The following is a 72,089-nucleotide window of genomic DNA, read 5'->3' on the forward strand; positions in this document are numbered from 1 at the left end:
AAGTTAATTAATTTATTGATTTATTTATAGGTAGATTAACCACATTTGTTTTAAAGTTTTAGAACAATGGCTTAACTTTGACTGAATAGTGATGTTTGATAACTCATTTTTTTGTTTGTTTGTTTTTCTGATTTGTTATTGGGGAGAATCTTCATTATGTGTAGAGCTGTAAAATAGGGCGCCGTGATTTTCTTACAGTTTCTAATACTGTTGACTCTCTACAAGCTCCCTAATAAAAGTCAATAGTATTATCTAATCAATAGTAATATAACTTTTACTTCTGCGCCCCACGTTTTTCATCGCTTATAGTAGAGTGATCGCTTGCATTATTGTGATGTATAGCATTTATTTTCTACTTTTTAGTTCAATCAGAAAACGTGGAATCGATTGGTAAATGTTTCAAGTCGCTAAGTGGTCTGGTTGCCGAGATATGGGCCAAAAACTGCATTTTTTCGAGAATTTTTGGCTTTTCCGGGAAATCCAGGAAGGAATTCCGGGAATTTTTTTGGCCCACAATCATCCTCGAAACTTGCTTAACATATTTGCTTTTGGAACTAGTCCTCGATATTGCTTTGTTGAGGAGGAGAAACGACTTAAAGCTGCGGATATCCATCCATCCATCCATCCATCCATCCATCCATCCATCCATCCATCCATCCATCCATCCATCCATCCATCCATCCATCCATCCATCCATCCATCCATCCATCCATCCAATCAGTATACCGTTCTCATTGGACTGTCCTTCGGTCAGTATACCGATCTCATTGGACTGTCCTTCGGTCAGTCGTACGGGGGTCGGCGTGGTGGCACTAGTTAAAAGCTCGTGTTGCTTAACCGAAAAAAATAATTTTCGAGTTAGAATGTGGCACGATAGCTGGGGATAGCAACCCAACTTGGAGAGAAACTTCCAAATCAAACAGCTTCTGTATTTTGTTCTTGAATGGGCTAACGCTATGGAAGTAAACCCAGGAAGAAAAGCAATCTGAAATTGGAGTCTGCGGTCTATATGGTGCTATAAAACATACCTTGACTAATGCGAGACTAGCACTATAAAACAGACATTGACTAATGCGAGACTAGCACTATAAAATATACCTTGACTAATGCGAGACTAGCACTATGAAACAGACATTGACTAATGCGAGACAAGCACTATAAAATATACCTTGACTAATGCGATACTAGCACTATAAAACAGACATTGACTAATGCGAGACTAGCACTATAAAACAGACATTGACTAATGCGAGACTAGCACTATAAAACAGACATTGACTAATGCCATACTAGCAGTATAAAACAGACCTTGACTAATGCGATACTAGCACTATAAAACAGACATTGACTAATGCGATACTAGCACTATAAAACAGACATTGACTAATGCGAGACTAGCACTATAAAACAGACCTTGACTAATGCGAGACTAGCACTAAAAAACAGACCTTGACTAATGCGAGACTAGCACTATAAAGCAGACATTGACTAATGCCATACTAGCAGTATAAAACAGACCTTGAATAATGCGAGACTAGCACTACAAAACAGACCTTGAATAATGCGAGACTAGCACTATAAAACAGACATTGACTAATGCGAGACTAGCACTATAAAACAGACCTTGAATAATGCGAGACTAGCACTACAAAACAGACCTTGACTAATGCGAGACTAGTACTATAAAACATACCTTGACTAATGCGATACTAGCACTACAAAACAGACCTTGACTAATGCGAGACTAGCACTATAAAACGGACCTTGACTAATGCGAGACTAGCACTATAAAACAGACATTGACTAATGCCATACTAGCAGTATAAAACAGACCTTGACTAATGCGATACTAGCACTATAAAACAGACATTGACTAATGCGAGACTAGCACTATAAAACAAACATAGACTAATGCGAGACTAGCACTACAAAACAGACCTTGACTAATGCGAGACTAGCACTATAAAACAGACATTGACTAATGCGAGATAAGCAGTATAAAACAGACCTTGACTAATGCGAGACTAGCACAGTACTAGCACTATAAAACAGACATTGACTAATGCCATACTAGCACTATAAAACAGACCTTTACTAATGCGAGACTAGCACTATAAAACAGACGTCGACTAATGCGAGACTAGCACTATAAAACATACCTTGACTAATGCGAGACTAGCACTATAAAACAGACCTTGACTAATGCGAGACTAGCACTATAAAACAGACCTTGACTAATGCGAGACTAGCACTATAAAATATAGCTTGACTAATGTGAGACTAGCACTATAAAACAGACCTTGACTAATGCGAGACTAGCACTATAAAATATAGCTTGACTAATGCGAGACTAGCACTATAAAATATAGCTTGACTAATGCGAGACTAGCACTATAAAACAGACATTGACTAATGCGAGACTAGCAGTATAAAACAGACCTTGACATCGCCTAAGGCCTGGGATACGAAGTTGACCGCTGGCTCTAGGGGGTGTAGGGTCCCGTCCTCTTGCTCTGATATGTGTAGGACGACGGAGTAGCCCTGCCCGTATTTGTTCTTCAGATGCTGCGGGCTGCCCAGACACAGCATCCGGCCTTTCTTGAAGATGGCGATCTTCGTGCATAGCGCTTCACATTCCTCCATGCTGGAAGTAACAGGGGGGGGGGGGCGTTGTGTACACACTTTAATATTGTCAAATGGGGCCCCGTTGTTTACACACTTTAACATTGTCAACTGGTGAGGTGTTTGCCTACCTGAACAAGATGACGTTTATGGAGGTGTCAGCCAAAGAAGACACCAACATACAGGCTCTCTTAAGTACATTCATCTAGCCCGGGGGTGGGCAGTTGTTTTTTTTTGGGGGGGGGGGCGATGCTTTGTCCACAAAGCTCGAATAGTTTCCTTAACCACCATTACATAGCCAGCTGAAAGTGTTACGCATGAACGATCTAACCATGACACATGCGACGGTGTAGTTATGTAACTTCTTATTGATTATGCAACAGTGTAACCATGTATGATGTAACCACTTGATTGTGTGAACCATGTAACCACTTGATTATGTGAAACATGTAACCACTTGATTATGTGACATTGTAACCATGTAGCCACTTAATTATGTGTGAACCATGTAACCATCTATCATTACTTGCCATATCATATGATATCTATACATACAATAAACAGCTAACGCTGATAAGATTTTGTGGGGTTTTTTCTCTAGTGTATAAAAGTAAGCTGACCAACTTTCAGTGTTTGTTAGCTGACCTACATAGAGCGTCCAAATGCTAGTTGACCTACATAAAGTTTCACTGACCTACATAGAATGTTTAAATGTTAGCTGACCTACATAGATCTATCTACTAAAGTACTACAATAACATAACTGAGTTGATAAAACCTCTAATTTATATTGCCTGTACGTTACCTGCATAACAGCCAAGTTACCTGTATACGCATATTGTGCTATGTGCATCAAAACATATTGAGTAGCAAAGAAAATCTCCACAAGATTCTGAAATCTGGCCACCACGGGTCAATACCCAGTCACGTGGCCGAACTGTGAACTCTTTGAGTCACGTGACACTAATTGAAATCCATAGAGTGCCACCCACCTGCTCATATAGAACATTAAGGTCTTTAACCTGTATAACATGTCTACACACAGAGTCGAGATAACATGAAACTGTTGCCGTCAGTACACTTGAGTCAGTTTTTAGGCAAAGTTTAAACTGTTGCCGTCTGTACACTTGTGTCAGTTTTTAGGCAAAGTTTTAACTGTTGCCGTCAGTACACTTGAGTCAGTTTTTAGGCAAAGTTTAAACTGTTGCCGTCTGTACACTTGTGTCAGTTTTTAGGCAAAGTTTAAACTGTTGCCGTCAGTACACTTGTGTAGTTTTTAGGCAAAGTTTAAACTGCTGGCAATGTCTGTCGGTACAACTTCCCCACACAAATTTTAGCCCAAGTGAAAACTGTGAGAGCTGGCACAGGTGACCCCCCCCCCTTCCCCCCCCCCCCACACACACAGTATACTCAGACAGTTCCTGCCCGCCCCCCCCCCCCACACAGTGTACTCAGACAGTTCCTGCCCGCCCCCCCCCCTACAGTATACTCAGACAGTTCCTGCCCGCCCCCCCCCCCCCCACACAGTGTACTCAGACAGTTCCTGCCCGCCCCCCCACACAGCGTTCTCAGACAGTTCCTGAACTTAGAGTTAAGCATCCAGTACACGGCTAGGTTCATGGAACAGTTGAGGGTGCCGAAAAAGTCGGACACGTCCCAGATGAAACCGTTGAGGTGCCGGTAGTCGCCGCCGTTAAGGCCGGGGATGAGGTGGTGGGCCGCTAGTCCGATAAACCTGGGCACATTGCAGGCCGTCATGACCAAGGCTAAAAATAGCACGACCTTGACCAGGCGCTTCTCGCGGTCAGAAAGTTTTGAGAGTTTGTGAGACGCCGGGAGGTTGGAGTCATTGCCGAGCTGACGCACGGAGTCAGTATTGATCTGCCGCACAGTTGTGGATGATTTTAAGGAGTAAATCATCCAGAAAGTGCAGACAAGGAGGATAACTTGTGAGAGGATGGACAGACTTACGGCCCCTAGCGTGTCGATGATCACTTCCGCTTGTGCGGACTGGTCGTTGTAGTCCACGGCGAGAACACGTTTATAAATAGACGAGCTTTGGTTGGTCAGAATCTCAGAGCTGTTCATCCAATCCAATCGCTGGATAATGTACACCGGAAGAACGAGTCCGATATGCGCAATGTAGATCACCATGACAACGAACACGCAGCGCGCGCGCGTGAACATGGCCTTGACCTTGAAAGGGGAGACGACGCAGAAGCACCTCTCGACGGCGACCATGGTGGTGACCCAGCAGGAAATGTAGTAGCAGGCGTACCGGAGCCAGCCAATGGTGAACGTGCCCAGGTTCCACAGATCCAGGGGGCTGACTGGGCACAGGTAGTGGGCCAGGAAACACGCGGACACGCCCAGCTGGAGGCACGTGATCAGGAGGTCGGTCAAGGACAAGCTGAACACGCCCACGGCCATGCTGTTGTTGAGGCCGAGCCTGAGGAAGACCCGGATGTTGATGACGTTGCTGACCAGCCCGAGGCCGGCAACGACCAGGTGGACGGGGATGGTCAGCGCGAGCTCCCAGCGCTTCAGCTGGTCAAGGTCAAGCAGTTCGGCTTCGCTCGCCATCTTGGACGTTAATCTGCTGCAGTTGTGCGGAGGGGGAGGGCGGATTATCCTCGGGTTAGGATTAAGGCTAAGTCATTTGCAGGACAACTCTGTCAGAGTCTAGCAGGCTTCTTGCGAAATTAAAAACAGGGTTTTAGTGCATAGGCGAGAACTGGGCGATGGTCTACTGGGCGATGGTCTATTGGACGATGGTCTATTGGACGATGGTCTACTGGGCGATGGTCTACTGGACGATGGTCTACTGGACGATGGTCTACTGGGCGATGGTCTACTGGGCGATGGTGTACTGGTCGATGGTCTACTGGGCGATGGTCTACTGGTCGATGGTCTATTGGACGATGGTCTATTGGACGATGGTCTATTGGACGATGGTCTACTGGGCGATGGTCTACTGGGCGAACTTAATACGTTTGATAGACCAAGGTGTATTAGATGAGATGATATTACCTTTTTAAAAGTTGATCGACTTGAAAGATGCCGTCATAATTCTAATCTAAAAAAAAACACTCTTGTCTTTTTTACCATGGAATAGATTTATTTAAATTGTTTTTAACGTTTTTACTTTTTATGAGTAAAAATGTGGCTATTTCAAGCCACACCTTGTAGCCAAATATAAATAGATCATTAGATGTTTCATGACTGCTGAGTAGTCATGAAGTCCTATGTGAGAATATTGTGTTTTGGTAATTTAGCCTAGCCTACTTCATTAAAATGTTGGTTAAAAATTTGTTTAAGGATATCGTTTGTTATTATAAAACCTGAGCTCAGTCATATACACACGCATCTACTAGAATGTGGTTTTAGCCCCACACACACGCATCTACTAGAATGTGGTTTTAGCCCCACACACACGCATCTACTAGAATGTGGTTTTAGCTTCACACATAACTATGTACTAAAATGTGGTTTTAAAGCCACACACACACATCTACTAAAATGTGGTTTCAACTCCACACAATTATGTACTAAAATGTAGTTTTAACGTCACACACACGCATGTACTAAGTCTCAAAGTCTCTATTCGTATATTATATTCTACATTTTATTTTAAATAACGTGGTCGATGAAAAAGATAAATATTAACAAAGCAAAGTTGCTCATATAAATGTGTATAGCTAAATCACCAACGCTAATTACAGTTTTAATTAGTTTTAATGAGAGTCTTAATTTACCCAGCCCACGTATTTAGTGCTGACCTTGAAATGTTAAACACACCCCACCCCCTCCCCCCCCCCCACACCCACCCCCACCCCCCATGTCATCAGATCTAATGGTACTAGTCGATCAATACTAATTAGTGATAATTATAATATATTGACAAACGCCGCAATGAGTGATAATTATACGAACTAATTACCTAAAATCATGACCATAATTATGTTTATGTAAACTGTAATAGCTTGACTTGTGCCAGCTGTAATGATGGCGTCTACAGGTAAAGCAAATATCTTACACGAAGCTAACTGCTTATACAACATACATGTCAATAGGCTGAATGTAATTAACTGAACAACTATAATTGGAAGTGAGTCATTACTCGATGAACGTCAATGTGTACTCGATGCTGAGTGGATGATCATCTATGTTTCCTACATTCCGATTGGCTGTTGATCTGTATGTACTGAGTTCTGATTGGCTAATGAAAAGAAGGGTTCTCACAACTTAGAAAAGTCTCAACAAGTGAGCAAGATATGCCTAATACACTCCTAATTCATGTGTTATGGAATAACTTTGATTATTTATTAATCAATAACCTTTTTTTTTCAATTATATTTTTCCTAAATGTATTCCAAAAGTTACATGTAATTAGTGAGAAATGTTAACGAGTCTATCAAAGACAGACGACCAGTGCTCATTTTCGGGCAGAACCAGGTAAAGCAGACGATCAGACTCTGCGTTTTTGATGTTGTTTTGGTTTGTTTTTGTAACAATGTAAATTATGCATCAAGTCTAACATGTAAAGTATCGACACAATTTTATTTTAACACATATGTATATCCAGCTTGACCGTTAGATAAAAACCACAACCCGACATACATTGTTGACGCTTTATATCAAATCACGCAACTTGTGATGTCAATAAAACATGTGTTGAACCCAAATAGAAAATACTCAGTTATATCCTTACATTTGATTTTGTTTTTCTAATAGAGTTGCCTAGACTTACTGCTTCATATTAACATAGATAAGTTTTAGCTATATATATATATATATATATATATATATATATATATATATATATATATATATATATATATATATATATAATTGTGGAGAGGTGCCGTCGTCCCAACGCTACCTCGCTAGAATTATTTTTAATAAAAATACAACTAAAACAAATCAGAGTTAGAGTTTTGTAAAAAAAAAAAAAAATATTTTGAACACAACAGAAGACACACGATGTTTATCTGACAACCAACAAATGACAGGTAGATAACACGTACGTCAGTCGGTCTTGTTCTGTGGGATTTAACTGTGACAGGCCTCACATTTCAGCTTCCTACGGATGAACTGGCCCTAATCACTGGCTACACATTCGATAACAGACTCACTGGACCTACGACTAACTGGACCTACGACAGACTAACTGGACCTACAGACTAACTGGACCTACGACAGACTAACTGGACCTACAACAGACTAACTGGACCTACAGACTAACTGGACCTACAACAGACTAACTGGACCTACGACTAACTGGACCTACGACAGACTAACTGGACCTACAGACTAACTGGACCTACGACAGACTAACTGGACCTACAACAGACTAACTGGACCTACAGACTAACTGGACCTACAACAGACTAACTGGACCTACAGACTAACTGGACCTACAGACTAACTGGACCTACAACAGACTAACTGGACCTACAACTAACTGGACCTACGACTAACTGGACCTACGACTAACTGGACCTACAACAGACTAACTGGACCTACAGACTAACTGGACCTACAGACTAACTCGACCTACAGACTAACTGGACCTACAGACTAACTGGACCTACAACAGACTAACTGGACCTACAACAGACTAACTGGACCTACGACTAACTGGACCTACAGACTAACTGGACCTACAACAGACTAACTGGACCTACAACAGACTAACTGGACCTACAGACTAACTGGACCTACAGACTAACTGGACCTACAGACTAACTGGACCTACAACAGACTAACTGGACCTACAACAGACTAACTGGACCTACAACAGACTAACTGGACCTACAGACTAACTGGACCTACAGACTAACTGGACCTACAGACTAACTGGACCTACAGACTAACTGGACCTACAACAGACTAACTGGACCTACAGACTAACTGGACCTACAGACTAACTGGACCTACAGACTAACTGGACCTACGACAGACTAACTGGACCTACAACAGACTAACTGGACCTACAACAGACTAACTGGACCTACGACAGACTAACTGGACCTACAGACTAACTGGACCTACAACAGACTAACTGGACCTACAACAGACTAACTGGACCTACGACAGACTAACTGGACCTACAACAGACTAACTGGACCTACAACAGACTAACTGGACCTACAACAGACTAACTGGACCTACAGACTAACTGGACCTACAGACTAACTGGACCTACAACAGACTAACTGGACCTACAACAGACTAACTGGACCTACAACAGACTAACTGGACCTACAGACTAACTGGACCTACGACTACAGACAAAGTAGACCTACGACTACAGACTTACTGGACCTGCGGCCTACGACTATACAAAATCTACACCAAACAAAGATTGCGCTACAGCTAGACGCTGATTGTACCTACCACTCGACTGGACTACACCTCGACTGGACTACACCTCGACTGGACTACACCTCGACTGGACTACACCTCGACTGGACTACACCTCGACTCGACTACACCTCGACTGGACTACACCTCGACTGGACTACACCTCGACTGGACTACACCTCGACTCGACTACACCTCGACTGGACTACACCTCGACTGGCCTTTGACTACAACCGTAGACTAACTTCCCCTACAACATCAACTCGACATGCATCAGCTGCTGATCCTGTTTGTTCAGCTTTCATGTATTTATTCATTTATTTGTGCAAGACACACAGAAGATCAAATAGACAAAAGCACATTTTAATGTGAAAAATTATCTAGTCCCTCACCGAACAAAACACTAAGGTCATTGGATGGCATTAGCATGTCATATGCCATTGAATGGCATTAGTATGTTATATGCCATTGAATGGCATTAGTATGTTATATGCCATTGAATGGCATTAGTATGTTATATGACAATGAACAAATCGGGAGTTTCTAAATTTCTACATTTCTAAATCTGGAGCATCAAGTATGGGCATTTTAGAAAAAAAAAATTCAGAAAAAGTGAAAAAAAAAACACTTAAATAGTAAAGTATACACCAAATTCACAGAAAGAAAAAAAAATAATGATATTTGTTGTGTAAAGAAAACGGTAAACAAAGAAAATTATATGGGGTAGTGTATATGTGAACATCAAATGTGACACCTAGGATGCATATCATACGCCATATAACGTTATATAACATGTTCATAGATTCATAGAACACCATCATACATACTTGTGTAACATATGTTGGAACCATCTCTCTTCAACGCACACACATACAATCACACATACACATACATAAACTCTTGACACCATTTTCAACCAAATGAATAGCTATGCTAAAATACTGAACACACCATTAGGAACGATAGACTGGGGTTTTAAAAAATATAAGACACTGGCTTCACTACATATATCACACCCTTTTATACATAACATAATATAATAAAATGATAAGCCACAAATCCTGAGCCACTTTCATGATATCTAACATAAGCACTAACCTTAAATTGCGTACAAATCAAACAAAATGTTTACTTTCTACTGCCCCTATATTGGGACATGAAGATGCCCAAGAAACACGTCTTGAAACTGGAGTTGAGCACCATGTAGACCCAGAAGTTACCACAACAACTCAGGGTGTGGAAAATGTCGGCCAACTCCCAGCAAAAACTGACCAGGTTCCTATTGCTACCAGCATCCACCTCAAGAACCAAATTAAGAACCGCCATAATTATAAACCTGGGTAAATTGCACGCGGTCATTAAAATGGCCAGCATTAAAACAGCTTTAACTAATTTCTTTTCCCGATCCGATAAATTAGATTTTTTCGTTATTTCCATGGCAAGGAAATTCGTATTTTTAAAAGGCTCGTTTATTTTTCGAACTCCCGATGATAATTTCAGTGAGTAAATCATCCAGACAGTGCAGACAAGAAGGGTAACTTGGGATATCACCGGCAGAGTGACCGCCCCTAGCGTGTCAACTATGACCTCAATTTGAGCAGACTCCTGAGTAAAATCGGCCGTCAAAACACGCCTGAAGCTAACCAAGCTGCCATTGGTGACGACTAGCGATGTATTCCTCCACCCCATTGGCTGTGAGATATAAATAGGCAGGACGAATGCAATATGAATGACGTAAGTGATCAAAACAACGACGAGACATTTTCTCCGTGTGAAAATCTGTTTCACCTTAAAAGGGGCGACAACGCATACACATCTTTCTACAGATATTAGCGTAGTAACCCAACATGACACAAAATGCATTATGTATCTTATCCAACCAAAGGTAAAAGCCCCAAAAGCCCACAAATCCACTGGGCTTTCGGGGCAGACGTAGCTGATGACGTAGAAGAGGGAGATGTTGAACTGTAAACACGTGATCACAAAGTCGGTCAGCGATAGGCTGAAAACCCCCACACTCATGCTAGTCTTGAGGCCGAGCTTGAGAAAGACGAACATGTTGAAGAAGTTGGTGAGTAGTCCAAACGTCGAGATGAGCAGGTGGAGGGGGAGGGTGAGGTGGAGCTCTAGTAGTTCGATGAGGTCATCAGACAAGTCCTGGGTCCTGTTGCCCATCTCATTCAGGTCCTAGAGAGTGGGCGGTGAGGTCCTGGTAATTACATTTATAGGAAAATTAAGAAAAAATTTCAATGTACAAAAAAAATAAAAAATAAATAAACATTTTGAACATCAGTTGAGAGAAAAATAAAGAGATAGGTAATCTAGGCATGAATCAAATGATAGACTATTTTCTACACATAAACACAAACACACTCTCGTAAACACGTTTTGACTTGGTGATAGTGTGTTGGGCTGATGGTGTTCTGTTTAATAAATTCTGTAAAATATTCCTTCCATCTCTCGACTTTTTCTTTGTTTCCTATTTTTACATCTTAAATTACTATAAAGAAAAGCGTGGGTCACTTTAGTATCTATTGGATACCTTTACTAATGTTAATAAGACACCCACGCTTTTCTTTATAGTTATTTAAATAGTAGTCTATAATTTATTTTCTACTTTTTAGTGCATTATTAAATAAAAGCTTGTTATTAAAACGTTTTTTATGAATTTTTAAAAAAGTAATTAAAAATCCTGTCTATATTCCAAGTTATATAAGAATATTCGAGAAAGTTTAGGGGAGATCACTCCCGGTTTATTTCCATTGTTGTAGTTGTTTGCTAGTTTTTATTGTAAAGGGTCTTTGTGTCAGTTGTGAGGGTTGCAATTTCTTCTTTCTGTGGTAGTGTAAAGGTAGTTAAGTTTGTCTTGTCTGTATGGGTTTTTTTATTTCTTTCAAATCTTTTTTTTTTTGCTCTGTATTCCTTTTCTGTTTCTTTCTTTAATCTTTGTGATCTAGAGTTTTATATTCGTTCTTTCTATTTGTTCCTTTCACTTAATTTATCCAATGTGTTTTTGCTGATCCACCCTTCTTCCCTTTCTTTTTGAATCCTAAGACTGTTTTGGCGGACTCTATCATAGCTTTGTTCACATTTTGCATGGCTGGATCCTTGTCCGCTATGACAATGCTGTATTATTTTTTTAGATTGAGTTTGAATACTCTTTTGATGTGGGTGTCCTCTAGTTTTTGTGTGTCAAAGAATCTGTTCCTTTTTTCGCAATTCTAATCCTTTCTAGTTTGAGTTTCAACATTGCTACCTCTAAATAGTATTCACTGCCAGTATCAGCTCCCCTCTTCACAATCATGTCTTGAAGACATCTCTTCCATTACTCGTTGATTGATACGTGGCCTAAAAGTTTGACTGCTTTCTGTTTTGGTTTTTGAAGCGGGTATTTGTTGTTGTTTTTTAATATGGTTGCTGGCCTTATGTCCGACCCCCAACCTGGAGGACCAGGGTCCTAGCTTTCCTCTGACCCCTACCCACGCAGATCTTCACTGCTTGGTTGAACCTGCCAGGAGTTTACACTCCCGCTGGTATAGCTCTGGGTGGGGGGAGGGGGGGGGGTTGTCAAGGTAAACAAGCGGCCAAGCCTGGCTCTAGCGCCGGATGGCAGACCTACCTGATAACTTTACCTACCTCACAACTCACAAATGCTGATTTTTTTATTTTTTTTTAACCTAACCGTTCATATGAAAACCTGAACAAAAACTACCACAAAAGTCGTAAGGCGGGGCTTAAGTATAAGCGTAACTTCAAATTGATCGCTCAACGTGAATCATCAAAGTTGAAAGTTGGAAACAGGACCGACATCAAAGGGAAGCTACTCTAAATAATATTCTGCCAAAGTTTTTTACTACCTTAATTTAACATGGTAAGAACATGTAGCGGCGAATAACTGGTTTTTAATTAAAGGGCAGCAACATATATTTAATTAGATGGCGAAGAAGTTTAAAGTGGGGAATGGTTGAGTCTAGAAAAATGTTACTATTATTGTTGAAAAGGTTAAAAAAAATTAACCTTTGAAATTTCAATGCAGGAAGAAAATGGTGGTTATGTCTACGTCATCACTACATCTATATTAAGTGGTTTATGGTAGAATTAAAAATAATTGGCTTTTTTTTGTAATAGATGGTTGCCCTAGTATGTTCAGTTAATAATTAATTGTCTAATATATAGTTTCATATACCTCCATAATGAACTAGTAATTTAAAGATAATTAGGAAATGTATTAATTAACTAAATAGGCCATCTTGACTTGCCTGCTATTGAGATTATTGCGTAATTTATAAATGACAATTACGAAAATACTTGGTGGTTAAATTTTGATGACTTAATAATTCATAGTTAGCTCAATAATTGCTAGGTAATGTAAGATATTACAATTAGTAGCAGTAGCACAATTTTTTTTCCTGGGTAGTTGTCTCGTCTTAAGTTTGGGTTAAAATTATTACATCTGGTTGTAGTGTAGGATGGCTGTATGGTAGCTGTAGAAAGTTGTAAGATATTTGTAACAATGTGCAGGATAGGTGTGTGGGGTGGTAGAGTAGGTGGCATAATAAAGGTATCATACATATTTTTGTCTAGGTTATTCATTATTTTTTTGTTGTTAAATTTGAACTTTAAAAAATATTTTTCTGAAAAACTGTATAAGCGGCGTGCAAGAGGATTTTCTCCATATCTACCTAAACCAAATAGTAATATGTGACTCTCTGTACATCTTTCTGTAAGCTGTGAGTGACTCTGTACATCTTTCTGTAAGCTGTGAGTAACTACTTTCTGTAAGCTGTGAGTAATTACATCTTTCTGTAAGCTGTGAGTAACTACTTTCTGTAAGCTGTGAGTAATTACATCTTTCTGTAAGCTGTGAGTAATTACATCTTTCTGTAAGCTGTGAGTAATTACATCTTTCTGTAAGCTGTGACTCTCTGTACATCTTTCTGTAAGCTGTGACTCTCTGTACATCTTTCTGTAAGCTGTGACTCTCTGTACATCTTTCTGTAAGCTGTGACTCTCTGTACATCTTTCTGTAAGCTTTGACTCTTCACATCTTTCTGTAAGCTGTGACTCTCTGTACATCTTTCTGTAAGCTGTGACTCTCTGTACATCTTTCTGTAAGCTGTGACTCTCTGTACATCTTTATGTAAGCTGTGACTCTCTGTACATCTTTCTGTAAGCTGTGACTCTCTGTACATCTTTCTGTAAGCTCTGAGTGACTCTCTGTACATCTTTCTGTAAGCTTTGACTCTTCACATCTTTCTGTAAGCTGTGACTCTCTATACATCTTTCTGTAAGCTGTGACTCTCTGTACATCTTTCTGTAAGCTGTGACTCTCTGTACATCTTTCTGTAAGCTGTGACTCTCTGTACATCTTTCTGTAAGCTGTGACTCTCTGTACATCTTTTTGTAAGCTGTGACTCTGTACATCTTTATGTAAGCTGTGACTCTGTACATCTTTCCTTAAGCTGTGACTCTCTGTACATCTTTCTGTAAGCTGTGACTCTCTGTACATCTTTCTGTAAGCTGTGACTCTCTGTACATCTTTCTGTAAGCTGTGACTCTCTGTACATCTTTCTGTAAGCTGTGACTCTCTGTATATCTTTCTGTAAGCTTTGACTCTTCACATCTTTCTGTAAGCTGTGACTCTCTGTACATCTTTCTGTAAGCTGTGACTCTCTGTACATCTTTCTGTAAGCTGTGACTCTCTGTACATCTTTATGTAAGCTGTGACTCTCTGTACATCTTTCTGTAAGCTGTGACTCTCTGTACATCTTTATGTAAGCTCTGAGTGACTCTCTGTACATCTTTCTGTAAGCTTTGACTCTTCACATCTTTCTGTAAGCTGTGACTCTCTGTACATCTTTCTGTAAGCTGTGACTCTCTGTACATCTTTCTGTAAGCTGTGACTCTCTGTACATCTTTCTGTAAGCTCTGAGTGACTCTCTGTACATCTTTCTGTAAGCTTTGACTCTTCACATCTTTCTGTAAGCTGTGACTCTCTGTACATCTTTCTGTAAGCTGTGACTCTCTGTACATCTTTCTGTAAGCTGTGACTCTCTGTACATCTTTCTGTAAGCTGTGACTCTCTGTACATCTTTCTGTAAGCTGTGACTCTCTGTACATCTTTCTGTAAGCTCTGAGTGACTCTCTGTACATCTTTCTGTAAGCTGTGACTCTGTACATCTTTCTGTAAGCTCTGAGTGACTCTCTGTACATCTTTCTGTAAGCTGTGAGTAATTACATCTTTCTGTAAGCTGTGACTCTCTGTACATCTTTCTGTAAGCTGTGACTCTCTGTACATCTTTCTGTAAGCTGTGACTCTGTACATCTTTATGTAAGCTGTGACTCTGTACATCTTTCCTTAAGCTGTGACTCTCTGTACATCTTTCTGTAAGCTGTGACTCTCTGTACATCTTTCTGTAAGCTGTGACTCTCTGTACATCTTTCTGTAAGCTGTGACTCTCTGTACATCTTTCTGTAAGCTGTGACTCTCTGTACATCTTTCTGTAAGCTTTGACTCTTCACATCTTTCTGTAAGCTGTGACTCTCTGTACATCTTTCTGTAAGCTGTGACTCTCTGTACATCTTTCTGTAAGCTGTGACTCTCTGTACATCTTTATGTAAGCTCTGAGTGACTCTCTGTACATCTTTCTGTAAGCTTTGACTCTTCACATCTTTCTGTAAGCTGTGACTCTCTGTACATCTTTCTGTAAGCTGTGACTCTCTGTACATCTTTCTGTAAGCTGTGACTCTCTGTACATCTTTCTGTAAGCTCTGAGTGACTCTCTGTACATCTTTCTGTAAGCTTTGACTCTTCACATCTTTCTGTAAGCTGTGACTCTCTGTACATCTTTCTGTAAGCTGTGACTCTCTGTACATCTTTCTGTAAGCTGTGACTCTCTGTACATCTTTATGTAAGCTGTGACTCTCTGTACATCTTTCTGTAAGCTGTGACTCTCTGTACATCTTTCTGTAAGCTCTGAGTGACTCTCTGTACATCTTTCTGTAAGCTGTGACTCTGTACATCTTTCTGTAAGCTCTGAGTGACTCTCTGTACATCTTTCTGTAAGCTGTGAGTAATTACATCTTTCTGTAAGCTGTGACTCTCTGTACATCTTTCTGTAAGCTGTGACTCTCTGTACATCTTTCTGTAAGCTGTGACTTCTGAGGAGTTGTCTTTTCTAAACACACACATATATGTTTGTATTGTAGGTCCATACAAGTGATTTTTATTTGTGTTTTGGCTTTTTAAATGTAATTAACTAACTTTACTATTTGTCATTGTATATTGCATGTAAAGTGACCAGTGTTATGTCTGAGAAGATTCAATTCTTAATGAAAGTTTATGTCTGGAGGGTCTCCAATTTCACTGACCACCTCATGTTGGGTACCCATCAGATTTGAGTGGGCTCAATGCTTTCATCTCAGTCTAATAGAACCAAACATCAATAATGGCCAGATCTCAGTCTAATAGAACCAAACATCAATAATGGCCAGATCTCAGTCTAATAGAACCAAACATCAATAATGGCCAGATCTCAGTCTAATAGAACCAAACATCAATATTGGCCAGATCTCAGTCTAATAGAACCAAGCATCAATAATGGCCATACAAAAAAAAATTGCTGTCACTTAAAAGTTGCCAGTGGCACCAACATTTACCAGGTGTGAGGTACACACAACTGTCCATGTACTGCTGCATAAAATCACAAATCATTTTGTAACAAAATCATCATGGAATATTTTATTCAGTAACATGACAACTATATACATACATCAATAGTCCCTTTTTACAAATCACCAAAGTCATCTCACCACATAACCAGTCAGCCAAAGTCATTTCACCACATGCCCAGTCAAATAAAGTCATTAACTTTATTATTAGTCATATCACCAGTCAGCTTAAGTCCTTCCTCATTCAACATTACACACATCAACCAGCTCTAGTCATAAAACCATACAAGCATTCAGTCAAGTTGAGGCCACAACAGTTCAGGCTACAGATCTACAAGAGATTTGCAGCTCACACCTCAGTAGGACAGAGAATAACATTTAAAACAACAGAGGGACTAAAAGCATTTTCAACTATTTCAGAAAAAACACACCATAGAACAATGAAGAAAAAAAAAAGTCAACCATACCAAAAACCATACCAGATTAGAAAAATCATAGTTATACATCAACATTTTCTTTGATCTATCTGTATGCGCAGCATACTCATGCAGTATCTTATTGCAGCATACTGCGCGAAGCGTACCAACTTGTTCAGTATGATCAAGTTTACATGTGTCCCAAATATAAGTTCACACCTTAGTGAACTTTTAGCATAAAAATCTTCATGAAATGTAGGTACCCATACATTAATTGGATATGGAGATATTGAGAAGCTGTTATGGTTAATCAACATGTTCAAATGTTCCCACTATGATACCATGGGTGTGTACATGAATGGAACCAGTGAGTTCAGATTCCATCAAGTACAGACAATACAGGCCAGTGATAGCACAGCAAGGAACTGTAGCCCTGGTAGACTTTTATTGTTAATATCAGTTTAAGTTCCCACGTCCTGTACACAACAAACAGAAGAGTGCCATGGAGGGAGCAGCACAACCAACAGTTTGTTTACACAGTGTGTCACTGACAGATGAGCCACAGACAGGAAGGCTCAGAAGATTCTCTCAAAATGCTGGTCTGGGTTGTGTCCTGCTGGCCTGGCAGCCCCCTGCTGGGGTGGGGCCTGGTGGATGGGGGCCCGCCTGCGAGGGGGAGCCAGGTACTCAAACATGGACTTGTTGTGGCGAGACAGCATGTGGTTCAGGTCCTGGGGCAGGGGGTCCACCCAGAAGAAGTCGTGGTTGAGGGCGTCGTCAGAGTTGACTCGCTTGGTGGGGTCAAGGGTCAGCAGTTTGTCCAACAGGTCCAGGGCATACTGATCCTTGACGTATCCATGGAGACGCTCCTTGACCTTGCGTTTCTGACCTTTGGGCAGTTCTATTTTGGAGAAGAGGTCAAGTTTGTCGACACCAGGCCAGGTCTCTGGGGTGATGGAGCCACACAACTGGCTGATCAGTGTAAGCTAGGGAGAGAAATTGGTTCAAGTGTTACAGATCATGGAAATATAGCTTAGACTGTTGGTTTAGGCTCGTTCAACAATTTAATTAAGACCTACAGTATAACAACTCATTTAAGTGGATTCCTTGTGTTTAATGCTGTTGTCTTTGTCATGTGTCAGAACATACTTTAAAATGAAAATTCAACTACTTCTACCAAAGCAATTAGTTTTAAACACAAAGGTCAAGACCAATGTATGTGACATCAAACATGACAAAAAGTTACTTTTAAAATGAATCAGAGATTACTATACAAGGGACTAATTTGATTGTGCTATTCACACAATGCTGTGCGTTCATTAGGTGTGCTATTCCTTTACCTATGCCATTTGTTTGTATTGAATTAATGCAATATATGCACTAAAAAGAAAATTTTCTATAACTATATTAAATACACTACTATTTCATCATCACCATCACTCGTTTGTGCCCAAATGGGGTAGTTGAAGTAGAGTACATTTGTTTCAATGACCTCTGGTTACAAGATGTGTGTTACTATATTATATATTGAATATCCTTTCTAAAACTTTTAAAGAGAACCATGCTTTTTTTTAGCTATTTAAATCCATCTAATGAAATGCTGCATTGCATTGCACTATCTTGCATTATAAAGGGGAGAATTGCCACATAGAAAGATAGTGTCATATTGGGAGGGCAGCAAAGACAACAGATTCTTGTACCTGGTGCTGCTCTGTGTTGCCCTGCATGATGGGGCTGCGTGTCCACATCTCAGCCATAATGCAGCCAGCCCCCCACAGGTCTATGGCTGGTCCGTAGTTCCTCTCACCCAGCAGAAGCTCAGGTGGTCTGTACCACAGCGTGACCACTCTGTTGGTGTACCTGTTCAGCTTGTCACTGAAGGAAGGAAGAAAATCTTAGTCCATTGTTCACATCGCATAGTAGAGAAATGTTTTCCATCAATACATTTTTTTTTTAGAAATTTGTTTCAGGAAGAGAGGAACAAACAAAATAAATAAAATGTGACATGCTATGAATACCAGCATTAACAGCTGGACTAACCAAAGGTTAAATCACATAGAGTGACCTTACCTGAAAGCTCTGGCCAAACCAAAATCTGCCAGCTTTAATTTACCAGCTTTAGTGATCAGAATATTTGCAGCTTTCATGTCACGGTGAAGGATTTTATTGCTGAAAAAAATGTGCCGGTCTTAAATAATCATAAGGGGAAAAATTTAATTATAAAATTTCAAGTCTAAAACCATGGATAGTATATATTTTTATGTCACTAACAAGTGAATCTAATCCAAAATCTTCTTGCTCAGTTCAATCTTAAGCTTGTAATTCTACTTAACTGTGGTCAAACATTGCTTTAACTAATCTGAATGTTTTTGTTACAGGATGACCATGACATAGCCCAGAGATAGACAAGCCCCTAGCTGATAGCCCACCAACCTGTGGATGTAGTAGAGGCCATTGAGCAGCTGCTGCATGACTTTCTTGATCTCAGCCAGGCTAAACTTCACCTGAGGGTTGCTCAGTAAACCTGCCAGGTCATGCTCACAGAACTCAAACACCAGGTACACTGTGGTCTTGTAGCGGTTGTACGGGGTTGCTGCAGAGGAAAACATGCTTGTAGAGGTTTGGAGTCAAACATGGTTGTCGGGGGTTGCTACATAGATGGCTTTCAAGGCGGGTGCAGAGTAAAACAAAGGTGCAAAGGGTTCATAGATAAAGGGTTGCTAGATTGATGGTTGCCAGGGCTGCTTGAGAATAAAACATGGGCTGTGGGGTGGGTGGGTGGTGGTTACAGTTTCTTTGGTGTTATGCCTATTGACTGTCAACCTTAAGTGAATAAAATTGTGCTGCAATCTAAACACAACTAAATTATGTTTAAACACAAGCCAAGAAACCAACCTTTAGCTCTGCAGATCTCCAAGAGGTTCACAATATTATCATTTTTTAATACTTGCAAAATTTTGATTTCTCTCAGGGCAGTGATAGGAAACTGAAAGCAACAATATAGTTTATGCTTAATTTAAGCAGTCTCATTTAGGCTTTAACCCAAATATATATGGTAACTTTATATGTCTGTAACTGTTTGAATCAACTCAATAAAATAAGAATTGATTTGCAAAGGATCATTCTCTAAACTATGAAATTATAAAATTAAAATGAATTATTAAGTAAAATGATTTTTTTGCTTACTCCTTCCTTCTCATTCTCCATCAAAACTTTCTTCATGGCCACCACAGTCTTGCTCTTCTTATCCCTAGCCTTGAACACCTCACTGTGTAGACAGAAATACAATAGTAAATATGAAGGGTGAGCAGTGTGATTAACTTACAAGTTCAGTTTATTCCCAAATGGACAAACTGTCAAAGGTAGTGACCACTGTATTGTACAGTCACAAACTAGTGCCTCAGGATTCATTATTCCCTGACTCCTTTTCTAGTCAGTATCAAACTAAACATTCTCAAAACTTTTTGAATAACATTTTACTTAACTAAAAATGTCTCACCCATAAAATTATACTAAGTGATCTACTACTACCTGGTTGACTTTGCCATAATCTTAAGAACCTTAAAGCATCAGCCCTAGGTTAAAATAATGTTTGTTTAAAACTGTATCGTCTGAGAAAATGAAGTAACTAGATCACAAAACTGTATACTAATTGTGTATTACGCTTTTGCATTTTTTTAAAATGGAGTATTATATAAGGAAACAAAAATATACCAACTATTTATCATTTCTGTCAATATACTACAATATCCCCATTGTATCTGCAAACATAATGAAAACCTACAGGTTCCTCAAAAGGGAACGAAAGTTTAAAAAACATTTAAATATAGATTCTAATTCGTTATAGTAAAATTCTCTTTCTTAATAATTGCATAGCAACAAAATAGAATAGGGAATTCAATTAGATTTGTAAAAAACTTTAAGAGGATTTCATCAATTAGTGAAAGTAGCTTTCTGTATTTCTGTCTTTTAAATCAAATAACCCCTAAATGCTGATGAGATTTTGTGTGCAGTGCCAAAATCCACTAATTAAAGACTAGATTTATCACCGCATTTTATATCACACCTAAAAATATAAACCATTAGGCCTAAACTTTCCTCGATTGTTTTTATTTATTTTTTAATCCTCTTAAGAGGAAGGTTTATTAGAGAGCCAGTGCTAAGTAGATGGAGCCTACTTTTAAGTTTTGCGCTTATACGCATCACAAAACAAATTTGAAAAAATATATAACTATTTTACATGCATGAAAATATATATTATATTTTAGGAAATTAAATGAGCTAATATTTTTATAAATCTCAACATAAATATATGTGAGCTTCCTGATTAGCATAATTTATGCCCGTAAAAAATTGGAACCAAATTGCAGAGGTTTCTGAAGCAGATTAACTCATCTACCCCATGTGTCTTGGGCACATACAGGAAGTTATGGTGATTGTCATAAAACACACAAAAATAAAGTAAAAGGTTCAAATGGCAATTTGTCAACGCCCCCACCTCAAGATAGTATGTGCATACTAAGCTGTTTATCATTCTTAACAGTAGTTTAAATTAATTTACAAATTTTTTTAGGCCTACATATTTGGGTAAGATTTAGCACATTTTTACTTAAAACTAAAAGCAAACCAAGTTTTTTTATGGGGGTCACATGCCCAGTACTTGCCAAATGAAGAAGTTTCTTTTACAAATTGAACCATAACGGATATGGCTTGTAATGGTGTGAAAGAAAAATTTTAATTTAAAAAATTTAGGGAGAAAATCGACTAGAATCTAGAGTAATTTACATCAAAGGGAACACATATTATAACGACACTTTGTAGGTTTTCGGCTCATAGAAACTTTAATTAGCATGTCTCATGTGAAACCACGGTGCCTGCAAACTTCATTTATGAACACTCTCTTGTCAAGTACGTCAGTTTTCTCTCAAGAATTATTTTTAGAATTTTTTCAACGTTGCATGGTACGCACATTTCTATTTTTATTAAAGTGTTATTAAATAGGAATTTAGTTTAAACCTAAATTATCTCTAGAATCTATCTAGTGATCTAATTCTATAAAGTAAAAACAGAAGATGAATATGTAAAGTAAATCATTAGCCCACTATTGGAGCCTGATAAGGAGGCTGAGTGGTCAATGGTTTAGTTGGTAATAGAACAACTGAGCATTTAGACAAAGGACTGCATTGTAAAAGAGGCTGGTTGTTGAAATAAGGTCAAGAAGGCAGTGGTCGGTGAAAATGAAAAAGGGGGGGGGGGGATGATGTGACTTGGCTGGCTTAGCAGCGAACTGAGCAAACCACAACATAGATTCTTTACGTAAGACAGTGGCTGAATGGGGCGTGCTTTGGGAGTGTGGGAAAAACAGTTTAACTATTAAAATTAGGCCTACTGCACAAACAATCAGTAACAATATAAATGCATATAATATAGGCCTATATTTTATTCATTCAATTGAATTTAAATTATTCTAAATTAATATAAATGAACAAAATGTGGGGGGGGGGGGGGGGGGGGAAATTTTTATGCAGGTGTCCAATAATGGAATCATCTTTAAAAAAGGGGTGTTAGGTTACTGGTAGTTAACTAAATACAAACATGGCTGGCTAATGTCAATGCCAACCCTGTCCCTAACCTTAACCCCAACCCTGGTCCTACCATACTTCTAACCCTAATTTCTAACCATAAAATTAGTCGAGATTACAATACTCCAAACAACCCAACACACCTATTGTATGGAAGAGTCAATTTTATCGGTGGTATCTAAAATCATCCAAAATGTGCTTTGTTCCATGACTCGTAGAGGTAATCGAAGACTTGTAAAATTTTGAAAAATAAAAAGCACACAAAAATGTTTGATAGCATTCAAGTTACTAAAACAAGAAATTGAAGAATGTCTCAAATTCTATGTGTAGGAATACAAAATGAAACATTACAGTAGAATGGTTACGGAGTACTGTGGTACTTTTTTTCTATGACAAATAGTTATGGAATGAGACCCAAGTCAGGAGGCGTCTGGACTTATGACTTTTTTTGCTATGTCATGTGTGTCCGCAGATCATAATTATTAATTTATAATTTTCTCTAGATTCTAGAGTAGACTAAGCACTGCTTAAAGCACAGTCTTAAATTCTGTAAATTATGATTAAGAAATGTGTGAAGCATTCTAAGGTAAATGTAATGTTTAAATTAAGAAATATTAGATCTAAATTAAAATATCTCACCCGAATGTTCCTTGGCCAATTTTGGCCAACTTCTCGTATTTTGTTTCATCAGGACAGAAAGGGTAAGTCGGTTCTTCTGACTTAGGCATCATTGGACAAAAAAAATTCACAATTTGTGAAATGACTATGAAGATTGCCAAATATTAATCCGAGTTGACTGTCTATTCTTTCGAATATTTATATTTATAAGTCAAATTAGCTAGATATAGAGCTAGGTCTAGCTAGATCCAGTTTTCAAGTTGCTACCACCAGATCTACAGAGATTGTGACAAGATCTAGAACTAAACATGGGCACTCTCCTCAATAAAAGATGCGCTAAAAGTTGAATCAAAAAGTTAAAGCAAAAGTTTAAAGCTACGGAACAAAACAAAAAACTACTCATTTTTAGTAAAATAATATTTTGCATATATTTTTAAGCAATTGGGCCTAGATATGCCATTTTAAACATTATTACTGGAAAAAAATATTTTGTTTTCCTATAATGTTCACAAAAGCCAGTAAAATATTTTACACTATCCCTCTGGGGGAAATATTTACATACTAGATAAATGGCCCGCTGAGGGAGAAATACGACGGGTGCTAGGTTGATAGTGTTGTATAAATTACATTTTATGTACAGTTTTTTTTTAATGTAAGTATTTTGTTGTTAAATTCAACATGTAGACCTCATAAATGAATGACCCCTAAAAGAAAAAAAGAACATTTTAATTAAGATTTGCAAGAGTAATAGCTGCATTAAATGGATCTACTATAATGTGGAATAAGTGCCCCAAGCATGCTAATACAAGAAGGACAATCTATAATGATCAATTTTCACACTTTAAAAAAAAAATGTCTTTTAAAATAATAATATGATTTTCTGTATCTACCATTACTTTTTTTAAATGCGCTTGGGTGGGGGGTCACACCAGTGGCGTAGCAAGGTCGGGTGTTACCCGGTGCGGCACTTAATGGTGTCACCCCCCCCCCCCCCCAGAGGCATAAAGACCCTTCTCAGGAACAAACTTTCAAGTTTTCGATTTGCACCCCCCCTTCAAACTTTCGACTTGCACCCCCCCCCCCTCAAGTTTTCGATTTGCACCCCCCCCCCCCCTCAATCTTTCGATTTGCACCCCCCCCCTCGAGTTTTTCTCTACATATTTTGCTATTTTTTGCCTTGGTGTCACCCCCCTAAATGGTGTCACCCGGTGCGGTCCGCACCCCCCGCCCCCCCCCCCCCCTCGCTACGCCCCTGGGTCACACATAAATGACGTCACGCTGTTTTGACGACTTTTACCTCTCCCCTCCGTCACGCATCGTCACAAAAAGCCAGACCCCCCCCCCCTAAAATGATGACACACCTCGGCCTGCAACTCCCCCCCCCCCTCAAAATTGCAGTTTCTTAAAGCATCGATATTTTTCAAAAAACATTGTCTGTACTCTGTCGACATAGTGTATTTTAATCACTTCCTATTACAATTTTTTTTTAAATTCTCAATCGCGAAATAACGGCTAAAATTCGCTTTCTAAAATTGCTTTTTACTTTCTCGTATACGAATTACAGAGGAAGTAATCGTGCAAAAAATCGTTTTACACCACCCTGAGTGGAAAAAAACATTGTATTGCAATTTTGTCCGTATGTCTGTGTGTATGTACGTGTCTGTGAGCACGTAAACTTGAGTATCGTTACGCTTTTTTTTTGACAATTTTTACCTCCCCCCCCCCTTCCCTCCGTCACACGTCGTCTCAAAAAGCCAGACCCCCCCCCCCTAAAATGACGTCACACCTCAACCTACAACCCTCTTCAAAATTGCAGTTGAATTTTTTTTAAACATCGATATTTTTCTAAAATCTTGTCTAAACTTTTACAATTTATTAAAACAGTTATCTAAAACGCGAAATAACGTCTAAAATTCGTTTTCGAACATTGCTTTTTTATAATGCAAAAGTGTGACGTCGCAACATCTGAATCCCTCCTCCCCCTCATCACACATCGTCACAAAATTACGGACCCCCCTCCCCCCTACGAGTGTGACGTCATTTATGGATGACCCAAGTATTATATTAAAATCGTAGTTCTGTATCAACTTTTCAGCAATTTTCGGTAACCGGAAGTGGAACTTATTCTACTTTTAATTTTTCAAAAGCCTATAACTTAAGTACTTTATAAAGGAAATTTCACTAGTCAGTAAAAGATCTAATTCTCTGCCTTCTGTCAAATTTTGAGTAATTTTTGTTGACCAGAAGTAGTAATTTACGCTATTTCCGAAAAGTACTAATAATATTCCGCACTATTATACGATTGTAGGGGGAAAAAAGTCACAGGAAAAATAAACACAGGAAAAAAAACACAGAAAAAAAGTCACAGGCAAAAAAGTCACAGGAAAAAAAGTCACAAATATATATTTACATATTTGTTAATACTTTTATGTATTAAATATTTAGAGAGTGCAAATTAACTTAGGATTTATTAAATGTAATGTAATGTGTGTAGGCTGCAGTAGCGTACGCAGGGGGGGGGGGAGCAGGGGGAGCGGCCGCTACCCCTCTGGCCATTTTTAGCAAAGTGGCGCCTTTTTGGAAACTTTTTAAACTCAAAGTTTTAAACATTGATATTTGTTAAAAAAATATCTTTGGTCGGCACATTTGAAACGTAAATCTCTGTGAATATTGTTTTTTTCAATTACCAGTAAAAGGTGTGTGAGCAATACAGTGATCTAACCCATACCTTCTCATTATGTTAAAAAATTATCTTTAAAAAACACAGAAAGTCAGTAGCTATTTACTATTTAAAAAGTGCAGGATTGAAATGTTAGACCAACATTTTAGTTATATGTAGGATATTATTCGGAACGTTTTACTTTTATAGGAAAAGCTGGCTTTTATACCAACTCTATTTTAAAAAACGTTCGTTATGCTGTAATTCTTTAGCATTTATAATGACAATATATTTAAATCTGATTTTAGACAAATAATTTTTGTAAAAACGAATAGTGTAAAGCTACTTTATTAGATTCTAAAGTAATAATTGATTTGTTTTGATATTTTTAATAAAATGTGTAGACATATACATGTTTATATTAAGATATTGATTATTTCACCTTTTCGCTAGTCTTAATAGATGTCCCAGGAATTATTATGTAATTTTTTTTTACAAGAATTACGAAACTACGAAACAGATTGTGCCGCGTTCATTGTTTTTTGGTTGTAGTATATATATATATATATATATATATATATATATATATATATATATATATATATATATATATATATATATATACTTATATAGAAAATATTACAAATTCGGCGCCTTTTTTTGCTATTACCGCTCCCCCTACAACAAAAACCTGGATACGCCTCTGGTAGGCTGTATACGCATAGGAATTTTTATAATTCATCTAAAAATATTTATTATGAAGTATGTAGATTGTAATTATTTTAAACTTAAGATTAGAATGCTCCAAAGTCCACGTTTTTCATCGTGTTTTTTTAAATACCAATATTAAATTACCGTGAAATGGTAAGTTCATCTGACTTGCTGCCCTCAACTCATGGCAACAATAGTTATGTTTAGTTCAACCACCTTTACTGCCCACATTTATCACGCTCATTACATAACGAAACTTAGGATCAAAACAGAAAACCGACAAGGTTCAAAGGCTGTCAATGACGCATAACGTCAACAACACGAAATATGTTCGGACAAAGCCTACTGGGGAGAGGCTGACCAGAGAATAGCCTACGGCAAAATGTGCCTAAATTTCTTTTATAATTAACTTTTCTACCGCGTATTTAACTAAATACGTAACAAAAGTTGAGATTGTTGTGTTAATTATCTTAGAGTATTTTTACTTACAATTGTTATAAACCATAATGCTTTTAACGTCTATAAATAATTTATGCTATCAAAAAATACAACCCACAACAATAAACATACAAAATTTTACAATTCTTAACAAATTAATAAAAATATTTCTAAAAAGATTTTTGTGACTTTTTTTCTGTGACTTTATTTCTGTGACTTTTGTCCGATAAAATTTTTCCACTGTGACTTTTTTTCTGTGACTTGTTTCCTAGCAAAAACTGTGACTTTTTTCTGTTTTTTTTTTTCTGTGACTTTTTTTCCGTTCACCTATTATACACATATTGTTTGGCGTTCACTTGGTACGCAGTTCTTTTTTCTACGAGATTCTATTCTATTTTTAAAAGTTTAAGTAATTAAAAATTGATTAAAAATGCTGTCTATATCCCGAGTTGCCATCCCCCATAGTTTTCTATAAGAATGTTTGAGAAAGTTTAGGGGAGATCGTTCCCGGTTTATTTATAATGCTAAAGTGTGACACACACCATCTGAACCCCTCCTGACCCTCATCACACACCGTCACCACCCCACCCCCCTCCCCCATACGAGTGTGAAGTCATTTATGGACGACTCATTGTGAGACGTATATTTGAGACCCGCCCCCCCCCCCCCCCGCCTTTTTTTCTTGACATTACCTAAACTTCGTCACAAAAGTCCGAACCTTCCCCCCCACCCTCTCCCCCTCCCATCCAAGGTGTGCGACGGTCTCTTATGGATGCCCCTTACGTCTGAATTGAGTCTTTCAAAGGCTATTATTGGGGATGGGACTAAAGCCCCGGGCGTTTGTTCTTTGGGTTGGGGGGGGGGGCGGGGAGAGATCGGTAGAATGACCTATACATTGTATATAATATGTATTTGCTGACCACTCCCTCGCTCTATCTGATTCTCTTATCAACAGTTTACCAAACTTCAAGATAGCGCCCATAAATCCTACAGCTGGTCACTTGACTCATTGTAGCAATACATGTCCTTGAACTCCTTTCGTGTGCCATATTTGCTCAGGCCGGCTTATTCATCCTACGGACAGGCAATGGCAAAGCCCTATCTAAAAGTGAACCAGACGATCAAACTACGTCATCTTAATGTAATCCTAAGCGGTAGGGGTCTAGAGTCTATTATACGTCATATATTCGAGTGCGATATCTTTTGTTTGTGGTGGGAAGTGTTTAGCTATCTAGTATCTACTATGGGCGTGATAAGGTGTACGGAAGTAGATATCAGTAGAAATCTTGATGATGCGTTGCCGCATTGGGTCTCAATCTAACACGACTATTTACTAAAGGCACTTTTTAAAACTAGACCTATTATTCTATACAGTGTGAGATTAAGGTTGATGGATAGGATGATTTTTTTTGTAATATTCTCTAATATTTTTTATTTCGATTCCTTAAAACTTATTTAATTTTGCTTCGCATCTTGCTGAATTGACCCGTTTGGAGTCACTTATATAGTGTTATATAATCTATGTTTCCAAAATAATCAGCAAAACACTGTTTTAGAACAGAGATGATGTATTGTAATTGACTTAAATGATAATTTGCTAGATTCTAGTTCTAGGTTTATTTAGAGTTTAATGTTTTATAATTAAACAATCATAAAAGGGGTCGTCAATAAATGACGTCACACTCGTAGAGGGGGGGGGGGTCCGTAATTTTGTGACGGCGTGTGATGAGGGGAGGGGGGGGGGGGTTCAGATGGTATGACGTCACACTTTTGCATTAACAAAAAGTAATGTTGGAAAACGAATTTTAGTCGTTATTTCGCGTTTTAGAAAACTGTTTTAATAAATTGTAATAGGAGTTGATTAAAATACTATATGTTGAGAGAGTTCAGATAAGTTTTTGGAAAAATATCGATGTTTTAAGAAAAATGCAACTGCAATTTTGAGGGGGGGGGGGGGGGGTTATAGGCTGAGGTATGACGTCATTTTAGGGGGGGGTTCTGACTTTTTGTGACGATGTGTGACGGAGGGCAGGGGGGAGGTAAAAATCGTCCAAAAAAGCGTGACGTCATTTATGGATGACCCGAAACGCGTAAGATTGAAATTCTTTCGTATGACTCTTTGGCTGATATTAGATCTAATAGTCATTTACCATTTCTCTTAGCATTACACCCCGTTAACTGCTAGAACTGTATAATGGTACCAAAATATACATGCAAACCCAGAAACAAGTAAAATTGAGAATATGGAAACATTTTCCACTCGGAGAATGTGTAGAATCTACTTGTTGCGGTTTCTTTCCCTAGACATGTAGGCCTATAGCATATAATATAATCTACGAGAAAAATGGCCCGTTGAGGAAGGGTACAACGGGCGCTAGGCTGATAGTGCTGTCTCTTTTCTCTTAACTAAAACCAACCCACCCCCACACACACCACCCCCACCCCCCACCCCCACACACCACCCCCACCCCCACACACCACCCCCAACCCCCAACCCCCACACACACCACCCCCCACCCCCAGCGCCCCCCACCCCCACCCCACCCCCCCACCCCCCCCCCCCCCTCCCAAAAAAAACATGTCTACCGTCCCATTCAACGAAATATAATTATATACTTTTTCCAGTGTCCGCCCCCTCCCAGAAAATTCTACCCCCGCCCCCGAAAATTTCAAGTACCCCACCCCTCTCCGGGGAGGAAAAAGTCTAAATTAAAACCACCCCACCCCCCCCCCCCCCCACCCACACACCCCCCCCCCCACCCCCCTAAAAAAACATGTCTACCGTCCCATTCAACGAAATATAATTATATACTTTTTCCAGTGTCCGCCCCCTCCCCGGGGGGGGGGGGGCTCAGACGTTCTTACGCGGGGGGTGGGGCTTCGCCCCTACCCGAAGAATTGTATGCAAGAAACTCTTCACGCAAACCACTTAGATTAGACAACATTTCCCATTTATTCAATGTTCCATTTATTCAATGTTTACGCCAGAATCAATGACGTCATTATATTACTGTGTGCACTTTCCGCCTTGAGATTATTTTCAACTCTGTGCTAAATGTGTCGACGTCATACTTCGTTTTTCGAATTACTATGCATGTTTTTATTTTCCTTGTGTTTTCTCTAGAGCGTTCTTGACAGATAGATAGATAGATAGATAGATAGATAGATAGATAGATAGATAGATAGATAGATAGATAGATAGATAGATAGATAGATAGATAGATAGATAGATAGATAGATAGATAGATAGATAGATAGATAGATAGATAGATAGATAGATAGATAGATAGATAGATAGATAGATAGATAGATAGATAGATAGATAGATAGATAGATAGATAGATAGATAGATAGATAGATAGATAGATAGATAGATAGATAGATAGATAGATAGATAGATAGATAGATAGATAGATAGATAGATAGATAGATAGATAGATAGATAGATAGATAGATAGATAGATAGATAGATAGATAGATAGATAGATAGATAGATAGATAGATAGATAGATAGATAGATAGATAGATAGATAGATAGATAGATAGATAGATAGATAGATAGATAGATAGATAGATAGATAGATAGATAGATAGATAGATAGATAGATAGATAGATAGATAGATAGATAGATAGATAGATAGATAGATAGATAGATAGATAGATAGATAGATAGATAGATAGATAGATAGATAGATAGATAGATAGATAGATAGATAGATAGATAGATAGATAGATAGATAGATAGATAGATAGATAGATAGATAGATAGATAGATAGATAGATAGATAGATAGATAGATAGATAGATAGATAGATAGATAGATAGATAGATAGATAGATAGATAGATAGATAGATAGATAGATAGATAGATAGATAGATAGATAGATAGATAGATAGATAGATAGATAGATAGATAGATAGATAGATAGATAGATAGATAGATAGATAGATAGATAGATAGATAGATAGATAGATAGATAGATAGATAGATAGATAGATAGATAGATAGATAGATAGATAGATAGATAGATAGATAGATAGATAGATAGATAGATAGATAGATAGATAGATAGATAGATAGATAGATAGATAGATAGACAGCGAAACTATTATTATAGATGACGTAAGTGTGTAAACGCGTTATTAGATTGTGTTCGGGAATCAAATTGTAATAAATTAAATGGGAAAATAATTTCTGACTTCAGTTTATGTAGTTTAGCAAAGTTTCAACATATTGATCTGGCAATAGTAGATCTGGTAACTAATGAAATTAAATTAAATCAATTTCATTTTAATCATTAATGATAGGCCTAACTATTAAACTAAACTTTATTTAGCTGCTTAATCAATGATGAGATAGAAGGCCTACTCAGTGTGTGTGTGTGTGTATTGTGTAGTATCCATTCTTGTCTCCCAGTTTCACCATTAAAATAATAAAATTAGCCTATTGGGTATCATTTTATTTTTAACAGGAGAACTAAACAAACTCGTGTAAGAGTTCCAAATAAATTATAAGTATTTAACTATTTATAAGTTAAGTTTAGTAGTTACTAGTTTAGTTAGTAAAGTTTATATTTATAGGTACTCCTTTATTTAAAATTTATTTAATAAATTTTGTGTACATAACCAGTGAGAAAAATGTAGCCAAATGTACACAACAGGGGGGGGGGGGATATTTTGTATTCCACCAATGATGTGTAATCTAATGTGTAACGTTAGTAAAGGAAAATATTCTTCGTGTCATGTTTTTGACATAAAAAAATCTTTGAAACAATAATAATATATAGGTCTATCTAGGTCATTTGCCTAGTCATTAGTATTAATTATTAATTTGCCTTAGCAATTTTAAGTTTTAGGCTGTAACACTTTCATTTAAATTATTTATCTAGATTTCTAATAACTTATTTATTTGCTTTTTCCTCAGCTACTGTCGACAGCATGTGAATGGCTGACAAACAAGACAGGTCATCTGGTGAAATGGATAGGTTGCTGATACACAAACCTGAGATTGATTTGCTGCAAAAGTCATTCTCCACCACACAGACAAAAATAGAAAAATCGCTGTTGACTGTGTTTGTTCAGCCCTTGCCAGAGAGTTACATCATTCTCAGGTATCAGCTGACAGAAAACTATCCCAGAATTTCTCCACAAGTTCACATAATTTCTGACTGTCTGTCAAAAATGCAGACAAGCAGTTTTCAGAATTTTCTTGAAACAAAGGCTAATGAATTGACGGGCCGCCCCATGCTAATAACACTAGTTAAAGAGGCCAAAAATTATTTGATAACTTCTGGGTTTGCTGCTGTTGATGAACTAGAATTCACAGATCTATCAAGAAGAAAGAAAAAAGATGTCTGTAACAAAAAACTTGCCAAAGCAAGAAATAAAAACCATAAGAAAGGAGCTTCATCTCCAACTGATGACATAACAAATGGTGAATCTTCTTGTCAGGGTCCCATTTTTTCTCCGCTAGACACTGCTGTTGCTGGGAATTATGAAAAATCAATTCAGAAAAGACCAAGTCATTTCATTGCTGTCAGAATAACAAACCAAGACATTATCCAAAGACTTTCACACGCTCAAAAACTTCTGGTAAAGAGAGAACCACTTCTAGAGAAAGGTGTTTTCTCAAAGGAAACAATTCACTTGACTCTCTGTAAAGTTGGACTTGATACACCAGATGCTGTCACTCACTGCATTGACTCTCTTAATCAAATGAAATCAAGCCTCAATTCAATACTTCCAATTAGCCCTTTGGTTATTAATAGCATGTCTCAGTTTTATAACAGAGCAATATTTGCCAAAGTTACAGTCAGAGAAGACTTTCTTCTATTTCATAAGACTTTAGTCAAAAGATTAGCAGATAGCGCTATAGATATTAGGGACGAATATGAAACTTTCACACCCCATGTAACAATAATAAAAGTAAAGAGACCTGAGAGAAAAAAGTTTGGGAGTAGAAACATTGAGCCGTCTATTTATTCACAATTTTTGGACACTGTGTTTGGTGAGCAAGTTCTCAGTGACTTGTATCTCTGCTCAATGGATGGTCAGAGAAGAGAGGATGGCTTTTATAGGACGCTTCATGAACTACATTTTACTTAGATAACAAGTAAGATGGTGGTTTATTTATTTTGGTGGTTTAACTTGATGCATGACAACAAAAACAACACTGACATTTTATACTGTGATATTGTTCAGTGGATGGTGAAAGAAGCAAACAAGGACTTTTGAGACAATGTGATGAACATTTAAAGATGTTACCTAGCATGAACTTTGTATCATTAAACAATGAATAATGATTTAAAAATTTGGTACTTTTTAGGGGGTACAGGTTCAACTTTGTGACTAGCCTACTTTAACTTAGGGAGTCTGGCTTTTTGTGAACAAGGGGGGAAGCATACATTGTGGATAGCTCTTGCTAAATATAAGAAAGTCAAGTGCCCATTCTTTGGGGCAAGTGAACTAGAATTCACCTGTTTCTGTGATCTTGGCACACGAGGGGAAAGTGTGGTCAGAACTATGCCCAGCTAAAGTGAGTCAAGTTTCCATCAGAGGCGTTGCTAAATGTACAGGTCAATATTCGGTATATTGTACATTTACATCAAGATTTATCCATTTGGCACATTTTTTTGCATGGCTTCTAAAAAGTGTATACTATTAGTAAAGTCATAACTTTTTAAACCATTTTCAGAAACAAAACTGAAGCAACAAGCAAACACAAAATTTGTTGTACACTCAGCACTTTATTAAAGCAAAATTTTTTTTAATAGAAATTTTGAGATAAAAATATTTCTGTACACAGGAAGAAAGAAGATCCATCTCTTAAGTTACATCAAGTGGTTCTAGCACAAAACGTTACTAGACCAACTACAGTACAACATCCAAGTTTAAACCAAGCTTCGGTTAATTTGTTAAAATATTTTTTTTTTGCTCGGACGTTACATTTTGAACATGCTGATTGTTTTAGTCTTTGTATGGCAGTATTTTAAAGCTAAAGTAACAGTAGATTGGTGAGCTTTACAATTCATGAAACATGTCTGAAATAATTAAGGAATAATAACAATTTATAAAGTATGCATATACTGATGAAGAATATCACTTCATTTATTTTTAAAATTTTAAATTAAAATAAACAGTACATGAACATGTGTACAGATGGCACAAATTTGATAAGTGTTATATTAGTCATTATGACAAAAAAATACTTAAAAGTAAATTTTTTTAAATACTAAAGAAGAAAAAATGTCGGAACAACCTGCCCAAAAAAATATCAAAACATTTTATAAATGTCAGAAAAAAGAATTTGGGGATAAAGAATAGGGATAAATTTGCTGAACAAGCAAGAGTAAGCTAAGAGGTTGGGTGTGAAGATATAAAAATGATTTAGGTCCTAGGTTAGCAATAAAAGGTACAAATGTTGAATGATTAACCAAATCTTCACAAATATGTCAAGGCAAAGCAAGTGGCATAGGAAAGATTGAATAGATGAACACACAAAATGCATACACTGTTTTTGTGGCAGTTTATCAAACCCCCATTATCATTGCTTGAATAAAAAATGACAAAATTTAAAAAATGAAATATCAAGTATACATTTATTGTGCGTTTACAAGTAAACCATGAGTTTAAAGACAGTTAACATGGTGGGGTGTGGTAAACAAGTGGCAGGTGTGACGGACAAAGTGAAACAACCTTCAGTACAACAGTCACCATAGTGAGGTGGGGGACCAGACGGATGAGAAATAGTTGTGAGAAGACACCATGATTTAGGGTGAGTTAACAGTTATTCACTTGTACTATGATGAAAAGGGTGAGTTAACAACAGTTATTCACTTGTACAATGATTTAGGGTGAGTTAACATACAAAATTATTCACGTGTATGAGGATTTAGGGTGAGTTAACATACCGTTATTCACTTGTACAATGATGAAGGTTGAGTTAACATACAAAGTTATTATTCTACAAACTGACAACCAACCATTGATCTACAGTTGATTAAAATGAAATTATTTTTATGTTTTCAGTTTTAATTAAGTTCAATAACTAATGGATCCATTTAGACTACTTTATCAAAACATTTTTTCCCAATAACCTCTAACAACTTACAATATTCACAAAAAAGTTGTTACATTTTTTAAAAAGCATTACCAAGAGTTAACTTGGTAAAAGTGAAAACTTAAATCAAAGGACAAATAGTGTCTCATTTAAACAGGACAATAACGTAACAAACAACAATTATAATACAGACAATTATACAGCATACCATGATAAAACATGATTTTTTAAAAATAGTTATTTGTGAACTGGGCAATAATAGGATAGAACACAAACAAGTTACCATGAGCTTTGATAAGAAACAATGTGATTTGCTAAATAATTTTGTTTTGGACTTAAAATTATCAAATCATTATTATGCTAAATAGTGATGAAAGTTACATAATTTAGTAATTTTAGGGTGAAAGACCTTAAAGACGGAGAATTGTCATGAGCTTTTAAACAGCTATGTGACTGGCCACACATAGAGAAGTATATGGCCAACATAGATTTGACTGGCCACCAAACTGAGGTGTGACTTGCCACCTAATAGAGAAGTAACTGGCCAACATAGATTTGACTGGCCATCCAAGAGAGAATGTAACTGGCCAACATAGTTTTGACTGGCCACCTAATAGAGAAGTAACTAGCCAACATAGATTTGACTGGCCACCCAAGAGAGAATGTAACTGGCCAACATAGATTTGACTGGCCATCCAAGAGAGAATGTAACTGGCCAACATAATTTTGACTGGCCACCTATTAAGTTTTTTTTTTAGTAGTCTGCAGCTCATGTCTCAACTTAACTCAGACTATTACAAATAGAAATTTCAATGAAATACTTAAATAAATGAAAACAGAAACCCCAATGTTTATAATTCTACAATTATTAATTATTTTTTTTCCAGTAGAAAATGATCTACTAAAGGACAAGTATTATAGTAGTATTTTCCAGCTATGGTTAACAATGAGCATGGTGGTACAGATTAAACAATCAAATCTATTCACAGTTTATCTTTTTAATGATTTAGCACAACACAAAAATATGACACTGGTAATCTAGTTATGAGATTCTTAAACATGGTTATGTATTCATTTAGCATTACTTGAATTATTCAAGTGAAGTCATGCTTTAAGGAGAGACCATCTGGAGTATGGTAATGCCATACTGAAAAATATATTCAAATGTCAAACCGTCATTTGGATTATATCGGTCTAACTGCATATTGTTTCACTCCAACCTAAATCTAAACTATATTATTATGCCTGTTTATAATATGCATAGTTTTGGTTCTAAAACAGGCTTCATTTTTTGGCATTTTCAACACTGCAATAAAATAAATAGGTAGAGTGGAAACAACAATTAGAATAAAGGGAGAAAATTGAGATCATTATGGCTGCAATCAGAACTTTCTCACACGACAATCACAAATAGGATAGGGCTGAACACTTTCTGGTGGAGGCTACTCAAATCATACAACATTGGCACACATTTTTTATATTCTATAAACCAGGGTCTAGCTAGTACTTGCTTGAACAATAAGTGGACAGTAGGTGATGTTATGTTTACAAAAACTTTAAAGACACAATAAATTAATTAGCTCTGATGAAGACCTGGTGTTGAAACATTGCATTAATTTATTTAAGATTTACTGTTGATTATAATGTTCTGAATAAATCATAATACACTGGAAAATTAAGCTCAATGCTTCATTATTTACACTGACAACTCTGAACTGGGCTTTAATGAAGAGTGCATTCACATTATGACTAAACAGACTCGCAAGTTCCATTACCCCAACAGACAGTTACGCAAGGTGGAACACTCTACAGCTATACTAAACAGTTACATTATTTCACACAGGTATGTACCACAGTTACACTACCAAAGCAAAAACTTAGCATAGAAAGACTTTAAATTGTAAATAAATTTCTATTAAAATGGATAAGTGATAAATACTCTATTTTATTGCTACCACGGTCTTAAATGCCATCAGAGTTAGAACCCTATGAAATCAGGTATTAATATAATAAAATTTGTGGAAAGTTCTGATCTGCATTTTATACCAAGATAAAATAATTCATAAAATGGAAATGTAAACATTAAAAGTTATTCCCACATAGGAGAGTACCTGAAGATGTAAACATTTTACAACCAGCGTAAAAAAAAGGAAAAGCTATGTGATTAAATTAAGATGCTGAATACAAGTCTGCTTTTACATGTGTGTAGCTTACGACAACTGCTTGGAAACTACAACAACTGAAAACGTAAAGTTATCACAATAACAACAAATTTGAAAACAAAATTGCAAAAGAAAAATTGACTGGAATATTCTTTTAATTCTGTCTACCTTACTTATATATTTATATGCAAATGCTGGACAAGACCTGTATACAGCCAGTGTATTCAAGCAGGAATGTGACACAATAGCCTACTGACCTCTAGCTGTTCAAATTAATATTCACTCAGACTGGTGTAGCTGACCATTTGTCAAACAATATTTATTGCCACTACAAAACCTTTGAAAAATATGAGTCCTCGGCTAAAATAAATACTGGTGTACACATTTGCATTAAAGCTACAAATTGTAAATAATCTGATACTATAGTTGAAACCAAAATTTGTTAAATGGTAAAAGCTATTTTTTTTGCTTCTAATACACAATAATTTTTTAAAGATATTAAACATTTTTCAACCAACTTAAAAATAACCTGAAAATCAAGTGTTTCAATTACAGTACAGGATGATGAAGGAATACAATCTTTTCTTGTCTCTGGCTTCTAGGTCTATCTTCCAATAAATGGATTTCAAATAAAGGACATTTAAACAATCTATTTTCAAACACACACAAAAAAATTGAAGGATATGATTTATCAAGGTTAGGTGTGCCATAAAGCCACACAACTATAGCACTTTTTAAAAAAGACAATCTTGTACTAGTGGACTTCAAAAAATGTTTTAAAATCCTCTCCCAAGCTGAGGTAAACAGATATTTTCACGTTTAATTATTGCACATGGCGGGACACAACACAATTGAGAAAAGTTTTCATTTTTGTTTTTACAAGTTCTGTCATAATTGTAACCAGTTAGGTTTGATGTAATCTGTTTGTCATGCAGTGCCACGTCATGGCGGTATATGATGTCACATGTCATTTACAGCCAGTCAGGCAAATTGACAGCAGGCCGGTTTAAACAAGTAGTCACCACAATACCCAGTAGGTGGATCTCACTTGAACCACATGACATGTCCCACCCACTCATGTCAGTTAACCACATATCATGACATGTCCCACCCACTCATGTCAGGACATGTCCCATCCACTCATGTCAGTTAACCACATGTCATGTCCCCACTAGCTGTCACTTGCTTATAGACCATGTTGATGTATTATAATTAAACCTTGCTGACCCAGCTATAGGCCAGTATCTAGACCTATCACTACCCATGAAAGTTCTAACTGATGAACTTACTTTGTGTTTTGTAGCTTATCAAATGAATTTAAAGACTTAAATTGATACGTGTTCCATGTACACAATTATAAATGCAGTAAATAAACAGCTTACATGCATTGTCACAATACACAACTAGGACAATTCAAACTGCTCTAAACAATGAGTGGCACTAAGGAAGACAGGTGTAAATGTTACACAGGAGATGTATTACATTCTCTCAAAATTTGAGAAAACAGTAGAACTTGTAAAATATTTAAGTTTTACAACATTCTGTCCATAAAATATAAACTCATTGACATATTTGCTTAAAACTGAATCTAATGTGGCCTGTCATGGAGCCTAAAGTGGATATAAGACTGCCCTGTAGTGGCCCATGTGGTGTAGTGACCTATGTGATGTGGTGGCCCATGTGGTGTAGCAACCTATGGGGTGTAGCAACTTATGTGGTGTGGCGACCAATGGGGTGTGGTGACCTATGTGGTGTAGAGACTTATGTGGAGCGCTGGCCCAACAAAATATATATCAAGCATGAATATTTTTTTTTAAAAGAATGTTACATTTTTCAACCTAAAAAACTCAAAGTGTAACAAATGTTACATAAGCTTAAATTATTTCACATACAACACTGAACAAACATATTTAATAATCATTAGTGTTAAAAGTGAATAAAATTAAAGTTGATATTAAAAAATTGCTGTTGGTAATGCAATAGTACATAGACAAAAGTTAATAGCAATATTGGAACATTGTTGCCTTAGACTATATGCTTTACCCTCCATATTTAGAATACAAGTCATACAACAAAATTATTGCTAAAACAAAGTTGCATAAATGATTTTAGATTTAGCCAAAAAAAGTTTTGGATCAGCTTTCACTCACAGCTATTTTAAAACCAAATTATTGACAAAAGTTACACTATGTGATCCCTAATACAATTATGAATAAATCAGTGACCAAATCAGCTTAACATACACATTTTTGTAGGCTCTATAATTCTAGCTACAGCTCATTTTCAGTCATTCACTCTTTTTGCTTAAGTATAATCAACGTAAAATTAAAGTTAAAAAACATTTCATCAACAGTTAATCAAATATACTACATAATAATTTTCTAAAATTGACAGATAAACATAAGCTATACCAGACTTGTATATGCAGGCTTTCAAAGATATGTATATATAAACTTGATATACACATAAACATGTGCTGTCACATACACAGATGCTGCCATACCCCAGCAGCTCAAGAAGTTGATTACACTGGCCCTAAATGGCGTAAATATCACAGGCAATGTTTGTTGAAGATGTTCCACTTAGCATTGTTTCCTTCATGTAATCACCTCCAGGAGGCGTACCATCATTGGGATTTTCTCGAGGACATTTTTCTCTGACGGCTTCTGCGAACAAGACAAAAAACATAAATTCCAGAACTTTAAAACAGTTTGGAAAAAGATTGCATTCCAACAGTCATGCTTTTAAAAAAGCCAGTTTTTTCTCTAAAAATGTAATTGAAAATTGTATTACTCTGTGAAATTAAAATAAATCTCACATAAAAATATAAAATTTAAGAAAAATGCTATTATATTTATAAATCATAAAAAATAATATTTCACAAACGAAAAAAATGCACTAAGAAGTAAAAATATAAATTTTTCACACTCCTATAGTCGACGGGTGCTCATGTTAAGAGTCACAGTTGTCCCTTATCAAAACAAATCACATAAAAAATTACTTAGACCTACACACCAGTTCAACATAAAGAATATTAACAGAACTTAAGTACTAACCTGGCCTCAGATCTTGAGCATGTGTATTCAAACCATAATACATGAGGAATTAATGTCGAATCACGCAACATAAAAAATTCACCCACAGGACTGAAAAAGAATAAAAAAATAATTTAGCCTTGAGTGGAAAATAACTTTTATGAAGTCCGGATAAAGTGTATGTTTTAATTTGCTTTTTAAAAAGCAATCAGAATGTTAATAATCAAGTTTAATATTAATGTTAATTACAATATTACAATACCAATATTACAAATTACAATACCAAATAATTAAATTTCAATCCAGTAAAGACTTAAGTTAGAGCCTTGTATCATGCAATAATTTGAGGCCAAAAAGCATAGAAATTGATGAAAGAGATAATATATTCGTATATGAATCACAAATGCATTTTTTTTTCCAATGTAAAATAAATAATGTATTCATTCCTACTTACCAGCCAGCTAGCAATGGAAAGAATGGAGAAAGTAAAAAGTGCACATTTGCAAACCACAAGGAGCCTAACACAATCCCTATTACAGCTCCTAATAGAACTTGACTTATTGTGTGGTAGCTTAAATAAATTCTGGAAAATTTTTAAGAACGCAAGGGTTAGATATTTTCAAATTTAAGACAATGGCTATTACTCTCACTATAAAATATATAACATCAAGAATAAAAAATGTATCAATTACCTGCTCCAAGAGACCAAAATTGCACATACAACACTTAACCCAGCACACACATACTTCCATAAATCATCTACGATAGAATGGTTTCTGTACAACCTAGAAATGTTATTTAATCGTGAGCAAAAAGTTTTTTCTACAAAAATTATTTTAAACAAAAAAGTGTTTAATAATGCAAAAGCATAATTCAACCTAATAATAGTAAATAGTAAATATATTCTACAGCTCAACTTGCACAAAAATTATCCAGTTTTTATGGCTAAAGATGTTACAAATGTTATATACCAGTCTACTATAATTAAAATACCTGAATATGAGAAATATGGTAAAGTATGATGAGAAAAACCAAATAAACTGGGAATGGCTGGAAGGCATACCATACTCTGTGTGTAGATTTGCCCGACCTAAAAGAGATAATACAAAATAAAAAGTACAGCAGTTTAATATATTACCCCATCAAAATAACATTTGATCAACTAGAAATTAAAGACATTTTTACACAATAAAATGTTAAAAGCCTACCTCGTAAAGGTCTGGGCTCACGGATAATGTGCTTCACTATAAAATTAATACCTTCACTTATTACCAACCCAGCAAAAAAAGCTGCCTGAAAATATTTTGAAAATTGAGGATATTTAAATGCATATGAGATATGTTAGTAGTTAAAACCATTTTACTTTTACAATGTCTATTAGGTAAATTTCAAAAATATAAGTGACTATAATTTCAATTAGCAATAGTGTCTTGCATAAACTAATGCAATGATATTTTTTCATAATTAAGGATCTCTTGCCCTTGACAGTCTCAATATATTCCCCAAACACACAAAATATTTAAGAGCACAGAATATTAGAATAAGATGGTTACGTAATTAAAAACTTACTGTGTGTAAGTCTCTCCTCAAAACTATCAAGGTGATGAAGCTCACAATCAATATAAATGGCAGCATACTAAACCAGGCCAAGACAAAGCCAATAAAATCATCTGTGGGGAGAAAAGAAAAGTTTAAAGATAAATCATTATGTCCAATATATACATATAATTCTCTTCTGGGAGACGCTAGAAAACAAGCTGTAAGCGCTTCCTACCACCCCATCCCTACATGGTCGGGTGAGCTGTGGTTCACGCTAAATGTTTACATTCGTAGAGCCGGGTTTAGTGACGGCTATTAGGGGCAGATAATTTAGTTTGAAACGATTTTAAACTTAGGGGAGGTAACTAAGAGGAGGCTGCTTTCACGGGGGGGGGGGATATGTAGGGTAGGGGTTGGGGGAAAGGAGGGTGGGGGTAGTATCGTTCTTAACGACCTACTGATAGTGTTTAAAGCAAATATTTTCAGTGGCAGCATTGGTACTGTCAAATTCACAAATTATGAATTACTGAAAAGTAGAAAATAAAACAACTAAATAGCGGCGTATGATATGCCGCCGGTCGGCTCGTATTTTGAAATCCTTCTTGTAATGTTTTTCTGATTAATATTTCTTTCTTTTGTGCCTTTTTTTATTTTTTTCCAAGCAAAAACAAAAAACGCTTGGAAAAGCTTAGTTTTTTCCGCACAATAAGAAACAACAATGACTTCTGACATTTGGTATCTGTAGTTTACTTTCACACTAAACCCCCCCATTCAATGCACACCTAACTATGACCTATTTTTAGGCTAATGTGTAGGTCGTTCAATTCACAACCTCCGGGTTTGTTGGTTAGTATCCATCTCACGGCCCTTGCAGCATTGCTAAAATGATGGCCAGTTTTGTTTTCATTAAATAGTAGAGGGATAAAACTAATGATTACGAAGCTATCATCAATTTTAGTATTCGGAACTACAGGTTTCTATTGAAGACTTTTAATTGAGAATTGACCTCATTTCTTTGTCTCGCAAGTGGCTTTTTAGTGAAAGTATCTCTCTGTGTGATTTCTGTCTTTCAAATCAAATAACTTTTAAATACTGCTTTATTTCAAACCAGCCTATGTAAATTATATGCTTTAAGGCCTAGATTTTACACACATTACAATTATCTGGTAATAATTTTCCATATTAATGAGATGTGTCACATGTAAATTATCACCATTCAATAATGTCATTTAATTATTATCCTTAATTAATTTCAAATGCATAGCATGCTCATTATGTACAAATATTGTAACAAAACATAAAAATATAAAGTTGAAAACGCACATGTGCTAAAAATGTTTACCACAAGAAAAATGGTGGATTTTCAATTTATAATAACAAAGTATAGGTGGCAGGAAGGTGGGGTTGCTAAATCGAAGAGTCTCGAGTTCGAACCCTCTAGCAGATGAGGCTCGTTAGTTGGGAACAGCCACTCTTCATTTAGGAGAGACAACAACAAAAATCAAACAACTGCTGCCTTGTAGTTTGTTCTTGGTTGGACAAAGGCCATGGAAACAAATCCAACAAGAAAAGCAGGCTGAAATTGAATTCGGAGTCAATGGCCTTAATGGGGCAAAACCAGTTGACACGTTTACTAAATTGTGCTGGAGGGGATCCCTTCCAACACTTAAAATTAAGAACGCAGAAGATGAAAAGAAGGTGCAGGACTATATATGCGAGAAAAGCGTTTTAAAATTTGGTTTGGAGAATGAAGGCTAAATTTAAAAGTTGGTGTCATTAAAAATAATAGAACTTTAAAAATATCAACGGTGTAGATACAAAAATGAGCGAATAGATGAAGCATTATTGGGTTTATCCGTCTACGAAAAAAAGAAATTAAATAACCTAGGCCTAGTGTGAGCTGTTTTTTTAAGACCTGCGCACACATCACAACCAATTTATTTTTATTTTTTAAAAAGCATGTGACCTTTATTTGTTTGATCACTAGTAAGGTTTGCTGTGGCTTCAAATGTAAGAGTGACATAACATAGTTGTAATGTCGTGCCATGGCAGTGAGTGACAAATATTTAAATTAAGTTACAAGTAGGACTAGGTCTAGGTAAAATTTAGTTAAAAATGAAATAAAAACCTCCAAATTAGTGCCTAACTAATGGATTAGGCTAAATATTAGTATTTCTCGCTAACCCGGAGGCGTGGCCGGTTGCTAACAACAATATGGCGCCCGGACCGGACGCTTGACTTCCGACGATTTTTCGGCCAAATTCCAGAGACCTTCTGCTAATTAGTTTTTAAAATGTTTACCACGCGCAAAATGGCGGGACTTTCACGTTATAACAACAAGCTATAGGTGGCAGGGCTATATATGCCAGAAAAGCATTTTAAAATTTGCGTTGGAGAATGAAGGCTAAATTTAAAAGTTGGTTTCATCAAAAATACTAGAACTTTTTAAATATAGATTTCCCTATTACAAAATTGATTTCCCTACTAAAGCATTATTAGTTTTATCAGTCTATGAAAAAATAAATCAAATATAGTCAACCCTTTTTTTTATAAGAGTGGCCAAAAAATGACAACCAAATTTTTTTTATTTTTTTGACCACGTGACCGCTATTTGATGATCACTAGTGGGGAACTCTGGGTACATGGCCACTTAAAAAGTCTAACCGCATTTGTGGTTCTCTTTAGCTTCAAGTGCCTTCAGGGGTAAGAAGAGTTGTCATGGAGAGATGTGTTGTCCATGGCAGTGAGTGTCAATAAATATTAAATTAAGTAATTTAGTTTAAAACGAACTAAAAATTTCAAAATTAGTCCCTAATGGATTAAATATGGATGTCTATCATTCAGTAGTCATGTTTAATTCGAAATTTGGGTAAATTCTAGATTTAGTAAGAAAAGCTACTAAATATGGATGTCTATTATTCAGTGGTCATGTTTAAATTTTAAATTGTATAGGCCTAGGGGCCTAAATTTTTAGATTTATCGAGAATATCAATATTGTCAATAGTTTGCTGTTGAAAAATGGCTTAGTTAGGGCGACTTGAGGGCTACTTTTTTTTAAAATAAACAAATAATTTGGTAATCTATCGTTTTGGGTACGTAAAATCGCCCGCGGCTATTTATGTACGAAAACGTTACCTCATTGTCAAGGCTTTAATAGAAGTGTATTGTCATACTTTTGTGTCATATATTATATGTAAATGAGTAATAAACCTAAATCAATGGCAAAATATATCGATATTGGCCAGAAATTAACTTTAAACAGCAGTGTCTGAGAGCAAGATTTGCTATATAAACAGCAGCCATTTGTAAAATAGAGTGGCTTCCCCCTGAATCTGGCGCTAAAAGCTTATAAAAATAAAATTTAGACAAGATGGCTGCTATAGTAAATGAGCATGGTTGCATCTGTTGGAAACATCGCTAGTCTTCATTTATTACGGAAAAGTTTTAATTCAATTGTTTAAAAACAGGTACATAAATGAATCAAGGAAACATTTTTGAATTTTTTAAAACATAAATCCTCCTCAAAATGTGAAATAATTATTAAAATTTAAGGAGTCACCTGTTTTTCACATTACAAATCGCGGGCGATTTTACGTACCCAAAACGATAGATTACCAATAATTTTGACTACTGCTGTGCAATACTTTATGTTGGTAATCTATCGTTTTGGGTACGTAAAATCGCCCGCGGCTATTAATGTACGAAAACGTTACCTCATTGTCAAGGCTGTAATAGAAGTATATTGTAATGTGTTTGTGTCAAATATTATAGATAAATGAATAATACACCTAAATCAATAGCTAAACATATCAATATAGGCCAGAAATTAACTTTAAACAGCAGTTTCTGCAAGCAAGATTTGCTATATAAACAGCAGCCATTTGTAAAATAGAGTGACTTCCGCCTGAATCTCGCGCTATAAGTCTATAAAAATAAAACTTTAACAAGATGGCTGCTATAGTAAATGAGCATGGTTGCATCTGTTGGAAACATCGCTGGTGTTCATTTAATTTAATATTTATTACTCAAAAGTTTTAATTCAATTGTTTAAAAACAGGTACATAAATGAAACAAGGAAACATTTTTGTATTTTTCAAAACATAAATCCTCCTCAAAATGTGAAATAATTATTAAAATGTAAAGAGTCACCTGTTTTTCACATTACTACTCGCGGGCGATTTTACGTACCTAAAACGATAGATTACCTTTATGTTTGATCTAGTCTAGATCTAAAATCCTACGTATTATAAGTTTAAACTTTTCGAAGTGAATGAAGAAAAGTTCATTTTTTAAAGTTTAAAGTCTCATTCATCCAGTGTGAATGTAGCACAAGCAAATCAAAAAATGTGATCAGTGGCTTCAACTCTTACTACTCTCAAGTTATTGAAGTTAACTCACTCAAGTAGGTACTAGGATTACGCTCGCGCCGCGGCGTCCGAGGCGTGATTTTTCTCCCGTTACCAGGCTGTTGCGTTTTCGGCGATCGCGCGAGTGACGATGTTCGAAAATTTGCTTAATTCGCCGCTTCCGTGTGATCATTTTTCTTGTGATGATTGTTTTAAGGAGATAAATGGATATCAAGCTTGTTTGTTTTTTTTTTTGTTTTTTCTACTGGACCCAAAAAAGAGGAGTTATTCTTTGAAAATAAGGTAAGTTTATTTTATTCATTACAAAATAACTATTGAAGACACGTCCACTTTATGTAGAGACTCAAACATAGGGACCATTTCTACGTATTATCTTTATTAATTTAGAGTTCTAAGTTGCTCCCATTGTTAATGGTTCACTCCCCAAGAAGGTATGTACTTCGCCATTTCTGATGGTTACGGCTCAAAACGAAAGGAAAGCCGGAAGTACCGTGAGAGGCCTAGCCCGATCACGCTAACAACACTACCGACTTATTAAATATGACTTTCAATTTACACTGTATTCAGTTATTTTTTTATTATTTAGTATAGACTTTGTTTAATTAATATCACTATATCGTTTGAATTGACAGTTCTAGAAAATAATAGCACATTCCCCATTGACTCTTTATTTAGGCCTATATACTTTATTATTTGAAATGCTGTCATGTACGCATACATTTAGCGGTCGGTTTAAGGTTGAGACCGAGAGGGCATAACGTTTTGGATAATGTGTTGCACATAGGAGATGGGTGTTTTGTGAGGGGGGGGGGGGGTTGAGTAAGTACGGTGGACTCCAGTTCCGTGACGTCATGTAGATCTATTGTATGGATGGCCCACTACTAATTACTAAACCAACACGCGAAACTGACATTATTATTGTTGGTTATGCCCCCCCCCCCCAATTAACTGCGTTCACCGGGAATCTGTCCTCAGTCCTCTGACGTCACTGAACGACGCGTTGACCCGAGGTTGACATTGTTCTACGTGAGCATCGAGGGTTGGGGTTAAGAAAGGTGACGTAGTGTACCAATGAGGATAGGGGGAGGGTTAATGACGTCACTTATGGAAGATCGTTTACCGTAGTTTATAATGAAGGATTTAAAACAGTATTCCAAGTTTTCAACGCTCTGTTCTGATTGTAAACGCAGTAGTCCTGTTTATTTGAATTCTTCTTTAATGTTGTGGACTTTTTAGATCTTAAATACTAACAAAATTAGTTTTCTTTTTTTTTATCTACGGCGTTTATTTTGAGCCATTTTGACGAGAGCTAGATTCTGGAACTGTATAGCCGTGAGCATTAATGACGGGAGTCATTGTCACGCACAGATTGCCGTGAGCATTAATGACGGGAGTCATTGTCACGCACATATTGCCGTGAGCATTAATGGCGGGAGTCATTGTCACGCACAGATTGCCGTGAGCATCAATGGCGGGAGTTATTGTCACGCACAGATTGCCGTGAGCGTTAATGGCGGGAGTTATTGTCACGCACAGATTGCCGTGAGCATTAATGACGGGAGTTATTGTCAAGCACATATTGACGTGAGCATTAATGACGGGAATTATTGTCACGCACAATAAGTCATTAATGATGTCAAGGGGTTTGTCGGGAATTTTAATAAGTCAATCTTAATGACCGTATGTCTACAGTGGTTGGTCAGTTTACTAATTAGTTATGTTTCATTTATTTTAATGACATGTTACTAAAGTAATGTTCATTATTCCAGATAGAAACTGCAATTCTACAGCACAGGCAAAGGAAGAACAATGTAATATTAAACAGTGATGAAAATTAAATTTCTTTGATGGAAATAAATAACTTGTTCATCCTAAATTTTCTAAAACAAATTACAATAGTTTAAAATATGGTTTCATATATTAAAAAAAATTAGAATTCACATATAACCATTAATAAAACTTACCAATATCAATATTTATATAATATTAACAGACACACTTACAGAACTTCATTCTGATCAGTTTTCAGCTTGATATTTTAAATAGTTTGAGTTAATTTTGAGTTGTGTGAAAAGTTTCGGTGTTAAAAATATAGAGGGGTACATTCTTCCACCCCCTATTTTAGGCAGACATATATAACTAAAACATACAATTTGATTGTATCTATTTAGGTTTAGGGTTAACTACAATCAGGCCAATTTTGAGACATAAATACTTAAAAGTTAAAATTTGGCATCATTTTCCATTTTACACTAACCAGATTTCGGTTTTTGTACAAATGCATAATTTATCAGCTCATTTGCTCTTTGAACAAAAAACTTTCAAATTATGATCAATATTTTGATGGTATTAATGATCTCATCCATAGCCACACATTCTGAGCAATTTTCAGCTTGATATTTCAAATAGTTTAACTTTAAACTGTGATTGTATGAAAGCACTGTGAATGCAAAAACAAGGGGGTCCCCTCCTCACCTCCAGTTTTTTTTAGAATTCTACCTATGAAGTTCTCTTTTTATTTTTTATTATGTTAACATATATGATAACTTAAGTTACTACAAAGTTATAACAAATTTGATCACACGGTTTACAGGCTATGACAATTTTAGTAAATGCTTAAAAAAATTCTAACACAGAAATTGAAAAAAATCCTATGTTAAAAAAAACGCTTTTTTTAATACGAAAAAAAATCATAACTTTTTAACCGTTTGAGCTACATCAAAAATGAAAACGGTTCTGTTATTGTAATTTTCTGCTCCTTTTAACTGTAGTAGTTGTTTCCCCAAAAACCCAATTTTGAAAATTTATCCTAGTACCTACACTCAAGTAATGATAATCCTAGTCTAATCTACACGTTAAATAATACAGTATTAAGAGGAAAAAATGTATCTGAATATTTTAAAAACAAAACATAAAACCGATTGCAATTTTGATACCTTTAGGATATTCAACGTAGGTTAATGATAATGCTTTCCATTCTTCGGGCTTGAAATCTGTATTTTCACCTATCTCACCTTCCATTCGGTATACTTCGTCAGCCATTTTGGATAGAATATTTACGCATGCGCTTGGCAAGTTTCATTGACTACGGCTGATTCACATTTTGAGAATGATCTTTTTAAAGCCTATTTTATTTTAATATCACATTTTTTATACAAGTACGTTATATCTTAATATACTAATTATCGATCTATATTCTATATCATGAATAACATTTGATGTGTTAATTCAATCATATTTGTGTTCTCCCATATACTAAAATGCATATAAAACAAAGTTTAAAAAAATAAAATAAATATAACGCGTTTTCAATACATTATACTTTGACAGTATAACATTAAAATTAAAGTGTTTAATTTTGATAAAGATCTAGATTGTATTATATTGATAGTCCAATATGTGCAATGTTTTCTCGTTTTGATTTTAAAAATAGAAATCCAAAACTCAAAACAATGTCATAATTTGTGGACGCTCTTCATACAAGGATACAAGGGGAGGGGGGAGGGGAGGTAAAGATCGTCAAAAAAATCGTGACGTCATTTATGGATGACCCCTAACAGGTAAAGAGACAACAATTGCCTGCTTTCTATCAAATCTATAATCTAACTTAATCGTAAGCGGAAATCAGAGGTGTAGGAGGGACTCATTCCGGCGTCCGGGGCGAACAATCAATTTTGCACACACGCATATATCCCCCTCCGAAAATGTATATATAGTTATCCGCCTTTGGCCTTTGGGGGTCATCCATAAATGACGTCACGCTTTTAAAACTATTTTTACCTCCCCCCCCTCCGTCACACGTCGTCACAAAAAGCCAGACCCCCCCCTAAAAAGACGTCACACCTCAGCCTACAACCCCCCTCAAAATTGCTGTTACAAAATCTTGCCAGAACTATGTCAACATAGAGCAGGGGTTCCCAACCTTTTTTTTACTCTAGAGCACATTCTAAAATATCGGTAGGGTGGCGGGCACCACGTATTTTGAATCAACAAACTCCTTCCAGAGGCGTAGCGACCCTTCCCTTCACCCGGGGACAAAACTGTCGATTTGCACCCCCCCTCAAACTTTCGATCTCCATCCCCTTCAACCTTTCAATAATGTTTATGAAAAAAATTCTGTCTCTGTCGAATAGTGAGAGGCGGGCACATACGAATCGTTCGGCGGGCGCCATGGCGCCCGCGGGCACGGGGTTGGGAACCCCTGACATAGAGTATTTTGATCAATTCCAATTTATTAAAACCGTTTTCTAACATTGCTTTTTTATAATGCAAAAAAGTGACGTCACACCATCTGAACCCCCTCCCCCTCATCACACACCGTCACAAAATTACGCCCCCCTCCCCCCTACGAGTGTGACGTCATTTATGGACGACCCCTTTGGCGAGAAAGCCCCCCCCCCCCACACACACACACTTTATGAAATATCGGGACTGTCCTTTAAAAGTTTTTTTTTTAAACTGGTGTTAAATAAGTAAGTAGCAGTCTATTTTCATAACTTGGACAGTGTATAATTTACTAAGGTAGCTCAGAATACGCTTTTTATTTATTTTTCCTACCCCGTTTGGTGTCCCTATAGGGTCTGCGCCCGGGGCGGCCGCCCTACCCGCTCTACACTAGCTACGCCTCTGCTCGAAACTTAGCTCCAGCACAGAGCCGATGACACTAAAACAAATATCCACTTGCACATTAAAGAGGATTATAGGGTGACAACCTGACTTTTTTGAGATTTTAATTATTTAACGCAGGGGTCTCCAAACTTTTCAGTCCGAGGGCCGCATTAACTATCAAATTTCAGTTCGGGGGCCAGTTTCTTCCAGGAATGTCTTTAATTTTTCTGGGCAACGTTCCTCGGCAGAGGCGTAGCGAGGGGGGGGGGGGGGGGCGGGGGCGGGGCGTGGCGGGGCGTGGCGGGGGGGACATATGTCCCCGTGCGCCGACCTTAGGGGGGGGGGCGCCAAATTGAAAGTTTGAGGGGGGTTGCAAATGAAAAGTTCGAGGGGGGGGGGGTGCAAATCGAAAGTTTGAGGGGGGTGCAAATGGAAAGTTCGAGGGGGGGTGCAAATCGAAAATTTGCTCCCGAGGGGGGCGCCAAATTGAAAGTATGTCCCCGGGCGCCGGGAAGGGTCGCTAAGCCTCTGTTCCTCGGCCATCACCAACAAACGTTTTTTTCCGTGGACGGAAAAATCTCAGCGGGCCGGATGAGAGGACATCGCGGGCCGCATCTGGCCCGCGGGCCGTAGTTTGGAGACCCCTGATTTAACGGAAAGATGCCCACTGCAATTTACCGGGTTTATAGTATTTATACTCAGTGTCGAAACAACAATTTAACTATTGTAACCAGGGTGGAAGCCCACGAACTCGATTAAAAAAAATTAGATAGAAAATAATTAAATGTCTTTGAGGAGGCCAAAACATACATGATTAAAAAAAAAAACTAGATGCTGGACATGTGGGATACACATATTTGTAAATAAAAGAAATACCGCATTCTAACGACGAACGGTTGCTTTGTGAGCTTTAAAATTCAGCAGTAGGTTAAAAATAGAAACGGGGCTCAGTAACAAACGGGTATTTCCAGATTTGTGTACAAAATACGCAGTTATAAAAGTTTAGGCGGTTTTTATAAATTAGGTCACGTGTTTATGTAGGTTGGGTGGGTGGGGGTGGGGGAGATCAGCAGATCAATGTGAAACGGGTAGGGTTGTAGAGAGCGGAGTAGTCTTTTGTTAATTTAAAAGAAAGACTTCAAGTATGTTACGATAAAAACAAACTGAACTATCAGCTTTAAAAAAAAAAGTTACGAGTAAAATGTTTTACCCGCCCAAATCTTAAAGACAGGCTACCCTGTTGAGGCAGTAAAATATATTTAAGGAATTCAACACGCTACACGCAAAAAATCAGGTTGACTCAGTAGCGTAGCGAGGGGGGGGGGGGGGGACATATGTCCCCGGGCGCCGACCTTAGGGGGGGGGGGGCACCAAATTGAAAGTTTGAGGGGGGGGGTGCAAATCGAAAATTTTGCTCCCGAGGGGGCGCCAAATTGAAAGTATGTCCCCGGGCGCCGGGAAGGGTCGCTACGCCTCTGGGTTGACTAAGACAAGTTACGAAAAAAATTATATATATATATATATATATATATATATATATATATATATATATATATATATATACATTCATTTTCCAAACGTCACACTCGTAGGGGAGGGGGGGGGGGGTCGGGTCGTAATTTTGTGACGGTGTGTGATGAGGGGGAGGGGGGGAATCAGATGGCGTGACGTCACACTTTTGCATTATAAAAAGCAATGTTAGAAAACGAATTATAGCCGTTATTTCGCGTTTTAGAAAACTGTTTTAATAAATTGAAATTGATTAAATACTCTATGTTGACAGAGTTCAGATACAAATTTAGAAAAAATATCGATGTTTTAAACAAAATTCAACTGCAATTTTTAGGGGGTTGTAGACTGAGGTGTGACGTCATTGTAGGGGATGGTCTGGCTTTTTTGTGACGATGTGTGCAGGAGGAGGCACACATATCGGACGGTGTGTTCGAATGGTGAAACACTTGAAAATTTTAAGTTCGATTTTTGGGAAACGTTGCAAGAAATGTTGCAAGGGAAAATCTTTACCACGTAGAACAGAAACCAATTTTTCTACTATACAATGTGTTTACACATAAGTTTTATAATACCGCTGCTAATGGTTTCATTAGTCAGAAAAGTTGCATCTGGTACCCCCCTCCCTTTCCCAACCGAGCAAGACCTCCCACCCCCCCCCCCCCCATCCTGGACGAAATGTTTAAAAAATATAATTTAAAAAGAAAATAATATATACTTTGACCAGTTAATATGCCGTCGCTCCCCCCCCCCCCCCCCCCCCCCCCCGCCACCCCCCTCTTGCCCAGGAAATTTTTAATTACCCCCCACCCTCCGGAAAAAAATAACTAAAAGGAATCCTTCTCTAAATGTGTGCAGGACAAATCAAAGGCATGACCGTGCAGACCTTCTGTAGCATCTTTATGTGCCATCAGTCCTTTGTACAACTGGTTGTATTTCTTGGTTATTTAGTTGCACCTATGTAGCATGCGGGGTCTTGAAACTTTCTAAATGATTTTAGTCTAAAATTATTGGGGGTGGGGATAGTGTCGCCCCACCACCCCCCTCCCCCGCGCTCCAATCAATCCCGCATATCGTCTGACACTGACACAACGGGGTGGGGGGGGGGGGAGGCAACAAAATTCGCGCTAAACTGCGTGGCATCACTTCTAGAAGCCGCTTAATAATTAATTGACGTATTTTCCTCAGCTCTTTGGCCATGGGAATCAATAAAAGAATAGATGAAGGAGACGACGTCGACAACAATAGAATACGAAACCAGAGGATCGGGAAAATAGCTAGTATCTACACATTTGGTGCGAGAACTACACAGAAAGACTTGGTTCAAATGATTTTGTTACCAACGCTCTAAGCATTGCTAGTCACTGTTGAGTGGTTTTTGGACACTCGCGGCGCGTGCACTGAACCCGTTCCGGTTCACGGCCAAACTTTTGAACTCTCTAACCCAGAGTTTAACAAGTAGAGGAGGGAAAGGCACGTAGTAGTATTGTAAAAAAAATGTAATATCGTGATGGATGAGACTTCTGGTTACTATATTGCTCTGCTTGGCCTACCCAAATATAATAACAGGCGTATTGCTGATACCAGAATAGTGTTGGATCGGCTGATATACTGATACTATAATTAGAGTGTGAAAGAATCAGTCTCTTTCTATACTAACACCTTTGATGACCTGCTCAACAACAGTGTTGTTGAGAATAGCGTTGATCAGCTGCGCTACCTAAATCATGTCAATGGTCAAACCTCTGCAACCTGCTCGCGAGGGTGCCAATTCGGGCTTTGAACGTAATACACACATAGGATATATATATATATATATATATATATATATATATATATATATATATATATATATATATATATATATATACATATATATATATATACATATATATACATGTATATATATATATATATATATATATATATATATATATATATATATATATATATATATATATATACATGTATATATATTATAGGCCTACCATACACTTATCATAAATTCATATTTTAAAAGCTTTTGGCTTTCGTGGGGAGGGGGTTACTTAAATGGCATAATTTTTGGTCGATGTTGTGCAATTCCCATTCTAATGAAAGTCAGACCCCCCACCCCCCTTCTGAAAACTGATACTTCAGCTAACCCGCATCCCTTAACCAACCCGATATCAATTTTTTTTTTTTAAAGACATCATCTCTTTCTTTTTCTACACGGGAGTTTTGGTGAAAATGTGTGAATTGTTTTTTTTTTTAGTTTTAAAAATTACTTGCATATTTACATTATTTACAATGCAAAAGTGTGACGTCAACATTCGCCCCCCCCCCCCCCCCCTCCACCTATAATGCAGAGGCATTTGTATAGACTTGTCATTTGTGGACGGCCGCGTAGGCTTAAGCTTCAAGCTCACTACAACTCACTAGATACGGTACCTTAACGTTTTAACTTAATGTAGAGTTCCTTAAATGCAGTACGTTTGTCTTGGCAAAAATCTAGTGCTGCTAGTCGTATACACGCGAAAGCGGGATCCATGACAAACATATCTCTAGGGAAAAGAGACGCTGAAATCTAGATTAGGCTACCTAGTGTTTTCCATAGTCAGGCAATCGACTCAATTGATTGGCTGAAGTACACACTGTATTGTTTTAACGGAAGTAAGCGATGACTGCAAATGGTGACGTGTTAGAACGTGTCTCGTTGGTGAGGGAGAAAATGAGACTTACGGGTATCCTCAGTGCTGTAATAAATTATAAACACTTACACTTTGAACCTAATAACAACTACAAAACAGTACAATAGTTTTTCCCTAGTCGGCAACTCTATTAAAAAAACATGTAAGAGGAAACATAGTATATAGGTTATAGATGTTTGTAGTAGAAAGAGATATCATCAATGATATTGTCTAAGATTGCGATAACTATATATTTATAAGCAATGTAAACACAAAGACAGCATGTTTTTGGGATGTATTGTGGTAATTTCTTATTTACCAGTGCATTAATCATAACTGTTATGATTATACGTACAGTTATGGTTATACGTACATGTAGAGGAGGGTAGGCCTCAATGGTGTCACGAGATGTTAGATTTAAAAAAAAAAATCTGTTATTTTAGGAGGGTGTCGGCGAAGTTTGCGTCAATAATAGAGTGGTCTGGTTATTTTTTTTATTTGCGAAAAAAAGTGAGTCAAGGGGGTAGGGTGTCAAAATAAATGGACTAAAATTAAGATATTTCAATATGTTGCCTGACACCAGACGTCAAAACGGAATTGGCGTGCCAGAAGGGAATAGATCTATCACATTTAATTACGTTTAGATTTGAGTGGTCGTCCTTAAAACTAAAGAGTTAACTAAAACCAAGTTCGTATTTTGGAAGAGAAAATAATGGCACTTCATTCAAAATAGAAACAAAAAGTGGTCTTTGTGATCAATGGGCTGTAAGTTGTATTATGCAGTTTCCAATGGGAAAAAAATAAGAATGATAGGCCCTAATGCATTGTTGCATCATAGCTCTGTTTTGGTGAGATGCAACAGGGCAACCGAGGAGAGCATAACATGCCAGCCTAGTCCTCCATACGATCAGCAGTATTTTGTGCCTAGTGATTGCGGTTTTTTCCCTTGCATGACCTGCATTTCATCTAAATTTAGAGACCCACAATCTAACCAATGAAAATGCGTTTCAAGGCGCGGGCTCTCTAGGTAGCGAAATGCAAGTAACACTCCGATTCGTCGATAATCTGTTTTGTTAGTGTACACGGCGCTCATTGGTTGGTTTGGACATTATGACCCACTTTCAACACTTCCAGCTACAACTCATAGCGTCTTCTCCCTGCCATAGCGATCTAGACAGAAACAAAGAAGAAGGTATGTTAAATTTTATGCAATTACATAATTTTTCATGATAAACATACTTTCAATGCCCCAACGTGATATTACAAGTATATAAAATTTTTTACATTTTTTTTCCGAGTCGACATAGCACGTGCTGCGCGCATATTTATAGCATATTTTCAGTTCAGTCTGGCTGCTGGTCGAACTAAAAACTTACGCGTTCTTACTTGAACATAGTGAAGCTTCGTCGGCCATCTTCTGTGCGGCAGACGACCTAACCTCTCAAACAACACTTCGTTTTCGCGTAAAAAAATGTTTCATAACGTTTATTTCTTTTTATTATTAATGGGGTTTTATATTTTATTTTTTTACAATGAAAATTTACTTGTACATTAAATGGTTAATTTACACTTCCGCGTTTCTTATTGGTACCATGCGGTATGCCCCTAGCAGTTTTGTCAAATAAACCTCGACTACTGACCTCAATCTGCCCCTTATTTTGTTAGTAAACAAAGTTTTTACACGGGCAAGGAGCGGTGTTTTTATTTTTAACACATTCAGATCTTGATCTATGTTGTAAATGCTAAGCAACATTAATTTATTATCATCAACTAAGCATCGTTCAGGAGAATAAATCTAGATTTAGCACTCGCCCTCTGGTCTAGCTCAGCTCAGAGGTAGCCTAGAACTATTGGAAGTCACTTTCCCGCCTAATTAATTACACTGCAGATCTAGATCTAGATTCTAGATGTCTAAGCATAGGTTGGGATCTAAAATTAAGTCAATTTTTAGATTTAGTATTGCTGCTATTTAGAAATTAGATCTAGATATAGATTTAGTTTATATTATTATAGACTAAGTATAGGTTTACATACTACATACTATAGTTAAATATAGCCTACAGATAGATCTAGTATCATAAGTCATGTTTTATCTTATTTTGAATTTTCACCTAGGCCCTACATTCACAATTTAGGCCTACTTACTACTTACCAACAGGCCAAGTTATGATTCCTAATTTAATTAAACCCCATGACTATTTGGAGTGACACTAATAAATAGGCCTACCTAGTCTAGTATGCAACTTGTATTTAACTAAATATTGTAATAAGGTTGTTTGTCTAACTGGTCTATTTTAATCCCATTGTAATAAAATTAAGGTTGTTTTTGTGGTTTACCCTTGTTCTTGACATTTCTTCTTATTTTTGCAGACTTTTTTGTCATCATACTTTTGAGTAACAGCCTAAGCTCATAATGGCAGCCGCTAAAGGTCGTGGCAAGAAAGCAGCTGGCGATTCTGGAGCTGTAGCTAAAGGTAATCATTTGATAGATGTATCTATTGGGCATATGGGGCTCTTCTTTTGAATTTGTGATATTGCCAACACCTTGTTTAATAAATGACAAGTTTCCAGATATTTATTAGTATAGTATAAAAATAGTACAGTATAGCATTTCTGGAAATTATTTAATCAGCTTTAACTATTTAATATTTATTTTTTTTAAATTTGGAGGGCATGGGTTTGAAGAGATTAAGTGCAGTCTGATGAAGACTAGTTAAGTTGCTTGATAAAATAATGTATATCTTGTTCTAATTATCTGTTTTATATCTTCATCTTTATTTTTACTTTGTAATTCATAGCTTTTTGTTTCATTTTATATTTATCTAGACATACTTGTAGCTTTTTTTTTTTAAAATCCCATAGCTACAAAGAAGACGCCAAAGAAGCCCGCTGAGAAGAAAGGGAAGAAAGCAGGTAGGCCCAAAGTTATTTAAAACTATATAAATATAAATGAATATATAAACCAGTCCCTTTTATCCTGAGCAATACAAAGTGTTGGTTTATATGTGCAATTTTAAAGTATTGAAAAATACTTTAATATCAATTTGTTAATGGACTTTGTAGACAAGGTCTATATTGATTAAACTGCTTTTATTTCTTTTGGTTGTTTGTGCTAATGTTTTCTTTTCTGTATTGCTCCACTTCAGGAGGAGTCAAGAAGGCCAAATCCAAGGCAAAGACAAAGAAAGCTGCCACCCCCAAGAAATAAGCCAATTCCCAGTTTAGCCTGTATTTTTTCTCCCACTTTTTATGTTTGATATTATTGTTAATGCATAAAGCAAACCTGGAAAACTTAGAATCAAGAAACTTTTGTGGAGGCCAGGGCTTGTTATTTTTTGTGATATGGTACACATAAAATTTTTACTATACATGGTTTTCATTGAGAGCAAAAATATTTGAATTTAAATTTTTTTTCGGTGGTCATCTTGCAAAGTGTATCTATATATATAATTCTCTTCTTCGAGCCGTTAGAAAACAAGCTGCAAACGCTCTCCCTACCTCCCCACCCCTACATGGTTTTAGTGAGCTGTGTTCACTCTAAATGTTTACAAGTAGAGCCAACGATTTTAAACGTAGGGGGGGGGGGGAGGAGGAGGGGGGGAGGGAAGGAAGGGGGGGGGGTTATGGTCCTTAACGAGCTACTTATAGTGTTTTAAAGAAATATTTTCAGTGTCAGCGTTGGTACTGTCGAATTCACAAATTATGAATTATTGAAAATTAGAAACAACTAAATAGCGGCGTATGTTATGCCGCGGGCCGGCTCGTAGTAATTAATTAAAATATTTCATCTTGCCTATTCAATTTTGTAACTGATACCTGAAAATGTAATTTATCAGTTAAGTGCAAGTAGAAAAAATGTTTAAGCATATGTGTAGTTTTAGTTGTCTGTGTATACAATTTTTGTACACATTTCATATCTTCACTGCATTCATTAGAATTCTCTATTGGCTAATCTGCGCTGATGGTTAAAATTTGAGGCATGGAGTGGAAAAACAATTTACACCTAACTGTAACTCAAGACACTTGGATCTCCTGATTCTTTTCTAGTAAGAGGCTTCAGGACATGCTTGGTCTGGAGATCCCTGTTGGAAATTTGTATGGGAATATCCATGGGCACAGATTAGTCTTTTCTCTTCATATTTTATTATTTTTACCTTGCTGTGTTGATGACATTTTAATTTAATTGTTCATTAGCTACATTGTTAATGTCACTTTCAGTTAAAAATTTGTATCTGTTGGTGATATATACATTATGATAAACCCGTTTAAAGTAAAGGTGTTGACACCTTAGTTTTTTTTATTTACATACCGGGTATATATTGGCACATTTTTTTTGTGTCTGTGGTTTTAGAGGCAGAGTAATGTTATTTCTTATGGGAAGTCCTCATTTGGCACTTTTTTGTTTTTAGACAGTGCCTTCACAAAAAGAAAGGTTAACCCGAGTAGTAGATTCATTAACTGGCACTGCACAGAGCTGCTCAAAACATAGTATTTTGTTGTCTAAATTATAGTTGTTTTAACTTCCTTTTGAATTATATATGTACATCTATTTAATCACAATTTTGAATTGATTTTATTTCTATACGGGATGTCCATTTTCTCTACAGTGGACCAGATAACTCTTACTGATTCTGTTTTTGCTTATTATAACAGTCAAATTTCTGTCATAGTTTCAAAGTTTTTAGTCTCTCCACCAGTTACTTTGGGACTAATTCAAATTCTAATCAATGGTATGGGCACACTGATTTTATTTACACTTTGATTGCATTTCTTAGTTGTGTATCTGGATATTTCTGGGTTTGTTAAATGTGTTCTTTTGACATGAGGCAATATTAATAATTAAAAAAGATTAATGTCGTAATTTGTGTTTAAACTTTCTTGTGTATTTGCTGTTAAATATGTTATTGTTGCTTACCTCTGGGTTTGTAATGTCAGAATTTTGTGTTGCTTGACTGAAGGTTAATTTTATTGCACACTAAAAGTTTAAATAATGAAAATAAAACTAAAACCATAATTTTCTGTATTGGGCTGGAGTTGATCATCCAATTGCTACAAGTACTGGTTGCCATGATGATACTAAATGTGATAGGAACTTAATTTGGTTTTCATATCTTGTGATTTAAATTTGCCTAAATCATTCAGATGAAATAGTATTTTGTAGCTTTAAGCAGTTTCTATTAATGAAGCTGTAGTGCAGTCAGGGCTGGTTAAACCTAAGGATGCACCATCAACTGTAACCAAACTTTGGTGGGGTCGGACATTCATTTCAAGGATAATATTCTACTTAGTATTTAGAGTTAAGTTGTATCCTGAATGCATAATAAGGCATGATTTACTAAGTAGTTAAATAATCAGCTTCAGCATTACTGGACACATGTGCCATGAGATGGAGATAGCTAGATCTTGCTTTTATTTTTAATAGCAAATTTATGTGCCATTGGAAAAGTTAGCTAAAGCTTATTGTAAACTTAATAATAACATATACTAATTAATATTTTACTAATAGATGTCATCAGTTCGGAAGGCCATAATAAAATAAAACCTGCAGCCAATTGCAGGTATTTCAAGCGACTGGTGAAGTTTAAAAATTATGTATTAGGAGAATTATGGGTGAGCACAGCTCAAAGACTTCAGAAGTTGTTTACAACCTGAAGGGTAATAATAGCTTAAAGTAGAGTTCATGTGTTCACAAAAAGTTTGATCACTCATAATTTTACTAGTATGGCACACTGAAGTATTTACACTTAATAATAATTAAAGGGAAACTTGTGACTTAAATAATTGAATACAACGAATACATACCAATGAATACAGGGTTAATAATGTTTAATATTTTTGTACACTATAGCCAACTTCATCATTATGAAGGAAACAAAAAATCTGAGTAAAGTGCATGCATACACATTCCATAACAAACAACTGTAAATATAGACCAGAAAATCCTAAATAACTTATATTGCTGTAAATACTAAATTGTTTCAAAAAAATGTCCCCTAGGATAGGACAGCAACATCCATTTTAATTATATCCAACAAATATATTTTCCTTAGAGCATAAAATTAACGTTACTAAATTAAATATGGGGGGGGGGGGGGTGATAATTAATTTTGTATGTCATCCACACACACACAGGATTTAAGGTTTGGTCCATGAGGGTGCCCCTTATAAATAGAACTTAAGTTTTAACCAGCAAAACTTCATGCTGCACACAAAGTGTTTAACTATAATTAATAACACAAGTGCTTTGGTTAATAAAACTACTGCTAACAGGCAGTGAATACACTAAATTTATAAAAAATAGTTTCACTACAACATAAATATTACATGTTGCTGAATTAAATTACTGAAAGTGGAAGAACGTTAAGAACAATTATATTTTTGTTGATGTCTACATCAGAGTGGCAATATAAAATATCAAACTTTTAAGTGGAGTTAAGAACAAATATATTTTTGTTGATGTCTAAATCAGAGTGGGGATATAAAATATCAACTTTGGACATCCTGTATGGTACGAGTTTTCTCTTAGTGAAGCACAACCCCAAAGCGTATGGATACGTCAAGATGAAAAGATAAGCACAGCGTTTTAATAAACAGTTTCAGTTGCGTTAACTATTACAGGAGTAATGATTAGTCAGGATATTATAGCATTATAGCCATATTCAGTTCTAAACAAGGGGCCTTTAAAAAATGGGAAATTCTAAAGCACAGGCCTGCTTTTAAAAAGACAAATAGTTATTGAACAGTGATAAAAACCAAAATCCCTGCTATCAGTATAAATAATTGCAAAAAAACCAAAGTTCCAGAAATAACTAAAATTGAGTAAAATTGTAGATCAAAGAAAATTTTAGTTATCAACAAGTAAAGTCTAGTACATAGGCACAATTAACAATACTGGAAAAGGATTGTGGAAGGAGAAGCAAGGTCTGCGAGCATACATGGGCTGGACTAAAGAGAGCTGTCCAGAGGCAGGTGTAGGGGTCTAGCAGAACTTCTTAGCTCCTCAGGGGCTTCAAAGGACTAAGTAAGTGATAGTATAAGGTACAGAGACCTTGGGTAAAACAAACAAAGTTATGATCAGAGATCAATGTAAGAAATACACACATTTTGATTTCTGAATAGCTATGCATAATATAAAAATGCATAAGTTAAAATAATTCAGTGAAATTAATATAATATGCAAGCAAAACATAATGTATATACTATTATTAAGTGAAGGAATACAACTAAATAATGTTTGTGTAAATTAATACTGACAGACCCATAGTTTAATTAAAGTGTAAAAAAAAGTATGAAACAAAAAAAAAAACTTCTGCCACATTCCAAAAACAAAGATTTATTGAGATAAAGTACTTGACAGTAGATAAATTAATGAAACAATTGCATCTATAATAATCATCCTGATGCCTAAGAGTCGTTTACCTCTAGTAATTCATAATATATATATAATAACTATTTATAACCAAAAAATATTTTTACATTCATTTAGAATAAAACACTGGTCTGCTAGAATGCATTTTCTGCGTAACACATGATGGTATTCAGCTAAAAGCATACCTATCCTCTTTACTTAATTCTGCTATGCTACTTACTAGTGTTCAAAGATATTGGAAAGTCAGGTAAGGCATTAAGTATGATCAAGGTTTACTACACTCAGTTTACTACTATAACTACTAGCATGTAAATTATATTGGGTGTTGAAATAAGGGATAAGCAATTCATCTTGTTAGCAATAGCAAGTTAAATATATCAAATATAACACCCCCTGTCATAATTTAATACCAGCAAGTTAAATATCAGATGGTCATCAGATGAAAAGACCCACGTGTCCAGTAATACTTTATTACTTGTATGTAGTATTTAGCTGGTGGACTAAGACATGGAGATAATCTACCTACAACAATTTGTGACTAGCGTGTTAAAGATACTGGATGGTCAGTTAAGGCATAAAGGTCGTCTCCCCTGATCTCAGTCTGATAGGTCTTCAGGACCAGCCCTGACCTTGACATGCCAGAGGTCAGGTCAAAGCTGTAGAAGTGCAGGGGACAAGTGATGTGGTACCTGCCGTCTATGTCCTCTATGTCCCCCTGTTCCAGCGGTCCTTTGTTGTGGGGACAGCTGGAATTGGTCAGGAAGAAAGTGTCAGGTGCAGCGTAGAACAGTGCCAGACTGGGGCCATTTTTCATGTAGATTTTGCGACATGGTTTCTGTTTCAGCTCATCCACCTTCCCAACTAGGTGCCAGTTAGGTTTTGGTTGGGATTCAAAATTAGCACCATCAGCAGAGGCCATCGCTTAGTGTTTCAAATAACAAAAGTAAACAGAAATTTATAACTAGATAAATTGCAACAATTGAAAATTTCCAAAAATAAAAGGATAACCAAAATGTTGAAGTGAACAGTAAATAAATAAATATGTTAATAAACGTAATACAATTGGTTTTTGTGAAAGGTGTGGTATGAAAAAAGCAACACAGACTGTAGTAACAAATTCTTGTATTTAATCATTTAATTCCAGTCCATATCTCTCATACATATCTTTTGTCTGGAGACCCTCTAGGTTAGCTGTAGACAGTAGAAACAAACATTTGGAAAAACATCAAATATTTATAAGCTAAACAGATTATTAAAAAATACATTTAAAAAAAACCATCAAATATTTACAAAGTACACAGAGACTAACGTGGTGTACCATGACACTGCTTTTAATAGAATTACATTTGTCACCCCTCCACCCCCATGTTTGATTACTTCAAGACATTTGGGATTTGAATTTCTATCTATATATTAAATACTGCAGACATTTTAATAAATGTAAATTTACAATACTTAAATGTTTAAATGTAACAATCTTAAATTTTTTTTATTAAAAAGGTAAATATAAATTGCTAGAAAATAAGTGAAACAGCATTAACTAAGAAACCATTTCTAAAATTCTTTCACCAATTTAAATAAAAAGGAAAGTCAATTTACCAAAATATTTCTATATTTTTTCTATAAAACTATACAAGTTGCTTACCTAATCTACCCAGGATGATTTGCCCAACATCTTTGATTTCATTGTACTCATGTAGTTTGTCTATGTGTGTCTGGAGCTCCCTCTCATCACAGCCACTGGAATCATATTTCATATAACATCAGTGGTAGTGGGGGACTGTGGTAATGGTGATGGGCAACTGTGGTGGTGGTGGTGGTGGTGGGCAACTGTGGTGGTGGGGAACTGTGGTGGTGGTGGTGGGCAACTGTTGTGGTGGTGGGGAACTGTGGTGGTGGTGGTGGGGAACTGTGGTGGTGGTGGTGGGGAACTGTGGTGGTGGTGGTGGGGAACTGTGGTGGTGGGGAACTGTGGTGGTGGTGGTGGGGGACTGTGGTGGTGGTGGTGGGGGACTGTGGTGGTGGTGGGGGACTGTGGTGGTGGGGAACTGTGGTGGTGAGGAACTGTGGTGGTGGTGGTGGGGGACTGTGGTGGTGGTGGTGGGCAACTGTGGTGGTGGTGGGGGACTGTGGTGGTGGTGGTGGGCAACTGTGGTGGTGGTGGGGGACTGTGGTGGTGGTGGGCAACTGTGGTGGTGGTGGGGAACTGTGGTGGTGGTGGTGGGGAACTGTGGTGGTGGGGAACTGTGGTGGTGGTGGTGGGGGACTGTGGTGGTGGTGGTGGGGAACTGTGGTGGTGGTGGTGGGGAACTGTGGTGGTGGTGGTGGGGAACTGTGGTGGTGGGGAACTGTGGTGGTGGTGGTGGGGAACTGTGGTGGTGGTGGTGGGGAACTGTGGTGGTGGGGAACTGTGGTGGTGGTGGTGGGGGACTGTGGTGGTGGTGGTGGGGAACTGTGGTGGTGGTGGTGGGGAACTGTGGTGGTGGTGGTGGGGGACTGTGGTGGTGGTGGTGGGGAACTGTGGTGGTGGTGGTGGGGAACTGTGGTGGTGGTGGTGGGGGACTGTGGTGGTGGGGAACTGTGGTGGTGGTGGTGGGCAACTGTGGTGGTGGTGGGGGACTGTGGTGGTGGTGGTGGGCAACTGTGGTGGTGGTGGGGAACTGTGGTGGTGGTGGTGGGGAACTGTGGTGGTGAGGAACTGTGGTGGTGGTGGTGGGGAACTGTGGTGGTGGTGGTGGGGAACTGTGGTGGTGGTGGTGGGGAACTGTGGTGGTGAGGAACTGTGGTGGTGGTGGTGGGGAACTGTGGTGGTGGTGGTGGGGAACTGTGGTGGTGGGGAACTGTGGTGGTGGTGGTGGGGGACTGTGGTGGTGGTGGTGGGGGACTGTGGTGGTGGTGGTGGGCAACTGTGGTGGTGGTGGTGGGGGACTGTGGTGGTGGTGGTGGGGAACTGTGGTGGTGGTGGTGGGGGACTGTGGTGGTGGTGGGGAACTGTGGTGGTGGTGGTGGGCAACTGTGGTGGTGGTGGGGAACTGTGGTGGTGGTGGTGGGGAACTGTGGTGGTGGTGGTGGGCAAATGTGGTGGTGGTGGTGGGGGACTGTGGTGGTGGTGGTGGGGGACTGTGGTGGTGGTGGGGAACTGTGGTGGTGGTGGTGGGGAACTGTGGTGGTGAGGAACTGTGGTGGTGGTGGTGGGCAACTGTGGTGGTGGTGGTGGGGGACTGTGGTGGTGAGGAACTGTGGTGGTGGTGGTGGGGGACTGTGGTGGTGAGGAACTGTGGTGGTGGTGGTGGGGGACTGTGGTGGTGAGGAACTGTGGTGGTGGTGGGCAACTGTTGTGGTGGTGGTGGGGAACTGTGGTGGTGGTGGTGGGCAACTGTTGTGGTGGTGGTGGGGAACTGTGGTGGTGGTGGTGGGCAACTGTGGTGGTGGTGGGGGACTGTGGTGGTGAGGAACTGTGGTGGTGGGGAACTGTGGTGGTAGGGAACTGTGGTGAGCTATGGATGGTGTGGTCAACAGGCAGAGTTAAGTAAAAAAACAGGTGTTTTAAGTTTGAATCCAATATTTAAGTTAAAATGAGCTAGTCTATGACATCAGCTCCTTATACATTGTTAAAGAAACAGAACAGCTGTGTTGAAGATACACAAATACCAACATCTACTGAACGTGGTTGTAATATGTGGGGTTAACTAAGTTATGGTACAAAGAAAGAAAGAACACAAGACCCATGAAACAAAGAAAGAAATAACACTAGATGGTGTGGTCAACAGGCAGAGTTAAGTAAAAAAACAGGTGTTTTAAGTTTGAATCCAATATTTAAGTTAAAATGAGCTAGTCTATGACATCAGCTCCTTATACATTGTTAAAGAAACAGAACAGCTGTGTTGAAGATACACAAATACCAACATCTACTGAACGTGGTTGTAATATGTGGGGTTAACTAAGTTATGGTACAAAGAAAGAAAGAACACAAGACCCATGAAACAAAGAAAGAAATAACACTAGACCAATGAAACAAAGAAAGAAAAAACACTAGACCCATGAAACAAAGAAAGAAATAACACTAGACCAATGAAACAAAGAAAGAAATAACACTAGACCAATGAAACAAAGAAAGTAAAAACACTAGACCCATGAAACAAAGAAAGAAATAACACTAGACCAATGAAACAAAGAAAGAAATAACACTAGACCAATGAAACAAAGAAAGAAATAACACTAGACCAATGAAACAAAGAAAGTAAAAACACTAGACCCATGAAACAAAGAAAGAAATAACACAAGACCAATGAAACAAAGAAAGAAATAACACTAGACCAATGAAACAAAGAAAGAAATAACACTAGACCAATGAAACAAAGAAAGAAAAAACACTAGACCAATGAAACAAAGAAAGAGATACCACTAGAGCAATGAAACAAAGAAAGAAATACCACAAGACCAATGAAACAAAGAAAGAAATAACACTAGACCAATGAAACAAAGAAAGAAATACCACTAGACCAATGAAACAAAGAAAGAAATACCACTAGAGCAATGAAACAAAGAAAGAAATAACACTAGAGCAATGAAACAAAGAAAGAAATAACACTAGTCCAATGAAACAAAGAAAGAAATACCACTAGACCAATAAAACAAAGAAAGAAATACCACTAGAGCAATAAAACAAAGAAAGATTGTACATACGCAGCGAGTAACTCTTTAATCTCACTTTCTGTTTGCTGCAGTGATTTCCTCAGCTCTTCTACCTGTTCACTCACCTCTGTGATTACAGGTGACTGGGCTTTACTCTGCAAGAATAAACCTTTATTTACCTTACCTGGACAAACAGGAAATACACAGTGCAATTGGCAGCTTATAATGGGAGATCTATGGGCTGTTTAAAACAACAAGAACAACACAACACGCCCACCAAATGTGCCAGTATGTTCAAGCAAGGATTAGAGTGACCTAAGCTGTCATGGTCAGTGTTAAGCTTGTAGGTCATCCATGTGTAAATGATGTGAATCAGGATAAAAAACTGCTGTTTGTATTTGTAGTATAGAGTGGTGTGGTTGGGTGGTAGAGTGTGAGACTGTTAACTTGAAAGTATGGAGTTCAGATCCTGGTCTTGAGTCTATGGAATGTCCACCCAGCACTGATGAATAAACTGACCAAACTATTACAAACAGGTGAGATGACATGAACTAACAGGTGAGATGAACAAACAAGTGAGATGAAGAAACAGGTGACATGAACAAACAGGTGAGATGACATGAACTAAAGGTGACATGAACAAACAGGTGAGATAAACAAGCAGGTGAGATGAACAAACTCTACTTTTTGCTTGTAGACTGGTTACCTTGTTGCTTTACTTGAATACAAGGCAATACAGACATGATTTATAAAGACAAACAATGACTCACAGTTCTACAGACAGGAGATTTGAACTGTCTTATAAAGACAAACAATGACTCACAGTTCTACAGACAGGAGATTTGAACAAAGACAAACAATGACTCACAGTTCTACAGACAGGAGATTTGAACAAAGACAAACAATGACTCACAGTTCTACAGACAGGAGATTTGAACAAAGACAAACAATGACTCCCAATTCTACAGACAGGAGATTTGAACTGTCTTATAAAGACAAACAATGACTCACAGTTCTACAGACAGGAGATTTGAACTGTCTTATAAAGACAAACAATGACTCACAGTTCTACAGACAGGAGATTTGAACAAAGACAAACAATGACTCCCAATTCTACAGACAGGAGATTTGAACTGTCTTATAAAGACAAACAATGACTCACAGTTCTACAGACAGGAGATTTGAACTGTCTTATAAAGACAAACAATGACTCACAGTTCTACAGACAGGAGATTTGAACAAAGACAAACAATGACTCCCAATTCTACAGACAGGAGATTTGAACTGTCTTATAAAGACAAACAATGACTCACAGTTCTACAGACAGGAGATTTGAACTGTCTTATAAAGACAAACAATGACTCACAATTCTACAGACAGGAGATTTGAACAAAGACAAACAATGACTCACAGTTCTACAGACAGGAGATTTGAACTGTCTTATAAAGACAAACAATGACTCACAGTTCTACAGACAGGAGATTTGAACAAAGACAAACAATGACTCCCAATTCTACAGACAGGAGATTTGAACAAAGACAAACAATGACTCACAGTTCTACAGACAGGAGATTTGAACTGTCTTATAAAGACAAAAAATGACTCACAGTTCTACAGACAGGAGATTTGAACTGTCTTATAAAGACAAAAAATGACTCACAGTTCTACAGACAGGAGATTTGAACAAAGACAAACAATGACTCACAGTTCTACAGACAGGAGATTTGAACTGTCTTATAAAGACAAAAAATGACTCACAGTTCTACAGACAGGAGATTTGAACTGTCTTATAAAGACAAAAAATGACTCACAGTTCTACAGACAGGAGATTTGAACAAAGACAAACAATGACTCACAGTTCTACAGACAGGAGATTTGAACTGTCTTGTGACTGGTGATGTGTGCTCTGGAGTTGAGGCTTGTTGGGAACTGGAACGAGATGAAGAAAAAAAATTTGCATTCATTAATTACATGTTCATTAACTACATGTTTATTAAGTACAAGCAGAAGTGGAATAAGTTTGGGGGAGGGGGAGGGGGGTCACTTTTGGCAAAAAACAATCCTGGTTCCCCTGCCATTATTAAACTACTTGCGACTACTAAAGCAATAGAAGCATTGTGTTGTAATTTTCCACAGTCCCAAGTGGAGATGGTGAGAGATAAATGAAGTTTGCTGAAGAGATAATGAGGGCCTCCATCCAATAGCTACCAGGACTATAGTTAGGAGGATCTTTTACAATTGTTATCTTTCATTTTAAGTCTTTATTTGTACAGTTATTGAATTAATTGCTATCATTTTAAGCATCCTTGTCTAAATTTGTTTAAATTTTTTTTTAACCTGATAGGGCGTTGTGAGAAACTTTAGTTAATAAAGATGGCCTACTAAGATTATAAGGCCACAATTGCCAATATGTATTATTATAAACATAGTTATAAACACACATACCTACATATAAACATATAATACATTATTAAGTTGAAATGCCTTCAGTGCTACAAGTAACATTGGAGATGTTAATAATATATTTCACCATGTTGTAATGTAGTCTAATACACTTTTTATGAGGATTATTTAAACAAATAAATGCTTAGGTCATAGTTGATCTCTATCAATGATATCATAAAGTTTTGCAGGTGACTTCTGAAACAGTAAAATGCTTTCATGGAATGGTACCATACGATATTTTAAAAGTTTTTACAGAGTTTTTTTTTATTTTGTATACTTTTTCAGGTTCATTCAGGTTAATAAGTAAGTCAGGCCCATGTTTCAGATCAGATATTGTTCAAGATTTAAGATAACCTTTAAAGATGGTATCAACCAACTGTTCATCAGCCTATCAATTACACCAGTTATATTTGTTGAAAGTTGTTAGATGCAGGCTGCACTCACCTTCTGAATCTCTTCATTTAATGAAGGGAAACAAATCAGACAGATAGCTTCAGTTCTCTGGGCTGCAAGAAATAAAACAAAAATCTAAAATAAATACCTGACTCAAATATTATTTTCAAATAATCATAGATTTTTCTGATGATTAAATTCTATCAAGTATAAAGGCAGCATCTGAAGATGATACTTCTTTAGATGAAACTATCAACATCGTTCATCAAGGGGACAAACACTGATTAGAAATGGAAATGTGACCTCAAGCAACTAGAGCTCAAAAACCATGTAATGCTTTCTCCCCTGAAACTACAGATCTCATAGAAGCCCAAAGATTTTAACTTGATGATGATGCTGTTAATTTTATAGTCAGTAAGAGCTGCAAGTAAGGGTTGAGATCGAGAAATGACCTATTCCTAAATTAAAGATTTTCAAGGAATTATATGTTAGTTCCAAGAGGTCACATGATCACTGAATGAAGGGCAGTGTACAGTTGGTGCTGCTAACACAGGTTCCTAATTTACATGTTGTTTACACTTTAAAAAAAAACCCATAGCCAACAATGTTTTGTTTTAGTTAGATATTTAATTTGGGATTAATATGAATTTCTCCTACCTACTTTTCGGGTGTTAGTTGGGGCTTACAATATTGAATTTCAATCATCCAATTTATTCGCTAAATAAAAATTATGAAAAATGATTCAAATAGGCAAATGCTTTTCACCAGATATCTTTTTTGCTTCATCTAAAAATTGGTAAATTGATAGTGGGCTAAGTAAAGTTAGGATGCCTATTCCCAGTGAAATGAAGTCAGTGACAACGGTCAGGGCAAATTTGCGCGCCACCCCCCCACCCCTTTAAATAAGCCTATAGATATTTACATTAGTGAAATAAGGTCCTGTTCCCCCCCCCCCCCCCCCCTCATGCCCCTTTTGGAAAGTTCAAGGCACTGTTTACCTGTCATTTTACCCTATTATTATGGTGATGTAGATAACAGTTTTAAAAGTCTGTAAAGCCAAGTAGTCGTTTATTTTATTAACTTTGACTTGATAATTTAGTAATGCAGCTTTAATAATTTAGTAATGCAGCTTTGAAAGAAATTTTTTATTTATCCTGTTTGGTGTCCTTAGGGTCGGCGCCCACACCCACCCTCTCCTCGCTACACCCGTGCATTATATGTCTAGATTAGATCTAAACTATTCATGATAGAATAGAGTGTAATACTAGTAAAAGTGATAGTGTAACCAGTAACCTTTAGTTTAGAGTAGTTTAGTTACTAAGTTTAAGCTAGTTACTAGAGATTCTAGTACTTATTGTTGTACTAAGTCTTACTGACTTAGTTTTTTGGTGACCTAGCCTAGACTTAGACTCCCTTTACTTCTTATTCACTTAGATCTAGTCTCACTTTGACTTAGAGTTCAGAGAAAACTTAGCGACTTTTAGCATTTTTTAGACACTATTTCTTAGTTTAGTTCTTGATACTACTTACTTGATAGTCAATGATATATTTTTTTTTTATTATTTATAGATCTACTTACTTTAATAATACTTATTGGCTTATTATATTATACGAGCCGACCTGCGGCGTATCATACGCCGCTATTTAGTTGTTTTATTTTCTACTTTTCAGTAATTCATAATTTGTGAATTCGACAGCACCAATGCTGCCACTGAATATATTTGCTTTAAAGCACTAACCCCCCCCCCTTCCCCTAACCCCGCCCCTACACCCCCCCCCCCCCAGTGAAAGCAGCCGCCTCTTAGTTACCTCCTGTAAGTTTAAAATCGTTTCAAACTAAATTATCTGCCCCTAATAGCCGTCACTAAACCCGGCTCTACGATTTGTAAACATTAAACGTGACCACAGCTCACCAGACCATGTGGGGGTGGGGTGGGGGTGGTAGTGATAGTGATAGAGAGAAAGAGAGGGGACTGCAAGGAGGCGCTTGCAGCTTGTTTTCTTACGTCTCCCAGAAGAGAATTATATATATAGATAATTGTATTAATATTATTTAGTAATATTTAGATTCTAATATTACTTTAAAAACTCTAAAACTAAATTTAGACTATCCCTATGCATGATAATTTTAAAAAATAATGTATGTAGTAATTTAAAACAGATTTAGATCTTGGCTTCCTTAAAAAACAAATGATTACTTATGCTACACGTCGAGA

General features: G+C 37.1%; 5 protein-coding genes and 1 long non-coding RNA gene across 9 annotated transcripts in view; 2 read left to right on the plus strand and 4 right to left on the minus strand.

Annotated features, from left to right (window-relative positions):
- Positions 1-16,716: 16,716 nt before the first annotated feature.
- Positions 16,717-23,577, minus strand: LOC131946040 (cyclin-dependent kinase 9). Its single transcript, XM_059306670.1, has 7 exons — positions 23,296-23,577; positions 20,261-20,342; positions 19,970-20,060; positions 19,508-19,667; positions 19,145-19,243; positions 18,775-18,949; positions 16,717-18,060 (listed from the first exon to the last, which is right to left on the minus strand). The coding sequence occupies exons 1-7, from the start codon at positions 23,385-23,387 to the stop codon at positions 17,650-17,652; spliced, it is 1,110 nt and encodes a 369-aa protein (XP_059162653.1). The 5' UTR covers positions 23,388-23,577; the 3' UTR covers positions 16,717-17,649.
- A 7,723-nt stretch (positions 23,578-31,300) lies between these two features.
- On the plus strand, positions 31,301-33,822 carry LOC131945987 (uncharacterized). 3 transcript variants are annotated; one of them, XM_059306619.1, is made up of 2 exons: positions 31,301-31,340; positions 32,008-33,822. In XM_059306619.1, the coding sequence occupies exon 2, from the start codon at positions 32,028-32,030 to the stop codon at positions 33,186-33,188; it is 1,161 nt and encodes a 386-aa protein (XP_059162602.1). In that variant the 5' UTR covers positions 31,301-31,340; positions 32,008-32,027; the 3' UTR covers positions 33,189-33,822. The 3 variants fall into 3 exon arrangements, with proteins under 3 accessions (XP_059162602.1, XP_059162601.1, XP_059162603.1); XM_059306618.1 differs by lacking the exon at positions 31,301-31,340 and adding an exon at positions 31,368-31,465; XM_059306620.1 differs by lacking the exon at positions 31,301-31,340 and adding an exon at positions 31,496-31,574.
- Positions 33,823-34,754: 932 nt separating this feature from the next.
- LOC131945988 (dolichyldiphosphatase 1) lies at positions 34,755-49,286 on the minus strand. Its single transcript, XM_059306621.1, has 8 exons — positions 49,182-49,286; positions 41,909-42,009; positions 41,548-41,632; positions 41,333-41,429; positions 41,032-41,124; positions 40,794-40,922; positions 40,361-40,450; positions 34,755-39,970 (listed from the first exon to the last, which is right to left on the minus strand). Exons 1-8 carry the CDS (start codon positions 49,264-49,266, stop codon positions 39,931-39,933), a joined length of 720 nt encoding a protein of 239 aa, XP_059162604.1. The 5' UTR covers positions 49,267-49,286; the 3' UTR covers positions 34,755-39,930.
- Positions 49,287-56,096: 6,810 nt separating this feature from the next.
- On the plus strand, positions 56,097-58,463 carry LOC131946006 (uncharacterized). Its single transcript, XR_009387651.1, has 4 exons — positions 56,097-56,223; positions 57,402-57,505; positions 57,894-57,944; positions 58,178-58,463. It is a non-coding gene; the product is annotated as an uncharacterized LOC131946006 (long non-coding RNA).
- Positions 58,464-60,840: 2,377 nt separating this feature from the next.
- LOC131946038 (DNA repair protein SWI5 homolog) overlaps positions 60,841-72,089 on the minus strand; it is an 11,591-nt gene continuing 342 nt past the window's right edge. The window contains exons 1-6 of one of the 2 annotated variants that reach the window (XM_059306669.1): positions 72,072-72,089; positions 69,925-69,986; positions 68,892-68,964; positions 67,087-67,190; positions 64,046-64,140; positions 60,841-63,591 (exon numbers count right to left, since the gene is read on the minus strand). The exon at positions 72,072-72,089 is cut by the window's right edge and continues 72 nt beyond it. In XM_059306669.1, coding sequence (XP_059162652.1) covers positions 63,527-63,591; positions 64,046-64,140; positions 67,087-67,190; positions 68,892-68,964; positions 69,925-69,941 — 354 coding nt within the window. In that variant the 5' untranslated portion in view covers positions 69,942-69,986; positions 72,072-72,089 and the 3' untranslated portion in view covers positions 60,841-63,526. The remainder of the gene's footprint in view (positions 63,592-64,045; positions 64,141-67,086; positions 67,191-68,891; positions 68,965-69,924; positions 69,987-72,071) is intronic. The other variant, XM_059306668.1, reaches the window with a different exon arrangement.
- On the minus strand, positions 62,939-63,319 carry LOC131946019 (Rieske domain-containing protein-like). Its single transcript, XM_059306648.1, has one exon. The coding sequence runs from the start codon at positions 63,317-63,319 to the stop codon at positions 62,939-62,941; it is 381 nt and encodes a 126-aa protein (XP_059162631.1).

This window comes from Physella acuta, unplaced genomic scaffold, assembly GCF_028476545.2.
Source record: "Physella acuta isolate Inbredline_101_S28 unplaced genomic scaffold, ASM2847654v3 ptg000543l, whole genome shotgun sequence".
NCBI classification, from domain to species: domain Eukaryota; kingdom Metazoa; phylum Mollusca; class Gastropoda; family Physidae; genus Physella; species Physella acuta.

Coding starts and splice junctions, on each gene's coding strand:
- LOC131945987 (XM_059306619.1), top strand. CDS start 32,028: ATGGCTGACAAACAAGACAGGTCATCTGGTGAAATGGATAGGTTGCTG.
- LOC131945988 (XM_059306621.1), bottom strand. CDS start 49,266: ATGGAAGGTGAGATAGGTGAAAATACAGATTTCAAGCCCGAAGAATGG. Junction 40,923..41,031: donor ATTTTGGTCTCTTGGAGCAG/GTAATTGATACA, acceptor AAAATTTTCCAG/AATTTATTTAAGCTACCACA. Junction 39,971..40,360: donor TGCTCAAGATCTGAGGCCAG/GTTAGTACTTAA, acceptor TCTTGTTCGCAG/AAGCCGTCAGAGAAAAATGT.
- LOC131946040 (XM_059306670.1), bottom strand. CDS start 23,387: ATGATGCCTAAGTCAGAAGAACCGACTTACCCTTTCTGTCCTGATGAA. Junction 19,668..19,969: donor GGAGATCTGCAGAGCTAAAG/GTTGGTTTCTTG, acceptor TTTCCTCTGCAG/CAACCCCGTACAACCGCTAC. Junction 18,950..19,144: donor GGTTTGGCCAGAGCTTTCAG/GTAAGGTCACTC, acceptor TCCTTCCTTCAG/TGACAAGCTGAACAGGTACA.
- LOC131946019 (XM_059306648.1), bottom strand. CDS start 63,319: ATGGCCTCTGCTGATGGTGCTAATTTTGAATCCCAACCAAAACCTAAC.